The sequence below is a fragment of the Cryptomeria japonica genome, chromosome 4 (genome assembly GCF_030272615.1).
Source record: "Cryptomeria japonica chromosome 4, Sugi_1.0, whole genome shotgun sequence".
In the NCBI taxonomy this organism is placed as follows: Eukaryota; Viridiplantae; Streptophyta; class Pinopsida; order Cupressales; family Cupressaceae; genus Cryptomeria; species Cryptomeria japonica.
In genome coordinates, this window is record NC_081408.1 from 507,223,033 (window position 1) to 507,295,121 (window position 72,089).

Consider the following 72,089-nt stretch of genomic DNA (forward strand, 5'->3'; position numbering starts at 1 on the left):
GTTGAATCTTCAGAGAAGGCTGGATTCCTATCAATCTTAGTGCAAATAGGACCTAATCTAATGATTCTGATAGGGAAAAGGGAGAGAGAGGGAATTCTTGAAAGAGGGGAAAAGGTTTGTACCTAGATGGAATATGTGATCTTTCTCACCTATAAATGCACAAAAAAATCAATGAAACTACCCAAAATATACACTAGTTTCTATCTAAATCTAGATTTCTAAGACTAAGTCAAGGTTGGAATTCTTAACAATTGTAAGAGGAATGGCAAAATTTCACATATGTCACTCTAAGATGAGTCAACACTACCATAGATACTGAGAAAACAAGACAAAAATGCATCTAAACAAAGAGGTAAGAAAAATACACACATATGTTTAGACTGAAAATAGGTAAGACAAACAAATTTTATTAATGTGGAGGAAAAGTAATTTTGTATAGTTGCAGAAAAAAAGAATTCTGCAAGAGAAAAAGAAGAGAAGATCCCTGTAATAGGGTTACAAAAATATCTGAGAGGGAGGAGATCAGATCGACAAGAAATATCTAATGGTGTGCGAAATCTCCTATGTGAGTACTAACATCTAGGAGGAAACAATAGTACTCTACTGATGAAGTAACCCCTACACATAAGCATGGTTGAGTACATTCCTAGGCAAAAAAGCCCTTGATCTGCAATAAATGAGCATGGATTGTGTCTGAGAATGAACCACAAAGTTCAATTTGGAGTAATGGCATCGAAATCAGGCAACTGTATTGAATTTTGATTAGATTTGGGGTGCCGAATGAGATAAAAAAATCACCTTGACTACTGGGTCGACAACCACCACCCAAGAAGCATTTAAATTCCAACAGCCATCGAGAAAACTGAATTTCAGTTGTCGATCCAAGATATTTGTGCAAAGATGGATTTATGAGTTCTCTCCACATAGCACTCCAAAGGGCTCAAAAGAATTTTAAAACATGGCCCTTGATTGGTCTCTTAAGTAAAAATCCATGGCCGCACGCATGCCATGTGGCGGGTCGGGCTCACTTATATATGTCACCATTGTATCTTACCCCATGCAGCCATCCATTGATGCCTTTGATCTGTGCGGGACAATGTGGAGGCCATCAACCTACCCTATATTCTTATCCCGCGAGGCCCCACCTTGATTTTACTTACCTTGCGGGATAAGAAGAAGACCATTCATGTTGTTATTTCTTGTCCCACAAGACCCTTTGTTTGTGCTTTTGCTTACCACAGGATAAGAAGAAACCATATTCTTTGTTATTTTCTTATCCTGTACGAGTGTTCCTTTTTACCTTTATGCCTTGCACGATAAGGGAGGGTAAACCTTTGCTTACTTTTGTTATCCTGCATGGTGTCGCTTCTTTGTTGTTGTGCCTCTCTTTGGTGCGAGATAATGGGGAATCCCATGCTTAAATTTGTTTGCTTACCATGCACGACCTTTGAGCATTCTCACTTCATCGCACGTGTGAAGGCCTAACAACCTATCATTCTTATCCCGCATGGTCACTTACCATCCATGTTTTACCTTGCGGGGAAGATCAAAATGACTCATTTCTCTTATCCTGCATGGCCATCTGTTGTCTTTAAAGATGGATGATGGGGCCTAATCCTTGGGAGAAGAACCCATGTGGTCAGTAAGGAAAAGAGGGGCAAACTGACCTGCCAACGACTAAAAAACCCTCCAGCCGGTAGAAACTTAAGTGAGTTGACCTCCCAGGTCGGTCAACTTAAAAATAGACTTAGAGCCTGGAAAAGAAGAAAAGATCCCTTCTGTACATTCATCAACAAGGAATGTACATAACATGTAGGTTGTGTAGGTGTGCATAACACACAGGTTCTGCTTCTCAAATGAATCTGAAATTGACAGAAAAAGGTCAACATTTTGGCAACTTAGAGGGGGCCCTAAGCCTACTTAGGGAAAGACCAGACGTCTTGGGTATCCATTGGAAAATGAGTCAAAAGGGAAAAAAGGATAAGGAACTCCTCCTTGCATTGTAAGGAAGTTAAGTAGCGGAACAATTTCCTAAACTAACGTTGAGAGGAGGGTAATGCAATTTTTTTTACAAATAATCACAACAGTTACAAAAACTTAACAAAAATACTCATAAATAACATTCATGCCACAACACAATTATTTACATGGGGAAAACCCTTTTGGGAGAAAAACCCCACACTCCAAAAGCCACCCAGTATATTATTCAGCTATAAAAAATAAATTACAATATAATTGCAGAGCAAGCTCTTCACAGGAGTACAACTAATCAGAGATTCAAAGGTAACAATACAAGAAACCATCAAACAATATTACAAAACCATGACCTGAAACCAACTAATAAAGTATAGCCGACCTTATCTCCAATCTAGATGCCCTATGACATGTTAAAACACACACCAAGATATGCCCCTCCCTTTTACAACTCATTTATGTGTTTGATACAAATTATATTTCCTATTTCAGGAGTACAAACTTCCAAAGGCCATAACTTGTGAACCGTGTGTCCAATTGACAAATCGTTTGAAGCGCCAAAAATATTGTGAAGGTCTCTATCACCTCATAAAATAGCCACAATATTTAAAACCACTTTTTAGGATATTTGGGGCCTCTAAAATTCTCAAAATTAAGTTTAAACCTTTCATTAGATCCCTCCAAAATGGAAACTTTAATATCTTCAAAACTAGCTGTGATCTTATGATGAAACTTTACCAAAATGCTTATCTATCCAACCAGAAGATTTGGGGAGAATTTTGCACCATTTCGTGCTGAATTGAAAATTTACTATAAATAGTAACCTTATGTAAATGTAAGGTTGAGACACCATTTTCCCAACAAATCTCCCACTTGTCAAGCACCTTGCAAGAGAAAAGGGAGTATCAACATAATGAATCAATTTCTAGGGGACATAAGGCCCATAGACTCTGAACACCCTCTGAATTTCTCGGTGCTCACATCCTTAGTTAAAGAATCTGCAACATTCATCAAAGTTTATTTTTTAACCAACTTCACCCTGCCATCTTTGACCATATCTCTGACAAAATGATACTGAACATCAATGTGCTTGGTTCGAGCATGAAATATTGGGTTCTTAGCTAGGAAAATCACACTCTAATTGTCACAATAAACTATCATGGCTCCTTGTTTATTCCAATGTCCGGACACAGTCTCTTAAGCCAAATGGATTCTTTACAAGCATGAGTAGCTGCCATATACTCTGATTTAGTAGTGGACAAAGCAACCACAACCTTTCGCTTACCCATCCAACTAATTGCACCACCAAATAAAGTAAACACATAAGCACTGGTGGATCTTCTGCTATCAATATTACCTACCCAGTTTGAAGCCACATAACCATGAATATCAAGGGAAATCATGTCTCTAACTAAATTACCATGATAACACAAAGAATACTCTGAGGTACCCATCAAATATCCAAAGACTCTTTTGACTACATCCTAATGAACTCTACCAGGATTAGACATATATCTGGAAAGAACTCCCACTGCTTGGGCAATGTCTGGTCTAGTACAGACCATAGCATATATCAAACTTCCAACTGCACTCTGGTAAGACACTTTTCTCATGTCTTCCATCCCCAACTGTAAAAGGAACACATAATGGTCTACAATTTGTTGGCATTGCATGAAGATTGTATTAATGAAGTATAAGTGCTATCATTGATGCCAATAGCAACCAGTAATGGAGTTGTATTGCAACTGGTAGTGATGCAGTAATGCAACCGGTAGTTGAGCAGTGAAGGAAACTGGTATTACTATTGAAGTAGACTGATCAATTGGTAACCCTAACACGTTGATATGTCGAACCCTAACTGATGGAGCTTGGTGAATTGGCTATGTTGATCTATGATCGAATGGTGATTCGAAGATGATTATGCCATGTATGCACGATGCGCGTGATGAGTTTCAAAGTGGTTTTGGCGCATAGAGATAACTATTTTATCTTGGGAATGAGCAAGTACATTGCATGAAGTGGAAACCACATGATGAGTTATAGGATTTGATGAGCGGTGATCCAAGAGCAATCGAAGTTGTCTTGAACTATGTGCAGCTGATTGCTATGTAATCCAACAGTCATGTTTGAATCGATATGTTTGTAATCTCTATGAGATCTTAGGTTTTTTGATGTGTTACCGAGCTATTGTTTTTCTTATAGGGTCGATGAGTTCTTTTGTAATTGTGTTGGCAATTTTGGTTAATTATGGTAGTCTAATTGTTGCCAAACTAGGAGTATCTGCATAATGTTTTGAAGGCAGATAGGAGCTTAAAAGGATCAGGAGCTTAAAAGGATCTGATCAAGCAAAGTAGTGCTATTACTAGATCAACAAGACCCTATTGTTCTCTAACAATTACAATAGTTAAATCTCTTAACCAAGTAAGCTTTAACAGGCTTGGTGCTATCTAAATCCTCTATCGAGGTTACTCCTAATAGTGTATTGCCTTTTATAGGGTATTATAGTCAATCCCTTAACCAGATCTGTTCCTAATAGGACATTTCTATAAAGCTTCTAACAAGGCTTGGCTCCTAACAGGGCGAACTTCAGAAGAGTTCAGAATACTTGTGGGTATTCATCCCCACCATGGTTTTTCCCATTTGGGTTTCCACATCAAAAATCATTGTGTCAAGTGGTGAATGATTTTGTGGTTAATTTTTGATATGATTGATATGCTAACTGGTAAATCCACTTAGATATGTTTAGATGATCAGAAGTGATCTAAAATGTGCTATTACTAATGTTAGTAAAGTGGTTTGATGTTTTGGTTAAATGGTATGTGAGTTTCAGATCTGTTACACTATTATATTGGTATTCTAGTTAACTGATAATCTTGACAGTGCAGTTGCAGTTTATGGTACAATGTCTAAATTGGTTAGTTCAATGATTGATTTATGAGTTGGGTTTGAGTTTTGTGGAAGTTAAGTTTTTTTTCTATCTACTGATTCACCCCCCCTCTCAGTAGTTGACCAAATCCTTATTGATTCATCATATCATCACAATCTTGCATGTTGAACCTCTATAACACTAAATTCACATACTTACTCTGGCCTAGCCATAGATTTATGTTCTCTCTATCTCTTCTAGTTCCAATTTCCATCCCAAGAATGTGCTTTTCTACACTAAGATCTTTCATTTCAAATTTAGCAGTGAGCTGAGACTTTAGCTCTGAAATCATACCTTTGCCTTTACCAATGAATAACATATCATCAACATACAATGCAATGTATAGGAAACGATCACCATGAGATTTATAATAAACATAGTGATCTTATTTAGAATGCTCAAATCCCAAACTCAACACATATGTATCAAATTTTCAATACCACATCCTACGACTCTATTTGAGGCCATATAGGGATTTCTTTAATTTATAGACCAAAATACTTTTACCTTTTACCACATAGTGCTCTGGGTGTGTCATATAAATATCCTCCTCCAAATGACCATGAAGGAAAGCAATTTTCACATCCATTTGTTGATTGTAACTAAGTAGAATGTAGATTCCAATTGCCTTAAGGCAACATTGGAATCCACCAAGGGCTAGGCCCTTCTCTCCCTTCTCACACACCACACTAAAGGGAAATGTGTTCCCTCTAATAAGGCCGACCCTATAACTAAAAGACACACACCACTCAAAAGGGAAATGTGTTCCTTCTAATAGGGCTGACCCTATAAAGTAATAAAACAAATAAAAGGGATCAACACCAAGCCGACCTCAAATAGGTCCTCTTGCCTCATATAAATAAACAACTACTTGACCTCATTAAAACAATGATATCACATGCGATAATCATTCTGCAAGTGCGAAAATCAGAAAGAAAGAATTCTAAATGTGAACTGAAGGAAGTGTGCATTGAGGCAATTGTTAATACAAGGGCGAACTTCAATAGAAGATGTGAATTGCAAGACATATGTGAAGCCAAAGACAATTTCTAGATTTGCTCATCTGAAGGTCATCTTGCTGTTATATGAAAAACATATTCAGGAGGTGTATTGCTGTGTGAAAGGCTTAGACAAATTGGTGTGCCACATCAAAGCTACCAACTAAGTAATGTACTATTACAATTGGATATAATTCATAGTTAGATCTGAAGATCTGTTGGCTGGGTTTTTCCTTCTAGGAGGTTTTCCCAGGGTATTTGTGTTTTGTGTTTATTTTGTTCAATTTATGTTTATGTCTAAGTCTGAAAGTAATTAAACTAAATAGCAAATATATTGATTTAGTAATTAACTTTAGTTTTTTGAGTATAGGTTAAATCTAAAAGTCTAGAATTTAACATGGTATTAGAGCCAGGTTCATACTAACCAGTGATCAGATTTAATCATGTAATTTTAGTCTCTTGTTCCTTCCTTCTTTGGTGACAGGTCCAAATAGAAATCAGATCTGAAGCAACACTGAAAACAAAAGAAAGAATAAGGTTATGGCGTGTTGATCAATGAATTAGGTCTTCAAACTGTGAACATCTTCCTTAGGCTGGAAACAAGCTTCATTGATTAGTGAACCTAATGCAAATGAGGGTGCAGTTGCAACAATTAGGATATGATTCACCTTCGACCAATAGAGAAGCCTGTGTGGTAGTATTTGCAATTCGTGTGGAAGTCTTTGTCAAGTTGATACTGAATCTAACACATTCAGGTGTATTCTCTCAATAATTAAAAATAAAGATTCGTTCATTTAACATTTAATGTTTTCATTGTCACATCAAAGTCGTCTTATTGAGAGATCCTTATATTTACTACTTGTTAAAGATTCTTTATTTAGTCCTTGTTAAATTGAATATTATAAGAGGGTTCTTGGTTAATTAAGGTTGTTGTTAAGGGCTTATTATTTCATTTGGGCTGCATATTTATGTAGTGTTTAAGATCTAATCTAAATAAGAATTGCAGATCTGATCATGAAAGGTTGTGTCCCTTTCAAAGGGCAGATATAATGAAGAGTTGCATTCTCTCAAAGGGTTCTAATTGTGGAAAGGGCATACATGATGAAGAGGTGTGACCTCTCCCTCACATTGAGAGATAAAGGAAAGGAATCAAAAGCATCTAGTGACATCACCATGGATCAGATCAGATCACAACCATTATTAAGTTATAGGTAGTAACATCCTTGTTCTTTGTGGTATGCATGGGGATGAGTTGAATATGTATGCTTAATATATGAAGCTTGATAATGTTCTTGTGCAAAATTTAATAGTAATATTAATATAGACTGTAATATGTATGATAGTATAATAATGCTTTTCTAACTGTTCATATGATGATTAAGTAAATTATGTGATGGAGTCTATAATACCTTTCAATCTCACCATCCAATTATGGAGGGAGAATACATGGAAGCAAGAGTACTAGGCTCCAGCAAGTACGCCAACCCCATGTGTGGGCCAAGAGGCCAAGTTGATGGGTCCTTGGTGCTCTTGGGCTTGTTAGAGAGGGATAGTCTCGAGGCACCTTGGGTGATTTTGTTGGTATTTTGATGATGTATAGTTGTGATTGTCATTGATGGACACACACTTATTTGATGAATATATTATTCTCAACTGGTATCTGTTCTAACCGGTATTGTATGTATAGTCTTTGTTTGTTGAAGACTATCGGTGTTATGAAGAAGATGCTTTCTAGTCTTAGTATGACCAAAGAACCCAAGTGGTATGAAGATCTCAAGCGGAACAAGATCTCGAGTGGTAGTTAATCTTTTGATCAGAACGACTATGTTCCAGTTTTCTAGTCTTCACTTGTTAACAGGTATACATGCAATGTGTGATGAGTTACCATCCATCGACACTATGGTGATGTTTTGTGCCATGTTACCAAAAGTGTCTAGATGCACTGTACCTAGGAAATTGTAGTCTAATCTTATTGGACTGACATGAAATCAAGATCCTATATAAGGACATCATGTCTAGGGTTTTGTATGAGAGAAAAGAAGGTGTTATGTACGAAGTTTTTTTAAAGATTAGGTTTTGATCAAGAAAAGATATCTCGTGACTGAGATTGAGGGTGAAAAACATAGAAGACTAAAGTAATGCCTGAATGCATTAACAAGGAATGGTAAAGGATCTACTCAAGCATTTTGTGATACTATCTAGATCATTTACTTGTTGATTACTAATATCTTCGACAAGTCTAAAACCCTTAATCGGGTAGGCCCAGTCAAGCCTTTTGTAAAACCTTTGACAAGGTGATTCACAGTTGTGAATTTATAAATCCTTTAACAGGGTAGTCTTTAATAGGACTTATCTCCTAACAGAGATCTGGATTCCTAACAAGATCTATTCTGGTGAAGAACATTGTAAGACCTTAACCAGTTTGGTTACTATTTTGCAGATAGTTGACTTGTGAGTTTTACTCACCATGGTTTTTCCCATTTGGGTTTCCACGTCAAAAACATCTTGTGTTATGGTGTTTGCACTTTTGTGGGTGAATGCTTTATTTGCTATCTGGTTTTTTTTTGTTCTAATCAAGTTATTGTTTAACTTGCTTCACTAGTTAGCTGTGAAACTATTTAAGTATTCATTGAGATTATTTAGTATACTAATTCACTGCCCCCTCTTAGTATTCAACAATTGGTATCAGAGCCAACCTTTCCATAAGTCTAACCAGCTGAAAGAAGATATGGGAGAATACAGTATGAGGGAACTCACTCACCATCTGGCTAAATCTGAGAAAGCCTATGATGAACTCAATATCAAGTTTAAATCCTCTTTAGTCAAGAGAAGAGAGCTTGTTGAGCAGATGATGGAGCTTACCGAAAACAACTCTTCTGATGAAGCAAACATGGATTCCCTAGTTGGAGAAGTAGAGAAACTAAATGAATCCAAAACTAACCTAAGGAGGGAGTTAGAAGGACTGACTATCAGGATGAGTCAGGAACTGGAAAATAGGAGAAAAGCTCAAGAGTTGGTAAAGGACAAGGAGCATGAGATCTTTAAAATAAAGCAAGAAGTTGGCACCATTACCGCCTATCTGCAGGAGGGTAAAGAAGAAAAAGAAGAAATGCAAGATGAATTGAATGCAACTATTTCTCAAAATGAAACCTTGGTGAAGACCAATGATGCTCTTTCCAAGGAACTTGCTGAGACCAAAGAAATACTTGCTAGGTTCAATAGGAGTACTGTTAAGCTAGAGCAAAAGATGGAATAGGTAAAACCATCAAAAGATACCACGAGACTTGGTTTCTCTGGATATGAGGAAGGTGAGACCTCTGGAACCAAGAATGTTGCACTGAAGAAGCAATCAACACCTAAGGACAACAATGGAAATAAAGGTAAGATAAAGTTTAAACCTGTTTGCTTTAACTGTCTTAAGGAAGGACATACTGCCAATGTATGTAGGAGAAAGCCCTACAACAATTTTCCTTATTTTCAAAATAATGTGGCTAGACTTGGTAGATTTAATGGTCATTGTTATACATGCAACAAATTTGGGCATATAACTTTTGAGTGCAGGTCAGTTATCAACAACTCTAGAAATTATCCACCAAGATCCAGTGGAGCCACCCCTAAACCTCCTATAAACCGGAACTCAAACCAGTACAAAACCTATGACCACCAGTTGAATTATTGTGAAGCGACAACCAGTTGGAGAGAAACCTATCTAATCTTTCATTGTAGTGGTCACACTACTGCTACTTGCAGAAGGAAGAATGGAAATGTAAATACCAAACCATGGAGAACACCTGGAATGGTATGCTATCACTGCAACAAATCAAGACACACCGCCATAACATGTAGACTGATAAAGAATCCATCAAAATACATATCGGTCAACACCGAAGGGAAAATTGATGTTGAAATCGTTTAGGCGGATATGAACAAAACCTAGAAAAAGAAATCTGAAGAGAACCCACATGATGAACCAGTTTCCGCACCAAGTGTGGAATTCCTTGAATCAGTAAACTGAGTTTCAAAAATCTTAGGGGGAACATATCAGTATAAACTTTTAGAAACCCCCGGAGTATATCGGTAAGGCACTATTGTCGATAGTTGTTGCCTGTCAATAGATAGAAGAACTGAAGCGGTAAAAAGTAAAATTAGGGTTTGAACCCTAACAGTGATGCATTTATTATGGTAGGTGGTAGCGTGTTTAAAAGTAACTTTTGTCATCATTTCTACTTACCTAGTCCTTGAGAAACCTTACTCAAGTTGAGTAGCGCAACTAGAACAATTCATCTCACGGTCGAAAGAATTCAGAAAGGAATCTTGCACAAATCCTACAACCATTTCATACTATCAGTGTGAAAGACAAAGTGGTAGTCAAGTGTCCAAAGAATGTGTTCTGCTCGACATCAGCAAACCCTAAACTCAGAGAATAAAGGTATTTCTCTATGAAACATTTTTATCATTTGGAATTAGTTTAGTATGGCATCTGCATCAAATGTCCCCTCTAGTTCTACTGAACCTGAGGACACACCTGAGCTTCTTAAGATGAGGTACAATGCCCTATCTCAAATTCTCACCAGAGTCATTGTGGAAGGCGATTTTACAAGATATATTGATTTTAAACTAGAAGACCTAGGGTCCCTAGTAATTCACTCCTAGCTGAGTCTGTTATGGGGAGATGATAAAAAGATTAAACTTGAACATAGCATAATAGAGAAGAAAAAATTGCACAATGCAGTTTACTTTCTTGAAGATTTTATCGAGGAACACATTAGGATTATCCTCAGTAGGGTTCATGGTGACAAAATGTACGTTGAACGAACTCATGACATTACACCGGAGGCAATTCATGCCATGACCGGATTTTGCAATACTGGGGAAGTACCCATTCTTTGAAAGATCCCTAAATCAAAAGTAACAGAGCTCACCAGTTCAGTAAGTGATCAATGAGCAATGACTGTTAATACCATTAGAGATGATTTGGTAAAATATGCATGTATGGTAATTTGGTACAAAATATTTTATGTTAGCAGAATGAATTATGTTCCTTCAGCTGTGGTGCATGCCGCTTACAGAATGATGAAGGAAGATGATGAATGTGATCTATGTACCTGTATGAAGAATCAACTCTTAGAGAACTTGAAGTCGATCAAATCAAATAAAACTCAAAGGTTCAAGTTTGGTCAATTACTAATTGGCTTATTTTTTTACTTTCAAAGATACTTTCCTGGAGTCGGAAATGTTGAATGGTAACTGATCTACCGGTTACCAGATGAATAAAGGAGAGTCTGCAAGCAGTAGGAACTGGATATCCGGAGACTTTGAACAAGTATTTTGGTGAATTCAAACTAAAAATGAACTAGAGAATGAGAATATCTGGTGATTTAGTTAAAGAATATGAAGATGACATCTGTTTCACCATCAAAACAGATGAATGCTTAATGGAAGCAGTTGAACCCAGAAAAGATGTAGCTGGGCCTATGGCCTATGAGGTGGTAAATGATATATTGACTGGATACACCTCAACCCTTCCAACCTCACCACTAGAGCCCAAAAAGAAGAGGACTGGTATTTATTTAGAGAGAATCAAATCTAGTGAAGTACCAATGGAGAGAAAGGGTAAAGCAGTGCCATGAGCATCGACACCGGTGACATCTGTTGCTAAACCCAAAGTGACCAAAAGGTCACCTGCTAAAAACAAACTAGAGGCTATTCCGACAAAAGTATTCAAAAGGACATGGAAAACCAAGAATCACTCACCTGATCCAGAAGACTTTGAATCAGAGGTAGAAGTAAATAAGATGAGACAATCTACCAAGAAAATGAAGACAATTAGTAATGTACCTACAATCTCTGCACTGGTAAACATAGATATTTCTTCTTACAAACCTATGACACATTGTCAAAGGACCATAAAGAATATCAGAAGAAAAGTTCTTGATGACATAAAAGATTATTTTGATGATTTCAATGATAATGAAAAAGAGGATGTTGAGAAAGAACTCATTAAATATCTATGTATAAATGATCAGTCACCTTCTGAGATTAAATTTATTATACCTAAATCTTTGTATGATTTTTTGGATAACAAATGGCATATTGCCATTGAAAAAGAGCAAGACACTAGGGAGAATATTTTTGCTCAAAAATTTCTAGATGTCTCGAATTCTGAACTATTTGAAATCATTGACAAACACAAAGGGATTTTCTTCATGTGAAGAAGAAAACTTCTGCTACTCAAAGGTAAATCTTCTAAAGTGGAAGAAGACACCCATTTGAAGGTCAAAAATACTATGAACATGCAAAATGTATACGAAGCTAGTCAGCTGGCTGAACAGGAACCTGATCCATCCACAACCATTCCCGATGAAGTCTTTGATAGCATGGGTGAAAGACTAGATGAACAAAATGAACCCATTGATGTTGATGCACTAGACATAAAGGAAACCACTCCAGATGTGGAGGAAGCTGCAAAAGAAAGATTAGAGAAAGAACAAAAAGAGAAAGCAGAGAAAGAGAAACAAGAACAAGAGCAAGTGGAAAAGAAGAAGAAGGAAGAAGCGGAAAAGGAGAAGAAGGAAGAAGAAGAAAAGAAGAGACAGGAAGAAGAAGAAAAAAAGAGATAGGAAGAAGAAGAAAAGAAAAAAGAGGAAGAAGAAAAGAGGAAAGAAATTGCGAAGAAGAAGGAAGAGGAGAAACAGAGAGAAGAAGAGAGGAAGAAACAAGAGGAGAAAGTAGAGGTTGCTAAGCTAGCCCAAGAAAAAGATGAAGAGGAAAAGTGAAGACAAGGGGAGGTCAAAACCAAAGAAGGAGAACAAATTCCTCAGACAACTGACAATCAAGCTAAGCAGGTTGACTCCACCAGCTCCACTGATTTAACTCTTGCCTGTCTGACCCAATCAACTTATGGAACTGAGCTGCTACAAAGTATTCACTTCGCAATAAAGATTGGAAGAACTAAGGAAAAAGAAAGAATAGGATGTCATTCAATTTGCCATTGACACCCTTTCCAATCTAATTCCCAGTACTAATCTCCCCAGTACTGATTCCTCGCTGGCTAATCTCAAGCTTCTCTACACAGTAGTTGATGACCAGGTACAATGTCTTGAAGATGTTGCCCAGACCACTGCAAAGAAAAGTCATGAAAAGACACTTGCAATTTCCTTAGTTAAACACATGAACGACGACCGAGCAAAACTGGTTAAACAAAAAATTGAAATAAGGCCAGCTATGGGTGAAGGTCACTTACTCTTGAGTAAAATCTATCAACCGCACCTATTTTGTGAAGATGCTCTAAAGAAGAAGTCATTCCTACAAACAAAATTATAGAAGTACATCGGTAACTTCAACCTGCCCTATGATCTGTTCACAACCTACAGACACACTGTTCATCTATATCAGCATCAGATTGCCAAGCTTGATTCAGAAATCTGCAATCGGACTTGAGATTTGTAGGAGCTTCAGTTGCTCCTATTGCCTAAATTGTAGGTACTCCAGAAATGTTTTTTGAACCTAGAAGCTATCTCTGTGACACAGGAGCCAAGCACCATAGATGTGATGGAAGCATTATCCTTCCAAATGAAGACCAAGAGTGAAATTTCCGCCTCACTTCTTGAGTCGTGGTCCTTAGATATGAAGGAATTTCTGCAAAACTTGAAATCTCTTTTTGAAAAGTTTTACTCTTTATTGAAATGAACACATATTTTTTTTCTTTTCATTATGCAAACTAGTGATATTTTGCATTTACTTTGTCTTTGTTGGCAAAGGGGGAGTAGTGTATGTACACATTGATTCAAATTTTGATGAAGTATTTTGCAAATACTTGTAATGGAGTAGTATATATGCTTAGGGGGAGTAATCTTGCTCGTGGCATTTTTTTGTTGTTGTTGTTTAAACACTTGGATATCAAAATTTTTACTAAGTGTTGCCATCAATTCCAAAGGGGAAGATTGTTGGTATTTGATGATGTATAGTTGTGATTGTCATTGATGGACACAAACTTATTTCATGAATATGTTATTCTCAACCGGTATTTGTTCTAATCGGTATTGTATGTATAGTCTTTGTTTATTGAAGACTATCAATGTTATGAAGAAGATGCTTTTTGGTCTTAGTATGACCAAAGAACCCAAGTGGTATGAAGATCTCAAGTGGAACAAGATCCCAAGCGATAGTTAATCTTTTGATCAGAATGACTATGTTCCAGTTTTCTAGTCTTCACTTGTTAACTGGTAATCGGTATATGTAATTAACCGATATACATGCAATGTGTGATGAGTTACCATCCACCGACACTGTGGTGATGTTTTGTGCCGTGTTACCAAAAGTGTCTAGATGCACTGTACCTAGGAAATTATAGTCTAATCTTATTGGATCGACATGAAATCAAGATCCTATATAAGGACATCATGTCTAGGGTTTTGTATGAGAGAAGAGAAGGTGTTATGTGCGATTTTTTTTTTAAAGATTAGGTTTTGATCAAGAAAAGATATCTCGTGACTGAGATTGAGGGTGAAAAACATAGAAGACTGAAGTAATGCCTGAATGCATTAACAAGGAATGGTAAAGGATCTACTCAAGCATTTTGTGATACTATCTAGATCATTTACTTGTTGATTACTAATATCTTCGACAAGTCTAAAACCCTTAATCGGGTAGGCCCAGTCAAGCCTTTTGTAAAACCTCTAACAAGGTGATTCACAGTTGTGAATTTATAAATCCTTTAATAGGGTAGTCTTTAATAGGACTTATCTCCTAACAGAGATCTGGATTCCTAATAGGATCTGTTCTGGTGAAGAACATTGTAAGACCTTAACCGGTCTGGTTACTATTTTGAAGATAGTTGACTTGTGAGTTTTACTCACCGTGGTTTTTCCCATTTGGGTTTCCATGTCAAAAACATCTTGTGTTATGGTGATTGCACTTTTGTGGGTGAATTCTTTATTTGCTATCTGGTTTGTTTTTGTTCTAATCAAGTTATTATTTAACCTGCTTCACCGGTTAGCTATTAAACTATTTAAGTATTCATTGAGATTATTTGGTATACTAATTCATCCCCCCCTCTTATTATTCATCAGATTCTCCTTGAGCTCCATAATGGGAACTGGTGTAGGGAGAGAAATGGTTTTTCTAATCCTTCATATAACTATGATATGTATATAGTCTATCAAGGCATAGTGGAAGTGTTGACTAATCTATTGTGCAGGGTCCAGACCAAGCTTAGTTAACAATAGTGCTCCCATATTGTAATAACTATACACAGATCTTAATATAAGAGGGTCCCATTAGGGGATATTTCACACACACACACACACACACACACACACACACACACACACACACACACACACACATACCACCAGTAGTTGTTGGAGTATGGAATGCTGAAAAGGGCAAATCTAAAAATAATATTAGACTGTTGTTTTATGCTTGATCCGAAGATTAATTCGTTTGATGTATTTGTTGTTGGATGACTAGAGGTTTGATCTAAAATACCTTTATATCCTTTATCGGAATTATTTTAATTATATACTACAACTTTCTAATTGCTATAGATTCATGGAAGTATAGTTCTCTATTAGGCTCTCACTATCATTGCTTGGTTAGTATCTTCATTGGTAACTATACTTCACTCTCTTTGTAAACATTCTATGTCACCATCATGTGGTACTTCATTATTAAAAGGTATTAGTACTTCCTCATATATGATCTGATTGAGTTTTGACTATCAATTGAATGATTCTATATTAGTTACATAAAATTGACTTTTTCAGTTGAGTATTTGTTATCATGAAGTGTGAAGTATTATGGAAATTAATTATATACACTATATCCTCAATTGCTGACTTAGAATTGTTCTAGTTGATAACTATCATACTTTTGTGAGCTAATTGTAGACTCTATTAGGTCATACTAATGGTTGAATGCATGTACTCTCAAATCTATGGAAACCCTGGTGAGGCAGAAAATGAACATGACTTAACCCTTATGAGTTTCTTTGTACATCCTTCATGAAAAATTAGATTTTTGTTATAACCTGTATGGTGATGTACAAGTTTCAAGTTGTATGTTACAGGCTGGCTCTTTTAATTTGTGTCACATAAGTATTGTCTTAGCATTCTATGTATCATTGGTTATATTATTAAAGGGATGCATCTAACTTATCATGAATGTTGTGATCCTCACCCAAGGTCATTTTTATATAACCTCATATAGTAGGTGATGTATGTCAAGGGCCAAGGCCATACTGACATCAGAAATCTATAAGATTGGATTGATGTGGCTTCAGAGGGAGCTTTGAAATAAGGTATAAGGATCTTCACACTCAATTAGAAGTTTGAAGATATGTCATGATCATAATTGCGCCATGGGTCCAATTCATAAAAGGTGAAGTTGGCATTTCTCATCCTTGTTTATGAATACTTATGATACTATGATGCTTGGCTATCAGTCTGATATTGAGGATTAAGAGGTAGCCCTATGATCTTCAATAAAAATCTTGGTATGAAAGAGTACTTGATAAGCCTAGAGTTTTGTAAAGATTCTAACCTGTTCCTTAAAGTATTTGAAATGCTAACTCTGATTCCTTATGTGGATGATCTAACTCTGACTGATAAAGATAGTCTCATGATTTAATATAAGAAAGAATTAGCTCAGAATTGAGATGGAAGATCTAAATCTAAAATGCATTACTTCTAGGTTAGAAGTGTGGCAAGGATCTAATGAAATTATTCTAAGTCAAGTTTTCTATTGTTATGTTAGAATTATGGATTGTAAACTTATATGGAAACTAACTTGAAGAAGTTGAGTATGTCTGCAGCCAACTATGATCTTGCAAATTCATCTGAATAGAGGCAGGTTGATTGGTGAGTGCTTCAGCTAATCAAAGCTAAGCATATTGTTGCAGCCAAGTATATTTTGATATATTTGCAAGACACAATTGATTATGGGCTAAAGCTGCCATCATTAGAAGACTACTTAGGTTCAGATTGGTCAAGAAGTGTTACAGACAAGGAAAACACTTCAAGCATTCACCCGCTATGATCTCTTGGACTTACAGGAACAATCCTCAGTTGCATTGAGTATTTCTGAAGCTAAATTATTGCAAGTGTTGCATCAAGAGAAGTAGTGTGGTTTCTCAAAATTCTTTTTATGTTGTTTTGATTTATTATCAAGGTTGTATAGAGATACATGACAATTCAGTGTTTTATGGTAGGACAATCCTGTGTTGCAAATGTTCTCACCAAGTCTCTTGAAGCTTGAGTACTTCAAAAGATAGACTTGGAGCTGTGGAGAACACTGCCTTGGTTGAGAGGGAGTCTCAACCTTAGTGATACATTATGTTGTATCAACCACCCTCTACAGGCAATGCAAGGTGGTAGTGTAATCTTCTTAGGGAGAAGAGTAATTGTTACCATCCTCTGCGGGCAATGTAAGATGGTAGAAAAGTTCCTCTCCACCCTCTGTGGGCAATGTAAGGTGGATCCAGTCTATGCTTGTGTGTGAGCTAGAAGATTATGTTATGTAGTTACATTCTATGCTTGTGTGCAAGGTGGAAGACTACAATATTTTGATTATGTTTATTCCATTCTTTGCTTATGTGCAAGATGGAGGATTATGTTTATTAGATTCCATTCTATGCTTGTGTGCAAGATGGAGGACTATGTTTTCATTATATGCTTGTGTGCAAGATGGAGGACAATGGTTATGTAACTCCACTCTATGCTTGGGTGAAAGATGGAAAATTACGATGTTACATTCTTCTTTGGGAGAAGACTGAGGTAAAGGCAATGAATGATGGATATGTGTGATGGATGGCATGGAAAGACTCCATGATGTGCATGAATAATTGTGTATGTATTCATGACTTGTAAGTGTGCATGTTAAAGTTTTGGATTCACCCTCCACAGGTAGTACAAGATGGTTACTATGGGCTACTATTTGTGGCTACTTGTTGTGATCCTCTCTAAGGAGTATTTGAAGTTGACAGCTAAGTTTGGATTACAATTTAAATAGTGTATGTATTACTTAGGGCTGGGCCCTAATCTTGTAACCTGGTTGTAAGATTATCTTTCTCCCTATTTAAGAGGGAGTGTTGATTGTAACTAGGTAGAATATGGATTCCAATTGCCTTGAGGCAACATTGGAATCTACCAAGGGCTGGGCCCTTCTCTCCCTTCTCACATGCCACACTAAAGGGAAACGTGTTCCCTCTAATAGGGCCGACCTTATAACTAAAAGACACACGCCACTCAAAAGGGAAACATGTTACCTCTAATAGGGCTGACCCTATAAAGTAATAAAACAAATAAAAGGGATCAACACCAAGCCAACCTCAAATAGCTCCTCTTGCCTCATATAAATAAACAACTACTTGACCTCATTAAAACAATTATATCACATGCGATAATCATCCCGCCAGTGCGAAAATCCTAAATACGAAGTGAAGGAAGTGTGCATTGAGGCGATTGTTAATACAAGGTTGAACTTCAATAGAAGATGTGAATTGCAAGACATATGTGAAGCCAAAGAAAATTTCCATATCTGCTCATTTGAAGGTCATCTTGCTGTTATATGCAAAACAAATTCAAGAGGTGTATTGCTGTGTGAAAGGCTTAGACAAATTGGCATGCCACATCAAAGCTACCAACTAAGTAATGTACTGTTACAATTGGATATAATTCATAGTCAGATCTGAAGATCTGTTGGTTGGGTTTTTCCTCCTAGGAGGTTTTCCCAGGGTATTTGTGTGTTGTGTTCATTTTGTTCAATTTATGTTTATGTCTAAGTCTGAAAGTAATTAAACTATACAACAAATATATTGATTTAGTAATTAACTTCAGTTTTCTGAGTATAGGTTAAATCTGAAAGTCTAAAATTCAACACCATTTTCTCAACCTCTAAATCATAAGCAACGACAATAGAAAGAAAAAATCTAATGGATGTCATTTTTGCAACAGAAGAAAATATGATGTAGGAGCATTCTTGATCGATGAGAAATCTTGCATCAACCAAAAACATTTCCTTTCAGTTTTGTTCTTGTTTTTTTCTTTGTGCAGTTTCAGTATCCTACCGGTATGTATCGGTAGTTGCTTATTCTTCATGGTAGATCTTGTTTGCAGTTTCCTGGTAGTTTCATGTGGTTGATTCTAGATTCGTAGTTCATTTGGGTTCTTCTCTGGTCAGTTATCACTTTTGGTTGGTTGTTTCTGGGTTCCCGAGATAGTTCTTGTTCTTACCGGTTGATTTTCCTTCATTATTGACATGATTCTTGGCGTCTGGATCCATCTTGGGTCTTATCCAATGTTCTTTGGCATGTGGTTGACCTTCCTATTGAACTGCATCACTTGGTTGTGATTTTCAGGAAAGATTTCTTAAATCTTAAGGCTGACCTAATTACATGCTTCATTTTCCTGCATTAGTGAATGTAATCTTTTGAGGTCATCACAGATATGTTCTGCTGGGTATAAATACGATGTTATATAATTATTTGTAAGGGTAGAAGAAGTAGAATTGAGAATAAGGATTGAGATTCACATGTTGTGATCCAATTGATTCTTAGAGTCCCGGTTGGATTGTATCTAGCTTGAAGCCTGCATGTAACTGGTTAACTACTGAATGTTCTTTGACGATAATCTAATGATTACTGGATGATTTCCGGAAGTTCTATGGCTTGAATATGATCTGTTTATATGAATTTGTTATGTTTTCTTTTTATTTATATTGCGTCTCTCTCATTGCATAAGCCAGTTGACTCTTCTGAGGATTTTTACCGGTTATGGTTGCATTAATTGGTATCAGAGCTGGTTATGGACCAGCTAGTGGAAGAACTATTTGTGAGCATAATTGAGGCATTCCTTGAGGTGGACAGATTTATGATTGGAGGTAGGCTACATGGGTGTTCAATATATTGCCAAGGGGAGGCAATTGAAACCTATAGTCAGATTGCTGAATTGAGGTAGCTCACCAGAGTGGAAGAAGAGATGCTGCCGAGGAGAACAAATCCTCGAAGGGTAGAACATATGATGGAAGATTTCAAGAATGAAGTGAGGAATGAAATCCAAAATGCTTTGGCTGGTTTGTGAAGAAACCTTGACTTTGAGGATGAGTACGAGGAAGCCAGTGAAGAGCTGGAGGAAGCTAAAGGACCAGAAAATGTGTAATGCCCCATCAAGATACCCTAAAGGAAACAACTACAATCACTCGAAAAGAGTGCAATTTTTTTTTTTTAAACATTAATAAACTTTAAGATACATTAATTTAAACCTTGCAATGACATTAGCACAAGCTGAAGACTTATATAAACACCTAAAGGGTTTCCAATGAAGATAAGTCGATTAATCCAATGAACATAAGGTGTATTAATCCAATTAACAATGAGATTGATTAAACTTGATCATGATAGAATGATTACCACATGAACATAGCAATTAAATTGCATAAGAGATTAAATGAAGCATGATTGAATATATACAATTGCCATTAGTTTCATTACATCACTAAAGCTACATTCATCATAATCCATATTACCACATTTTATTTATAACTTCATACATCCAATTAAGATTAATATCACCTAAATTACATTATACATTTTAACTATAATACCATTCATACATCCAAAATTAGAAGGAACCAGATGAACACATACACCATACAACACCAATTGATATCGGAGTTCATTCCTAATGGGCTACATCTCCAGGTCCGCTTCAAGTGCAAGACCATTCTAATAAATTAAAGATGAAAAATACATAGTATATATGGTGAAAATGGATAAAACAATATTGAAAGACTAAATGAATTCAACCACAAAACCCTAGCCTAACAACAACAAAGATCCACCATAACATATGAAGATTACCTAAGATAATGCAAATCAAATGAAATCAAAAAGATTATACCATCACATGTCCAATAGGGTTTGAATCTCCATTCTGATAACTCAATGATGAGTAGATAGTACCAAACCGCTACTGAGAGGGGGGGGTGAATCAGTACAGGCAAAAACATCAGTCTTAAACTGGTTTGATAGTAAACACTACAAAAGACTGGCAGACAGAGATACCGGTTTGAAATAGAGTGCAATCGGTAAAGCTAAGAATGTCTGAGACAAGCATTAACCAGTTACTCACTTAGCCTTTCACCCAAATTGATACTACACTACCATTTCATCCTTATGCATAAACAGGTGATCTATCATCAGATCATAATAACAGCTAGTTCAACATGTTGTATTGATAGGCATAAAACATAGAACCATCATATGCTTAACAAACAATAGCAAAGCGTCAAAAAATAAAAGCATCACACATGACACACATATTTTTCACGTGGAAACCCAACTGGGAAAAACCACGGTGGGGATGAATACCCACAAGCTATTTTTGAACTCTTTGAAAGTCCGCTTTGTTAGGAGCCTTGTCTGGTTAGAGACATTACAATAGGTTCTGCTAGGAACCGATCCTGTTAGAGATCACCCGGTTAAGGGTTGGCTACAATACCCGATGAAGGGTTAAACCCTGTTAAAGGTTACCTTGTTAGAGGATTTCAAGAACTCAATAGCTAAAGGACTTCGAACTCAGTAGCTTAGATTTACTCTATTAAAGGATTTTCAGCAAGCCGGTTAAAGCTACCCTGTTAAGGGATTTTCCAACTATTGAGGTGGCTAGAGATCAACAAGTATTACAATGATCTGGTAACAACACTCAATGTCAATGCAGATCCACTTAAGCTCCTCTTTTCCTTCTGCACTTACACTCTACAGGTATCACTTCTCTTCTTTTGGTCTGGCAAGAATCACGTATCCCTTCTCTTGGATCCTCACACACAACTTTTGCCAACAACCCTAGAAAGAGTCACCACATTGACCTTATAGAAAATAGTTAGGTTGGTAGCATAAACCCTAAACCCTAAACCTAATAGGTTAAGGAATTCAAACGGTTCAATCCTGACCGTTGAGCATGCTGCATTAATCTCCATCGTTCATTTTTTGTCATTTTCATGGCGGCTGATAACCCATCACACGTTATCATCATTTTATTATCTTCTCATATTCTCAAGGTAGATAGGCAAGATCTTCTTCATGCATGATCCTTCATGTACACAGGGCTTACGTGGCAACATGATCTTGTTCTTTGTTTTCATGCCAACTCATCGCACAAAGTCACTGGTTGAACCACACAGGCTTGAAGCACTTCAACCAGAAACCGTAAAGTTGAGACTACAAACCAGTAGTCATTCAACGCTTCTATGTGCCGGTTCCCATAACCATATGCCAGTTCACCTTTGAACAGGCACACCGCTTCACTTTGGCACAAATGCCGGTTCACACCTCTGGAACATATTGACATCAATGACAACATACGATGTCATTATGTCCTCATACCGGCTCACATAATGGCAACAATCTCCCCCTTTGGCATTGATGACAATATACAAAGATATCTCTTCGCTTCACTTCTTCTCTCCAAATTTCTACAGATATCTTCTCCGCTTCACATGTTCTCCCCCTTTGACAACAATGCCAAAGTGGAGGCACAAGCTTCCCTGCTCCATTATGCTACTCCCCTTGAGGAGTAGAATCCTTCAACACATCAATCCAAAATAAATTTGACTATGCAATACTAGACTGATGTGGAGCATATGTTTTTAGTTCACCTCCAAGGGGCAGTACCCCTAATTCACCTCTTAAGTGTGTAAATGTAGTCTTTGGGAGAGGCTTGGTGAATATGTTTGCTAATTGCTCCTTACTGGACACATGCTCCAGTGCAATCTCTTTGTTCTGAACCTTTTCCCTCAAGAAATGATACTTAAGCTCAAAGTGCTTGGTTCTAGAATGTAAAACCAGATTCTTGGAGATATTAATTGCACTAACATTGTCACAGAATATACTTATCGGTTTAGATATAGGGACTTTGAAGCCATTCAATACATGCTTCATCCAAATTGTCTGAGTGTTGTTCATGAAAGCCGCAACATACTCTGCTTCCACTGTAGACTGAGAGATAGAACTCTGCTTTTTACTCATCTAGGAGACCAGTCTACCACCAAGGAAGAATGCACCACCGGTTGTGCTCTTTTGGTCATCTACATTACCAGTCCAATCAACATCTGTGAACACTTTCAAGTTGAAATCCTTGCTATATGGATACCACAATCCATAGTCAACAGTTCCCTTCAGATACCTAAGAATCTGCTTGATTAAAACCAAGTGGGATTCTCTTGGACTTTTCTGGAACCTTGCATTAATGCCAACTGCATGTGCAATATCCGGTCTGCTATGCATTACATAATGCAATTTACCAATCATTGATCGGTATTCCTTCTCATCAACCAATGCTGAGTCATCCTCTTTGGATAGTTTACAACCGGTCACCATTGGTGTACCAACTGGTTTGTTGTCTTCCATGCCAAAGGTTTTCAACACCTCTTTGACATACTTGGACTAAGTGATAAAGATTCTATCTCTCATCTGTTGGATCTGCAGTCCAATAAAGAACTTAATCTCCCCTATGAGTGACATCTCAAACTCTTTCTTCATCTCATCTGCAAACTCATGACTCATCTTGTTATCTCCACCAAAGATAATGTCATCAACAAATACCTCACAGATCAAGATTTGATCTCCTTCAGACTTCAAGTAGATATTGCTATCTTCACTTCTCTCAAATCCAATCTTCACAAGATGTGAATGCAGGCATTCATACCATGCTCTAGGTGCCTGTTTTAGACCATATAAGGCTTTATGTAGCCTACACACCATGTCACTGTCTTCAGGTAGGGCAAACCCATCTAGTTGCTCTATATACACTTCCTCTTCAAGTACACCATTTAGGAATGCAGATTTTACATCCATTTGATATACTTTGAAGCCTTTAAAAGCTGCATATACTAGAAGCATACAAACTCCTTCCAGTCTGGGTATAGGAGCAAAGGTTTCACCATAGTCTTCTCCTTCTTCTTGAGCATATCCTTTGCACACCAGTCTGGCTTTGTTTCTAATCACTAAGCCATCCTCATTCAACTTATTTCTGAAGACCCATTTGGTACCAAGGACCATGTACCATTTTTTTCTATCTGGTCAAGTTCCTCTTCCATTGCCTTGATCCAGTCTACATCCTTATGTGCCTCTTTGAATATTTTAGGCTCGAGTTTAGAGATCATGCATGAGTTTTCCCTGACTTTTCTTCTTGTAAGGAATCCTGCATCCTTATCTCCTATGATCTGCTTAGGATCATGATTCAGCTTGACATACCGAGGAATGGTCTTGATAGATTCCTGTAGCTTTTCTTCTTCATCCTCATCTCCATCAGTATTAGCATCTACATCTGCCGGTGTAGGAACACTGTTACTGGTATTTGGCTGACTGACAACTGGTTCCTAGAAGGTTGCAACCGGTTCACTTACCGCTTGCTTAATACCGGTTTTCTTAGTTTTCTCAGAGGTTTCATCAATTCTTACATTGATGCTTTCCACAATTCTCTGAGTCTTGTTGTTGAAACACTTGAGAGCTTTGCTCTTGGTGGAATATCCTAAGAATATTCCCTCATCACATTTCGCATCAAATTTTCTTTGGTGTTCACTTCTCTTGATGTAACGTTTGCTACCAAAAATTCTAAAGTAGCTAACCACAGGTGTCTTACCGATCCAATACTCATAAGGAGTTTTATCCTTACCTTTCTTGATGAGTACCTGGTTCATTGTGTAGACTGCAGTGCTCACCGCTTCTCTCCAAAAGGTGTGAGCTACCTTTCCTTGAATAAACATGGTTCTTGCTGCTTCAACCACAGTCTGGTTCTTCCTCTCTGCTAGGCCATTCTGCTGTGGAGTCTGGGGGGTAGCCAATTGCCTCTTGATGCCATGTTCTTCACAGTACTTGTTGAATTCACTGGAAGTGAATTCCCCTCCTTGATCAGTTCTCAGGCACTTAATCCTTTTACCGCTTTCCTTCTCCACTAATGCTCTACAAGCTTTAAACTTTACAAAGGCTTCAAACTTGTCTTTCAAGAATGTGACCCACATCATTCTTGAGCAGTCATCAGTGAGAATCATGAAGTACCTATCACCCTGCACACTTCTAGTTTTCATAGGACCACACAAATCAGTATGCAAAAGATCAAGCAAGTTGTCAGCAGTGAAAGATTTACCTTTAAAGGTTGAGGAAGACATTTTCCCCAATTGACACTCTCTACACAAGGTATTATCCGGTTTGCTTAATACTATCAACCCTCTAACTGCCTTGATCTTACTGGCCTTTACAATATTATCAAACTTTACATGGCAGAGTCTCCTATGCCATATCCAGCTATCATCAAATTTAGCCATAAGACATGTACTTATATTTGCATTCAGATGAAATAGGTTACCTTTGGTCTGCATGCCGATGGCCACCAATTCACCATCTTTTCCTTTGATTCTGCAAAATCCATTGTTGAATTCCAGAGTAAGGCCACTATCATTCAGCTGGGCAACACTTACAAGGTTGTGTCTTAGACTATCAACCCAGTACACATTGTCAGCACTACTCTTTCCATTTAGAGAGATGGACCCTCTGCCTTTGACCATGCATGGTGCATCATTGCCTAAGCGAACCACACCACCATCATACTCCTCCAAGGATAGAAACTTGCTCCAGTCACCAGTCATATGGTGAGAGCAGCCACTGTCAATGATCCACTCATTGGAATTATCAAACTGGGAGACAAGAGCCTTCTTGTCTGACACATCTTCTTTGACAGCAACAAACATAATATCTTCATTTTCTTCATCCTCTGACTCTTCGTCTGTGACACCTTCATCAACTACCACAAAACAGTTTCTCCAGTTTTCTCCTTTGAATTTCTTGAACCTTTCTGGTTTGTCCTTGTTGGTGCCATTAGGACAGTTTACAGCAATATGTCCTATCTAGTTGCAAGAAAAGCATTTCAAAGGAAGCTTACCTTTGTATTTGTCTGTTCCTTTAAGAAGTTTCCTAGCAAGGAGGGCTTCAAATGCCATCAAAATCTCCTCATCATCCATTTCTCTACTCTGTCTTGGTTCACCACTAGTGCTAGCTTCTTTTCCTTTTATGGATGGTATAGCAGAGGCTTTAAAAGTTGATTTAGTCTTTTGAACACTGCCATCAAAACTATTTAGCTCATAGGCTATCAACTTTGCTATGATGTAGTCCAAGGATACCTTAGTCTTGTCTATTGATCTCAGCTCCTGAATAGCAGCAACCCTTATTGCATAGACCGACAATAGGGATCTCAAGACTTTGCTTACCATAGTGGAATCTTCTATTTTACCACCTACACTCTTGATATCTCCAACAACTATTTTGATTCTTATTCCATACTGCTGAATGGTCTCACCTTCAACCATCCACATATCTTCAAACTTCCCTTTCAAGCTTTCTTCCTTAGCCCGTTTTACATGTTCATCACCATCATAGATATTTTCAAGAGCATCCCATACCTCTTTGGGATTTACCTTCTCCTGAACATCAATAAACTCAATGTTAGATAAACTACTAATTAGGGCCTCCATGACTTGCCCATTTTCTTATATCTCTCTCTTTTGGTTATCGGTGAGAGTATCAGTAGGGGCAACATAGAAATTCTCAACATAGCTTAAGTGTTGAGCACCCATGCTTCTGATGAATATCTTCATCCTATCTTTCCAAATACTGAAATTTTCCCTATTAAACTTTGGACCTTCCCTCTTCATCATTTGACTAGGATCTTTACCTCAAGCAGTTAAGCTTATAACTCAGAGGACCTGGAGGATGCTCTGATACCAATTTATAACTCAATGATGAGCAGATAGTACCAAACCAATACTGAGAGGGGGGGTGAATTAGTACAGGCAAAAACAACAGTCTTAAACCAGTTTGATAGTAAACACTTCAAAAGACTGGCAGATAGAGAAACCGGTTTGAAACAGAGTGCAACTGGTAAAGCTAAGAATGTTTGAGACAAGCATTAACTAGTTACTCACTTAGCCTTCACCCAACTTGATACTACACTACCATTTCATCCTTATGCATAAACAGGGGATCTATTGTCAGATCATAATAACAGCTAGTTCAACATGTTTTATTGACAGGCATAAAATATAGAACCATGATATGCTTAACAAACAATAGCAAAGTGTCACAAAATAAAAGAATCACACATGACACACATATTTTTCACATGGAAACCCAACTGGGAAAAACCACGGTGGGGATGAATACCCACAAGCTATTTTTGAACTCTTTGAAAGTCCGCTCTGTTAGGAGCCTTGTCCAGTTAGAGACATTACAATAGGTTCTGCTAAGAACCGATCCTGTTAGAGATCACCCGGTTAAGGGTTAGCTACAATACCCGATTAAGGGTTAAACCCTGTTAAAGGTTACCTTGTTAGAGGATTTCAAGAACTCAATAGCTAAAGGACTTCGAACTCAGTAGCTTAGAGTTACCTTATTAAAGGATTTTCAGCAAGCCGGTTAAAGCTACCCTATTAAGGGATTTTCCAACTGTTGAGGTGGTTAGAGATCAACAGGTATTACAATGATCTGGTAATAGCACTCAATGCCAATGCAGATCCACTTAAGCTCCTCTTTTCCTTCTACACTTACACTCTACAGGTATCACTTCTCTTCTTTTGGTCTAGCAAGAATCACGTATCCCTTCTCTTGGATCCTCACACACAACTTTTGCCAACAACCCTAGAAAGAGTCACAACATTGACCTTATAGAAAATAGTTAGGTTAGTAGCATAAACCCTAAACCCTAAACCTAATAGGTTAAGGAGTTCAAATAGTTCAATCCTAACCGTTGAGCATGCTGCATTAATCTCCATCATTCATTTTCTGCCGTTTTCATAGTGGCTGATAACCCATCACACATTACACCGTTTTACAATCTTCTCATATTCCCAAGGTAGATAGGCAATATCTTCTTCATGCACGATCCTTCATGTACATAGGGCTTACGTGGCAACACGATCTTGTTATTTGTTTTCATGCCAACTCATCACACAAAGTCACTGGTTGAGCCACATAGGCTTGAAGCACTTCAACTGGAAACCCTAAAGTTGAGACTATGAACCGGTAGTCATTCAACACTTCCATGTGCTGGTTCCCATAACCATATGCCGGTTCACCTTTGAACAGGCACACCGCTTTACTTTGGCACAAATGTCGGTTCACAGTGTTATACCGGTTCTCACATATGTCTTTTCACACCTCTGCAACATATTGACATCAATGACAACATACGATGTCATTATGTCCTCATACTGGTTCACATAATGCCAATAGATTCTTCCTATCTCCATTGATCTTGCTTGATATATTTGCTCTTAGATTTTATATGCACAAGAGCTCAACAAAGAATGGAAATGTGGTTGCAAGTAGGATCGCATATGAAAGAGAAAAGGCATAGTGTTGTCAATTGATCAAGTAGTCAGGGTTTGATAATGAAGGAAACATCTCCTTATATAGAAGACACTATAAGAAGTGGAGGGATAAGATTGAGAGGTGTAAAAGAGGTCGGCTATGATTAGAGGGTAGGTAGAGAAAATAAGAAAATAATGAAAGGGGCAAGTAGTGTATGAATTAAGAGATGAATGACATGTGTCATAGGTAGAAAAAGCTAATGAATTAATTAAATAAATAAAGATTTATTTAATTAATAGAGGAAGTGAGATTAATTAAATAAATAAGATATTTATTTAATTTAGGAAAAGGATAATTTAAATAAATAAATGTATTTATTTAAATGAGAAATAAGGCTAGAAGAGGATAAATGAATTAATTAAATAAATAAATATTTATTTAATTAATAGAAGAATTAGGCTAAAGATAATTAAATAAATAAAGATATTTATTTAATTAGACATGAAAATTTTAAGTGTCTACATTTTGCCCCTCTTTGAGACAATGTAGCTTGTCGCATTGTTTCAAAGAAGATAATATGAACTGATACAAAGTTCCCCAAGATGGGAATGATATGCCCCCTCAAGAGATTGGATGAAATGTCTAGAAAGATCGCATACAATCTCTCGATAAGAAAGAAAGGCTAGAATGGACTGGCTAGATAGGATAGAGTGACAGAGTCACGGGATAATGAAGACTGACTTGGGAAACAAGGGCTAGAGCTAGGGCTAGGGTAGTCTATAAAATAGACCACAAGGGGAATACATCCTCATTGTCATCCACACATTCAAGAGATCAGAGTGCAGAGTGAGAGTAGAGCAGCATCAGTCAGCAGCGATGGCATTGGTGCATAGATTCGATCGTGTTCGCCGATTTCAGAGGCCAACCAACGTAGGAGAGCTGGTGAGTACCACAAAACCTCCTTGTACTTTGTCGCATTAAATATTGTCATTAATGCATCTTAGGTAGTGCAATAAATGCGCTTTTAGGTAATGTCAAAAATGTCAAGGCACGTCTGCATTGGTGCCAAGCGCGTCTAGGTTGGCTAGGCGCGTCTGTGCTTGTGTCTGGCACGTCTGTGCCAAAAAAAGAATCTATGCAAAATGTGAGTGCATCTGCGTTGTGCAGGCATGTCTGTGCTATGTTGGCATGTCTGTGTATTTTAGGGGTGTCTATGCAGAGTATAGGCACGTCTATGTATTTCAGGCACATCTGTGCAGAGTAGGTGCATTTGTGCAATATGTAAGCGCGTTTATGTCATGAAGGCGCATTTACGTTAAAAATGTGCATTTATGTCTTCTAGGGAAAATCAGCAGTTCTGTGATGAACATATGCTTTCAATTGGATAAGCTACTGAGAGGATACACTTAAGCAGGTCCTCTAGGGAAGACTATGATAGATTGAGGCACTTTATGATGAATAGGGAATACCAAGACATAGTACTTTGTGATGAATAGGGAGTGCTAAACATGTAGTACTTTGTGATGAACAGGGAGTACCACTAGGATAGAAGCAACACTTTGTGATGAACAATGAGTGTCACTAGGATAGAAGCAACACTTTGTGATGAACAGTGAGTGTCACTAGGATAAAAGAAACACTTTGTGATGAACAATGAGTGTCACTAGGATAGAATATCATATGATAGATATAAGCACTAGGATAATAAGCAACATTTTGTGATGAACAGTGAATGCTACTTTAACTGACACAGTTGATTTGCTTGACTATAGGAGTACTTGCCTATGTTGGAGTCATGGGAGAGATTCCCGTCGACTCAGAGGTTATGACTGGAGCTAACATTTGAGGACCGAGCTACCATCGAGGTTATGGGTTTGAGATTTATTCTATATGTACCTGAGTTTTGGGCGAACATGGGTTTGCTGACTGCACTTGCTGAGAGGTGGCACTCTGAGACATGCACATTCTATTTGCCAATGGGTGAGATGACAGTCACCTTAGAGTTTGTGTACAGGATTCTGAGGATACCGATCGATGGGGAGTTGATTCCCTATGATCAAGATGGAGACAGGGAGGCATTTAGATGAGTGTTTTGGGATCCGGGACTGGAGATGAGGGTAGGACATGTCACCTGGGACACCATGACAGTGACAGGACTGGCGCTACCAGTAGTGCTAGGAGGAGTGATCAGTGGGTTCTTATGTTCAGATAGGGTGACACAAGGGTTGGCTGTGGGCTGGGGGAGCACCTTGGAGACACTGGTGGCACAACATACCAGATATGCCTGGGGACTGTGCATGCTGGCACATTTGTATTATGAGCTCCAACAGTTCATCTACCATGGATCCGTAGGATTAGGCTGTGGAGTTACATTGCTACAGGTATGGGCATATGAGCATCTGTCGGTGACATGACCGATACATTTTAGAGGCAAGGGTCATGGACGCAGCTTTGTGCACTTGTATGATATGATTACATCACAGCCACGGATTGGCAGGTTGGAGCACTGGTGTCGAGTCCTTGATGAGATTGACACTGTGATATGGAGGTCATACCGAGAGTGCGAGTAGTGGGAGGATGACGCAATGGAGCTACCCTATGCCTTCAGGAGAAAATATCTAATTGGGTAGATGCCCTATGTACTAGAGAGGCAGTTGGTAGACAGGGTATGCAGGCAGTTTGGCAGGATCCAATGGATGCTACGGGGTTCTGGTATGTATGTGCGGACAGTGCGAGACCAGGCACACTTTGGGCCATTGTTATCATATGATCAGGCTATGATGCAGCTAGTAGAGATGGTGCCCATGCCATGGGATATGTGGCTTGAGATTGAGGATGGAGGGATGGATGCAGAGTATACTACATATTGGGCAGAGAATCCATTTCCATGCCTGACAAATCTAGGAGAACTGATAGATGGAGATGGCGAAGGGGATGAGGATGATGATGGAGATGGTGGGGGTAGAGGCCGACAGAGGAGGTGGGGTGCAGTAGGAGAGAGGAGGGTGGCTCCATGGAGAGAGGGTGGAGAGGTGAGGTAGGCTTGGGTGGTGAGGGGTCATAGTGGGTTTCCATTACAGGTGCCAGTAGCACATAGTCCCAGACAGGTGCAGGGATAGGGGCAGTCACATGAGCAACCACAGGTACAACCACTAGTACAGGGGCAGCCATAGGTAGAGCCACAGGTACAGGGGGCTAAGGAGGAGGAGGATGAGCTATTAGAGATAAGGGAGATCTACTAGGGACAGGTAGATGAGATCCAGGAGCTGGAGAGGGAGAGGGATTGACTTAGGAGACATCTCAGGGACACTGAGTAGGAGCGAGATCAGGCTATCTAGTGTTACATTGAGGCTGAGACAACACTGAGGGCTGAGAGGCAGGTGACAAAGGACACAGGGGCTAGATACACCTATGTTCCGCGGGCAAGGGAGGAGATAGGTTATTGGTGAGACCTATACTATGGGGCAGTACCACCAGATCAGTGGGCTAGGAGCTTTTGAAGACCATCACGGACAACGACGACCACTGGAGGGAGTCACAGGAGGCAGGCATCTAGTGGTGGGGTCATGGGTCCTCCACCACCACTAGACAGAGGGGATAGGAGAGATGATCCTAGAGCAGGTCCTTCCAGAGCTCAGACTCCATCGAGGCTAGGCGGCTCCGAGGGAGGGAGTTCATCATAGCCTTAGAGGGCTCCCTATGTATCAGTTTTGTACCATTTTTGTATGATGATGTAGACACCTTTGGGTGATTGTAGCCATATTATTTTGACATCATTGTATCATGACACTTATGATTATATATATATGAGATGATTCTTGTGGCAGCTATATGCATGTGTACCTATGTGAAGTATGTTTCATGATGTATGTTTCTATGTGATGGTTATGATATGGATGCAAATATGTATATGAGGGAATGCAATATTTTTGTTCTTTTATGTTTTAATATGTTATGCATGATGCAAATGTGAATGTATGAAATGCAGATGAATATGATAATGTAAATGATGAGATGCATGATAAAAATGTAGAATGTGCTGACATGTGTTTTGTGCAGGATGTGATGCAATTGTGATATCTATATGTATGTATGAAATGCTAACATAGGGTAATGAAGGTGCAACTATATGAAATGCAAATGTTTTTGGTGTGTCATTATACTCAGTCATGTGATAGCGGGCTACATGGACTCAAGAAGGATGATGGAAGTCAATCAAGAAAGGGGGATGGAAGATAGAAGATATGAAAGTGAAAGAGCTTCTTGTGTGTTATCATCATTGAGCTTTATTATGGCAAGTAGGTTATGACAATCGAGGCATATGTTCGACCTAGAAAGTCATTGTACCTATTTGCATGGAGATCAGATAGTCGCAAACAAGGAATGCCCTAGTTCACACTAGAATCACAGTGTCCTCATATCCTTGGACAAGTCATAGCATTACTAAGAGACAATCCGCAGACAACAAAAGAAAAATAGGTGACGATACCCCATCCTCGCCTTTCTAGTCAAAGACATCCTGGAGATAAAATCTCTAGTCAGAGAAATCCCGGAAAAGCTAAAAGACATGTCACCAAAAGATAAAATCAAAATAAAACCAAGACTTGACACCAACATCCACTGTAGTCCTCAAGTTTAGTGTCTCTTGTCACTTGTATAAGTCTATTTGATTGTGGTCACAATGTTTACTTTCACAAAAGGATAGATAGCATTGAACCATAATGTTGTCTGAGTCTGTTGAAAGATTTGACTTGTTGAAGCCCATTGTTGCTCCTGTGTCTCATCTGAAACTGACTGAATCCATGAAATTGATACTTTATTATGGAGAAAGTGAAACTTTATTGTAGATTGCGATGCAAATGCTACTTTATTATGGATTGTGCATGAATAGACTGAAGAAAATTAGAAGAAACTGTACTCCTCAAAACGTGTGATGCTCTCAGTTCCACACCCATCACTAGACATAGGATTTGCCTTAGCCATAGATAGGAGCTGATTTATTATGGACAGAAATTGAGGGATTATTATGAATGGCTAACCAATCTTAGATAGATCAACAACAAGCCATGGTGGGAATGAGTAAGTTTATTAGGAATGGATAGGTTGTGAGTGTGTGCAAAGTGAAAGGATGAGATGGAATCCTGAAGGAGGGAGGAGCAATGTCTCTATGCATGGCGCTGGTGACCCAGTTTCACTATGGTACTTGCCCAGGGTGCTACTGAAGTGGTTTTCACTATTGGACGAAATGTTTTTTGTTTTTCAATTTTTTTTTGTATATTTTTTTTTTATTTTTTTTGTATTTTTGTATTTTTGTATTTTTTTTTGATTTTTTTTTTTTTTTTTTGTATTTTTAAATTGTGATACTGTGAAGAGCTATGTGTAAAACCTGCAAAGGTGCATGCTATTGATAGGATCATCCAAAGGTTCACCCTCTGTGGTTGAGAGCTGATATGCACCAGATCCATAGGCTGCTGTGATGATGTAAGGACCAAGCTAGTTCGGTTCGAACTTTCCCTTCCTCTCTCTGTCTTGCTAATTTTTAGGATTTTCTCTAAGAACTAAGTCGCCTACCTCAAATGTGCGAGGCTTGAATTTATGATTGTAGCTATGACTTATTCATTGTTGATAAGCCTTGAGATGATTAAAAGCAGTTTATCTTCATTCATCCAATAGTTCAAGTTCTTGTAAGCGAGAGACCCTATAGTCTTCGTCACTGATAATGTTTTGCAAAGAGACTCATAAAGAGGGTAGCTAGACTTCAATAGGAAAGATAGCTTCAGTGATGTAGACAAGTGAATAGGGTGTAGCTCTTGTAGGTGTTCAGACGCTTGTGCGGTAAGCCCAAAGTGCGAGATTAAGTTGGATATGCCAATTGCGGCTAGTGTCATAGACTCTTTTTTAGGATTTTAAGGATTGTTTTATTAGACGCCTCAGCTTGACCATTACCTTGGGGATAATAAGGTGTGGAAAAATGATGGGTAATATGGAAGCAGTCATAGAGTTCATGAACATCCTGATTTTTGAAGGGACGCCCGTTATCGGTGATGATGGAAATAGGAATACCGTATCAATAAATGATATAGTTGAGAATGAATGTAGCAATTTGTTTTCCAGTGACTTGTGTGAGAGGCACAACTTTGATACATTTTGTGAAATACTCTGTGGCAGTGATGATGAACTCATGACCGTTGGAAGAAGGAGGGTGAATCTTGCCTATGAGACTGAGTCCCCACTGACAAAAGGGCCAAGGAGTCGCAATTGGTTGAAGTTCCTGCACTGGCACATGAATGAGGTCTCCATGAAGTTGACACTGCTTACATTTCTTGACAAACTGATATGAGTCTTTTTCCATGGTGGGCCAGTAATATCCAGTCCTGATGAGTTTCTTGGCTAAGGTAGGACCACTAGAATGTGGACCACATATCCCTTCATGTACTTCATGTAATGTAATCTGAGCTTCATCTCTTTCTAAACATCTAAGAAGAGTGCCATCTAGACCTCGATGGTATAGGATATCAGCTAAAATGACGTATCGAGAAGATTGGCAAATGAAAGTGTGACATTGGTTATTGGATAGGTCAGGAGGAAGGGTATTGTGATGAAGGTATGTGAAAATGGAACCATATAACTAGGACTCAGGACCGACAACACATATCATCTCAGTAGGAGTGATTTCATATGAGGGAACCAAAAGGTTATCCACCAAGAACTCATAGCGGGTCTCAATCTGTTGTAGATCAATTAGTGAAGCAACTGTAGCCATGGCATCCGTGGCTCTATTATGCTCTCTTGGTATCTACTCAAAGTCTATCTTCATGAAATGTTGTTTCAAGTCATCCACCATTCTTTTATAGGGCATTAATTTCTCATCTTTTGTTTGGTAGTCATTAGTTCCTTGATGAATTACAAGTTGAGAGTCCCCAAAAACACGAAGTTCCTGGATCTTCCACTGAACTGCAATCCGTAATGCAGTTGTTAATGCCTCATATTCCACTATGTTATTAGTGCAGGGAAATGATAATCGATATGGTTTTGGTATAGAATCCCCTTGAGGAGTTATGAAGAGGATGCCAGCTCCTGCCCCATGCTGTGTGTATGAGCTGTCAAAGTATAGTTACCAAGGCTTTGCATGTGACACTATTAAAATGGATTCATCTAGAAATTCTGAAATTAGAGGAACATCATCTAATATGGGAGCATCTACTAACAGATCTGTGATAGCTTGTCCTTTTATTGCTTTTCTGTCCACATACTCAATGTCAAATTCACTCAGGAGCATCACTCATTTGGCTAGTCGCCTAGTAAGTGTTTCTTTATTGAGAAGGTATTTCAATGGATAGATCCTTACAACCAACTTAGTTTTATGAGTTAGCATGTAATGTCATAATTTCTGCAAAGCAAAGACCACAGTGAGACATGCACGCTCAATTAGTGTGTAATTTAACTCATATCCCACCAAGGTGCGACTGATGTAGTAGACTACCTTTTCTTTGCCCTCAACAACCTATTGTGCTAAGAGTGCCCCCAGTGCTATTGAAGTAGCTGATATGTATAGTAATAGAGGTTGATCTAGAACTGGTGGCATCAAAACTAGTGGATTCAGAAGATAATCTTTGAGTATCTGGAAAGCTTATTGATAGTTATCATCCCATTTGAATTTGATGTTTTTATGTAGCAAGTGCTGAAAAGGATTACACTTATCTGCAAGTTGTGCTATGAATCTTCGTATGGACTGGAGTCTCCCTTGCAAAGATCGAAGTTGACTGATGTTCCATGGTGGTTGCATCTCTAGGATGGCCTTGACTTTTGCTGGATCAGCTTCGATTCCTCTTTTTGATACAATGAATCCCAGGAGCTTCCCAGAGGTTACTCCAAAGACACATTTCTTGGGGTTTAATCTTACTTTGTATTTTTCCAACCGATCAAAGATAACTGAAAGTATGTCCAAATGTGTATCTCTGTCTACTGATTTTCCCAAGAGGTTGTCAACATAATCTTCCACAGTAATGTGCATGAGATCATGAAAGATAGTAGTCATGGCTCTTTGATATGTAGCGCCTGCATTTTTTAACCCAAAGGGCATGACATTCCAACAGAAAGTTCCCCAAGGACAAGTGAATGTTGTTTTGTGTTGATCCTCGGATGCGATTTTTATTTGATTATAACTAGAGAATCCATCCATCAAAGATAACATTTCATGACCTATTGTGAGATCTACAATCAAATCTATGTTTGGTAATGGGAAGTCATGCTTAGGACAAGCTTTGTTGATGTCTCTGAAGTCTGTACATATCCTGATGCTACGATCTAGTTTACTGATAGGCACTAAGTTAGAGATCCATTCAGGATAATCAATTGGGCATATGAATCCAACATCCAATAATTTCTCAAGCTCTGCCTTGACTAATAATGTTACTTGTGGATGCATCTTTCTTAATTTTTGTTTCACTGGTTTTTCCCCTGGTTTAACTATCAAATGATGCATTACCAAATCCGGATCCAATCCAGGCATATTAGCATATGACCATGCAAAATTGATTTGTCACTCTATGAAGAAATTTATGAATTTTGACCTTTCCGTCTCTGTTAGAGATTGAGCCAGGAATATGTTATGTGGAATTTCTTCTATACCAATGTTTATTTTGATGGTCTCCTCTACCAACATGGATGATTTTTCCTCATATGATGCTAGGAGAATGTCAAGCCTTCCATCCTCGGGTGCCCTAGAGAGGTTTTCGCCCTCAGATATGTCCTTTCTTTTTACTTTTTTGGGGTCAGACAGCGCCACAACGTGGTTTTCACCATAAGACCCTTGATTTATTTTTATTTTTATGTTTTTGTGACTAGAAGGCCCAACACCCTCACCAAAATATGCCACGCTGTTGAGTTCTATAGTGTATCCCGCCTTCTGGTCCCCAAGGGGAAGATCATCTCATATGCCTAGATAATCAATAAAGGCTTCATCATTTTGGAATGTATCGAACTGTGCAGGTCCTTCATGGTCCCAGTCAATGAGTTGGTGGTGAACAAGGGGAAGGCCTTTGATGTCTTCGAAGTTAGCGGGGCTAAGAGTGAAAATGTAGTTATATTCAGGTATGTCGAGGTAGTCATCGAGGTCATCATTGGCACTCTCCTCATCTGTCTCGATCGTGAACGAATCCAAATTATCATCACTAGTAGCACATTCTAGGACAGGTGTTCTCATTCAATGTGATTTCGACCTAGAACCTAGAGGCAAGGACTGTATGGGGTCCTCAGGGGTTGTTTCTTGACCAACTTTGAATTTTCTATAAAATTCCTCTTCTTCTGTGGCTTCACCTAGTTCTCTGAATGTGTCGGTGAGTTCATAGTCACTAGAGGATTTGTCTAAATCCCATTCCCATTCATTGGAGTCTGTGGAATAGCGATTCTCTTGTTGAATTTTGGCAGCTTTGATTTGTAATTCTTCTCCTATCTTTTGAGTGTTTACCTTGGAATTCATGAAACCAAGTCCTTTCGAGTGTTCCTTTTTGAATGTCAATCTAGGTTGTAAAGGTTCAATGATGTCTTCCTTCCTTAAGCCAAGAGGACTTTTGCCATCATACCCAATTTTTTGTAGGATCTTGAATCCTTTGCCATACTTATGCTGATGTGAACTTGTGTATCATTTTCAAGGTCTTTGTAAAGCATGTTGTATAAGTCTTCTTCTTCCAGGTCACCCCATCTTTGAAAGATAGTAGGGTCCCATTTGAGTATAATGATAGATACCTGCTTATTAGGATGTGGTATTCCATATTCTTTTGGTGAACTCATAACTTGTTGTAAGCACATGGTTTGGTTCAAAGTGTATTCACCCATGCCCTTGTCTTGAAATTTCCCTTTAAGCTCACCTTGTTTTGAGGTCGAAGGTTTTAATGATTTAGGATCAATGTATGCAGAAGAAGGGATAGCTTCCCTTTTACTTGGAATGATCATCTCAGTTTTTGGTCTCAAGTTATTGCAGTATATGAATGGATTAGGATCACCATTAACTGTTATCTCAACTCCATTGTGAGGAAACTTAATGTATTGGTGATATGTAGATGGGACTGCCCTCATTTCATGAATCCAAGGACATCCTAGTAATATATTGTATGTGAGATCCAAGTCTAGGACATGACAAACCACATCCTTTGTAACTGGCCCAACTCTGAGAGGTAAGGTGACTGTGCCCTTGGATGAACGCTCTTCATCATCATATGCCTTGATGGTAATTTTGTTAGTAGAATTCCCAGCTTTATCAAAATATCCCAATTGTAAAATAGTGCTCAATGTACAAATGTTTAAACCTGCTCCTCCATCTATCAGGACTCATTTTATTCGATGTTTGTGTATGAAGGCTTCAATGTGTAATGGTGCATTATGTGGCTAACTTACGGAGGCATCATCGACTTCTTTGAATGTAAGGGAGTGTGGACCAGAAAGGTATCCCACCATGGCTTGAAACTAGTCCACGTTTAGATCAGTAGGGACAACAGTGTCTCTCAAGATTTTGTCAAGAATAGCTTTATGTGCGGGGGATATGCGTAAGAGCTCAAGGATGGAGATGAGTGCGGGTGTCTTCCCTAACTGTTCTGCAAGGTCATACTCAGGTTTGGTTGATGAAGAAGCGGTGTTTTTAGCTGGAGCACCTTGCAAAGTGAATTTACCTTGATGAGTTGTAACATTACATTCAGAGGTAGGTTCGGAAGAAGATCTGATGCCTTTTAGGACAATCTTGGGTCTTTGGGTAGAATTCTCAGGCATTTTGTCCTTGATGATAATGGTAGAGACATAATTATCCATCGAAATGTGATTGATTGTGGAATCATAGTTATAGGATGCTCTAGTATAGTTGGTTTGGTCATCTGTGGCTGTAGCTTTTCCATTGTCATGTTTTGGGAATGGTTCCTTAAACATTTCATGTTCTTGATTGGATGAGTGTCCTTCAATCTCAATGTCACCTCTATCAATAAGATCTTGTATGATGTTCTTTAGCCGATGGTAATTTCCTATTTTATGACCCTTACTTTTATGAAATTCACAATACTCATCATCATTCCACCAATTTGGTTTAACCTTTGGCTCATATGGAGGAAAATCTGGAATTGTGATTATCTTGTTTGCCACTAGCTTTTTGAAAACTGACTCTAGTGGTTCTCCCAATGGAGTGTACTTCCTTCGTGACTTGGAAGTTGTTTGAGTATTTACCTGGTTGTTTATAGAGCTTGATCTAGAAAAAATGATTTTGGGTCGTACTGTATTGGCATCCACAACACCATCATTGACTGTGTTCTTGTTTTTATTCCAAAATCTTGGCTTATCTTTTCCTTTAAAGTCATCTTTGTTTTCCTTGAATATCTTAATGACTCCTTGTTCAATTAGGACTTTTTCTGTCGCTAAGCCTTTTTCAATGACATCCTTGAAGGTGGACAAAAAAGCTTTTCTTAGGTCATAACCAATGTCTTTGTTAACATTTTGGGTGAACATCTCTACCATTTGTTTTTGTGGAATTTCACAAGAGCATCTGCTGGCTAGATTTCTCCATCTATGTAAAAATGATGAAAAAGACTCTCCATCCTTTTGTTTGGTGTTGCACAAAGTGGTGACTGATATGTCTCTCTCTATGTTGTATGAGAAATGTTGAATAAATGCCTCTGCTAAGTCACCCCATGACTTAATTCTAGGTGGAAGTTGGGAGAACCATTCCATAGCTTGATCACCTAAGCTCTGTGGGAATAATCTCATCAAATATGTCTCTTCTGCTGTTACCTCAATGCAAGCTATGAAAAATTGTCTTATATGTGCCTTAGGATATCCTTTTCCTCTATACTTATCAAACTTAGGTGTCACAAAGTGTGCAGGAAATGGAGGCATTGGAATGCTTTTGTCAAATGGATAGGGACATATGTCTCTCATTGTGTAAGTTGGCTTCGGTGTATTTATGTCCTGCATTTTCTTTTGTAAGTCCTTGATTTGCTGTTCCAAATTGTTCTTAGGTGGAGACCGACTTCTTGGACCAAACTCCATGCCTAAACCACTAAGTGGAGGAGGATCATGTTGCATATATGGATGATTTGATCATACACATGTTCATATGGAGGAGGTCTATAATGATGTTGTGTATATGGACCACTTGGTATAGAGTCATGTTGAGGAATGGAATATCTATTTTGTCCATGTATACCATACTCTATAGGAATGTCATGAGTTTGTTCTAGTGTGTTGCCCCCAAATTTGATGCAGGGTTTCCTTGTGTCCAAATTTTGAGCCTACCTTTGAATATCCAATTGCTTTGGTGGTTGATCCTTAGCATTGGTATGTGATTGAGCATATTTTTCTGCATGAGACTTCCATAATGGTCTGCGAAGGTGAGTATCATATGCTTGACCATGTGTGTATGGGACCTTTGGTTTTTGAAACAAAGATGATGTTGATTCAGGCACAAGATGTGGTCCTCTATTGCCTCCACTATTTGGCCTCCTTTGATCCATGTTGGAGTGAGATTGTTGCAAAGGTCGATTTTCCATTATTTGAGACATCAAAATCATGAGGAATCTTGGCTCCACTATGTGCCATCACTTGTAAGAAATATTGTCTGTCTCTCTTCATTATTTCCTCAACCAATCTATTGAAACGAGGATCCATAATGGTGTCTTCCACTTCTGCTGAATGTACATAAAAGTTGTCCATATTGTCATTGTGTGTATCATTGTTGTTTGTAGTGTCCATGTGCTCAACATTTAGAATGTTTCTATAAGCATCCATGTCAGGTAATGTAGTATGATCAAAATTGAAAAAGATATCATTGCCATACTCATAGGAACTCATGTTTTGCGGACTCTTGAACCTCTTTAGTTTCTCTCCTATATTTTTGGGAACGGGTTTCAACCATGAACTAGGTCTTGACCAAGATGCGTGAGACTAGATGAAAATGGAAAAAGTATGGAAGACCAAGAGTTGGATGGAATGTAAATGAATATGAAGTTTACTTACAATGTCCAAAGTGTAAGACCAAGTATGTATGTAGTAGAGTAGGTGTGGCTTCCAAAGAGATGATAGTTTCTCTTGATGAGGTAAGTTGACCTTGAGTCTAAGTAAGATCAAATGAGACCCAAAGGTGATAGACCTTGATGAGGGTGTTGGCATTTGACATTATAACAGACAATGGGAGATTGTTGGCATTTCAATAAGGATATTGAGAAGGTTGTTGATGATTATGGATATAACTGATTAAGGATGTTTACTGTCTTGATATTATTATTTTGTCATTGATGTCAAGAAATTGATTTTCTAATTTAGTATGATGTTGCCATATCTTGAGAAGTATGATTTGAAGAGTATAAAGATGTCGGTAAAAGACACAGAAAGAATATGATGAATAAGGTATTCAATGGGCAACTATTACTGAGTCAGACAATGATGAGATCATGATGTTTAGATTGTTTTAACATCATACATATGTTATAAATTGTAAGGATAATACTATACTATGTTACCAAGCAAAGAACCTAGTCGGTAAACCCTCAGGAACCTAGTCCGTAAACCCTAAGGTTATTGCTATCAGTTAATTAAGACAGAATGTCTACCGAGTGAAGTTTAGTATTTATCGAGTTGTTACCGAGTTGTAACCGAGCTGCAACAGAATACATTAAATAGTTACATGCATTATTTAATGAAGGAAGCTAATGAGATGGAACTGATTAAATGACTGGTATGTCGTGCATGAAGTTTGTTAATGAATCTATGGCAAAGGAAAATCGGCATGAAGATCTACAACTCAGATTGAACCGCAATACCCTAGCACAAGTTCCAAGGCATGGAAAAATGTTTTCAGATCGAAGGATACATTGAACCTAGTCAAAGTTTGAAGATCTGATGGCTATGATTGATCATGGGAAATGTGATCAAGGAGATTAAGTGGTTGGCGAATTGTTTATAAATAGGGAACTATTGATAAACAATGTATGCAGGCAAATGTATGCATAGGGATGCTACAGAATGATTACTGAGCACAGAAGCTTGAAGGCCTGTTTGAATAACAGAGTATAGAAGCCCAGTAGATGGACAAGATTAGTTCCATGTCTAGATTGTATTGAGCAAATAAGAATCTGCTTTAGCATTTTAGATGTGAAGTTGCAGATAGATTTTTATTACTGTTATTTTGTGAAGTGACAGAAAATCTCTTAACCGAGTGGACTTAACAATCTTATTTGTAAAACCCTCTAGCAAGGTGACATTTTGATTGAGTGTTTGAAATCCTTTAACAAGGTCACTTCTAACAAAGTGAAGATACTAACAGATCTGAGGGAAATCCCTTAACCGGGTCACATCTAGCAATGTGTTTGTAATCTTTAACATGATTTGCTTTTAATCGAGCATACTCTAGAAGAGTATATTTCTTAGTGGGTCCGTAATCCCACAATGGTTTTTCCCTATTTGGGTTTCCATGTTAAATCTGATGTTATGAGGTTTATGATGTTTATATGCTTTTGAGTTTGCATGTTTAGCAGTTTTGGTTATATTACTGAAGTATATGTTACCGAGGTTGAATCTGATGTTTTTATGGAAGATTAAGTTTGTATGATTCACCCCCCCTCTCATCTTGTTGGCTATTGGATCTGTACTTACATTAAGTATCAAAACTATCAATTAGTATCAGAGATTTGGACTCTAGAAGAAAAGTTTAAAGGTACTTGAGGCAAAGATCCAAAGATGTATAATAGGGATGCACCGAAGCTGAACAAGTCAAGTTTCTCTACATGGCAGAAAAGGATGAAGCTGCACCTATCAGGAGTTGGAGAATATGTTGTATATTATCTCAAGAATGATTTCATCACACCGAGCACCTATCCATTGACAATGGAAGAGATAAAGTCAAAGCAAGAACATATCCAAGCAATAATTGAAATAACATCTGCATTGACTGACTCAGAGTTTAATGATCTAGAAGGCTACAATGATGCAAAGGCTATGTGGGATAAGCTCATATCAGTATATGGAGGAGATGAACATGTTCAAAGAGAAAAAGTAGATAGTCTAAGAGGACAACTTGAATCTATGAGGATGAATGAAGGTGAGAACATAACTCAGTACAGTACAAGACTAAAAGAGATTGTCAATCAAATCAAAGGAGCAGGTGGAACTATTGAAGAAAAGGATATAACAAGTAAGTTGTTAAGAACCCTTCTACCAGCTTATGCAATCCAAGCCTCTACAATCAATGAATTGAGGTCTGTACCTAATATGCCAGTTTCTTTAGATGCTACCATTGGTAAGCTACATGCATTTGAGTTAAGTAACTTTGATAACAGTGGATCTTCGGTAAATAAAGTTGAATCTACATTTAGTTCTTTTCATCTTGATGAATCTAATGATTACAATGAAAGAAAGTATAAGTACTCTGAAGGAGATCATAGTGGAGCAAGTGAAAGATTTCATAAGAACATGGAAGAAGTACACAAACTGTATGAGGAAATCAGAAAGTAGGAAGAGTTTGAAGCACTATTAGCCAGAAGGTTACCAAGAGGCAAAGGTAAGTATAAAGGAAAACTACCTTTGAAATGTTTCAATTGTGATAAGATAGGACATATGGCTTCTAACTGTCCTGACAAAGAATCTATTGAAAAGAGAGATTACTGAGATGACAGACAGAAAGACAATCATTACAGAGGACACCGAGACTTCAGAAGAAGAGATAGAAAGACATGCTTAATAGCTGATGAGAAATCCAATGATGATAATTTAGATGAAACTGATACAGAGGAAGTAGTTTATGTGGCTATCAAAGATGGATTAGATGAAGAAAGGTATGAAGAAAAAGCAATAATATCTCACATAAATACTAAAGAATTTTGGATCATAGATAGTGGATGCTCACATCATATGACAGGTGATAAACACAAGTTTGTTATGTTAGAAGATTATGATGGAGGCTATGTAAGATTTGGTAATGATGCACCATGTCTAGTGAAAGGTAAAGGATCTATAACACTTCTTGACAATACAAGATGCAATGATGTTTATTGGGTTGAAGGTTTGAAATACAATTTGTTGAGTGTAGCACAGCTAAACAATACAGGTTACCGAATAGAATTTCAAAAGGGAATTGTTAAAGTTCATGACAAGAATGGAAAGTTAGATACTACCGGGACACAAACAAAAGGTAACACATTTCACCTTGACTCAACTCAGAACAAGTGTCTATATGCAAAGATAGATGATACCTGGTTATGGCATAAAAGGTTTTGTCATGTAAATTTTGATAATCTGATCAAAATAAGTAAAAAGCACCGAGTAAGAGGTCTACCGAGTCTTGAAAAGCCAGAGAATGCTATGTGTCGAGGATGCCAGATGGGTAAGATGACAAGATCTAGGTTTACAAGTAAGTCTTACACTTCTAAGGGAATTTTAGATCTTGTGCACACTGATCTTTGTGGTCCTATGAAAGTTCAAAGTTATTATGGTAATAAATATTTCATATTATTTGTGGATGACTATTCAAGGATGATGTCAGTTATGTTTTTTTATAAAAAAATCAAAAGCTTTTCAAATGTTTAAATGGTACAAGGCAAGAGTTGAAAATGAAACAGGAAGACAACTGAAATGTCTTAGATTAGATAGAGGAGGAGAGTTCACATCTGATGAGTTCAACTTTTTCTGCAATGATCATGGTATTAAAAGACAAGTCTTTGCACCGAGAACTCCACAACAAAATGGAATAGATGAGAGAAGAAACAGATCTATTGTGGATTGTGCCAGAACCCTGATGATTGAAAAGAAAGTACCACAAACATTTTGGAGAGAAGCAATAAGCACAACAGTTTACACGTTGAACCGAGTACAACTAAAGAAAGGTACTTTGAAGACACCATATGAAATCTGGTATGACAAGAAACCTAATGTAAGTTATTTTAAAATCTTTGGAAGTAGATGCTATGTACACAAAGATGATAGAAATGACAAGTTTGATCAGAAAAGTGAAGAAGGAACATTTCTAGGTTATTCTTCTAGAAGCAAAGCATTTAAATGTCTGATCAAATCATCTAACAAAATAGTAGAAAGTGCAAATGTGAAAATTGATGAATTTGCAGAAAGAAATGATGAAGGAAATTCCAAAGAACCAGAAGATTATGATGAATTTATCTATGTTCAACCGACAAGTTTTACCGAGAAAACTGTTAAAGAAAATATCTAGTTACCGAGTGATGAAGAAGATCATATAGAGCCTACCAAGCCTGTATTAGCCAAGTATGTCAGAAGGCATCATGCACCAAGTTAGATTATAGGAGATAAGGATGATCTAGTGATGACAAGGAACAAACTGAGACAAAACACATGTCTGATATCTAAATTTGAATCGAGAATAGTGAAAGAGGCATTTAACAGTGAGGATTGGATAAATGCTATGACAAAAGAGATTGATCAAATCAAGAAGAATGACGCATGGACACTAATCCCGAGACCAAAGGACAAAAATGTAATTGATACAAAGTGTATTTTCAAAAACAAGCTAAATGAAAAAGGTGAGGTCATTCGAAACAAAGCAAGACTAGTTTGCAAAGGTTATGCTCAAGAAGAAGGAATTGATTATGGTGAAACTTTTGCACCTGTGGCTAGACTTGAAGGAGTAAGAACATTGTTGGCATATGTTGCTTTCAAAAACTTCAAGGTATATCAAATGGATGTCAAATCTGCATTTTTGAATGGAATATTAGAAGAAGAAGTTTTTATTGAACAACCTGAAGGATTTGTTGAAGACAATAATAAAGATCAGGTATGTAAATTGAACAAAGCATTATATGGTCTGAAACAAGTACCTAGAGAATGGTATGAAAGATTGCACTCTTATTTGATTAAGATTGGTTTTATAAGGACAAGTGAGAACAACAATATGTACATGAAGAATGATGAAAATGGAATACTGATCTCAGCCATATTTGTTGATGATATTATATTTTGTGGAAATGAATCTTTATGCAAGAACTTTGGAAATGAAATGAGCAAAGAATTTGAGATGTCATTAATCGGTGAGATAAAGTATTTTATAGGTTTACAGATACTGCAAATGAAAAATGAGATTTTCATTACTCAATCCAAGTACATAAAGGAAATCTTGAAGAAATGTGGAATGGAGGATTCAAAACCAGTAAGTACTCCTATGACTACCAGCTGTAAACTATCAAAGAATGATGAATCTGCATCTATTGATTAGACACTTTACCGATCCAAGATTGGAAAGCTACAATATGTTATTCACAGTAGACTAGACATAGCACATGCAGTAGGTATAGTTGCAAGATTCTCTGCAGATCCTAAGGAAACACACATGACAGCAATCAAAAGAATTTTTAGATACTTGAAAGGCACAAAGGATTATGGCTTAGTATATTAGAAAGGAAATGATTTTGATTTAAAAGTTTATACTGATGCTGATTGGGCAAGCAACATTGATGATAGGAAAAGCACAAGTGGAGGAGCTTTCTTTTTAGGAGAAAGACTAGTGAGTTGGCTTAGCAAGAAACAAGGATGTGTTTCACAGTCAACAACAGAAGCTGAATACGTTGCTGCAACATTGAATTGTACCAACATAGCATGGATCAAACAACTGTTGGAAGGAATAAATGAGAAAGTTACTGAGCCAGTAACTATATTCTATGACAATACTAGTGGCATTAACATTTCAAAGAATCCTGTTATGCACTCTAAGACAAAGCACATCTCTATCAAATATCATTATCTTAGAGAAGAAGCTCAAGAGAAGAAAGTGGTGTTGGAGTATGATAGCACAAAGGAACAAATAGCAAATATCTTTACCAAGCCACTGCCAAGGGACACTTTTGAATATCTCAGAAGTAATTTAGGGGTCCTACCCCTATCTTCTACTCACTGACCGAGTTCGGTGAAAGCATCAATTCAATGACTCTATTGAATATCTTTTAAGAGTTGATGCTGATTTACACACTTTAGGATGTTTTCTAAAGAAATAGTGCAGGATACAATACAGGGAATATGAATTGAAGACAAAATGCTCTGACTAAGACTCAGTTGATACACAATAGCAGGAAATCACTTCCTACAGGAAGAAATTATGTTTTAGTTCTTTACTTTTTGGCATTGTTGTCAAAGGGGGAGAAGACTGATTGAAAAGATTGAAAAAAGGGGGAGAAGACTGAAGAAAATAGGAGAAGTCTGTTGACAGCAAGAGAGCATTTCAGCATTTCAGAATCACAACAATCCGAATCTTTTTAAGGTAAAATCAATTGGTTTTTCCATCAATGCCAAAGAGGGAGATTGTTGGCATTTGGCATTATAACAGACAATGGGAGATTGTTGAAATTTCAATAAGGATACTGAGAAGGTTGTTGATGATTATGGATATAACTGATTAAGGATGTTTACTATCTTGATATTATTATTTTGTCATTGATGTCAAGAAATTGATTTTCTAATTCAGTATGATGTTGCCATATCTTGAGAAGTATGATTTGAAGAGTATAAAGATGTCGGTAAAAGACACAGAAAGAATATGATGAATAAGGTATTCAATCGGCAACTATTACCGAGTCAGACAATGATGAGATCATGATGTTTAGATTGTTTTAACATCATACATATGTTATAAATTGTAAGGATAATACTATACTATGTTACCAAGCAAAGAACCTAGTTGGTAAACCCTAAGGTTATCACTATTGGTTAATGAAGGCAGAATGTCTATCGAGTGAAGTTTAGTATTTACCGAGTTGTTACCGAGTTAGTATACTTCATGGATGCGCTTAAAGGGCACATACACTATTCTGTCAGACACAGACGTGCTTAAATGACACAGTTGTGGTTCTATTAGACACAAATGTGTTTTTGAGATGCTGTAAATGCAATGTTGCTCAAAAGACACAGACATGTTTCTACCCTTCACATACGCGTTTAGATGACACAGATGCGGTTCTGTCAGACATAGATGCATTTATGTAACCTTTGTGCAATTTTTCCAATCCGTGAAGTTGTTTTGTTGTGACCAAATCTGAATGTTTGACTGTTTTTCGTGACAAGAGGACACAGTGTTGATGAGGACTCAATGTTTGCAAGTGTTTAGACTCAAAATGACTTAAAGAAAAGTGTGTTGTTTGATGTAAAAAAATGTTTTGCATACACTTAAAGACACAAAAGACCCAATGTTTTGGTGTTTGGTTTTGAATGTTTGATTGTTTAAAATAAGTCAAGCACAATTCTTATGGCTGGCCAAGACAATAGTTGTTGATCCCACATGGAGTTTCCCCCGAGGCTATGCTATTTAGAGCAGATACTTAGATGCTTGACCCCATTAGCTCCACCCTCAACACTCACTTCTCAGGGCAGCTAAGCATCAGTCCCCATGAAAACTCCTCGTGGTGAACTTTGTATCTCTACTAAGAACCGTATGTGTGTGGGCCGCTACAAGAGGTCCAACCTCCCGCCCCAACAAGTAGAAGGATTTTGGCTTCTAAAACAAAAAGGTACTAGTAAGGGCATCCGCTCGTGTGGCCATACATGCATCACTTTCAGCTATGTAAATACAGAATTCTCCTAGCCGGTAGGGGTTACGCCCTACAACTGATCAAATAAATTTGATCAAATGGGTTTATGGGGAGACATAGTGTCGGTATGAACTATTCAACACACGTTATCCATAGTTTTCACCATGGATACAGTTGTTTATAGTGGTTTAGAAGAGGTGGGGTTTCCTTGCTACCACTTGGGTTGTTCTCTCCTCACTAGTAGTCCTAATGACCACACAGAGAGACAGGCCCTCTAAAGATTAAACAAAAAGAGCCTATTGCTCAAGACACAAAAGAAAATGGTTCAATTTTAGTGCACCAATTGAAGTGTTTGCTAGTCTATGAAAATAAGACACACAATAAAAATCAAAAACCCTTGCCAAGGTCTTGCAACAAAGATCTATTAGTAGTTTGGATTGTTTCAAATGATCACCCTTTCCTGCAAGCACACAAGTTAGGTATATTTTAGATCCAAAAGACTATGTGAAATAGGGGCCTTCAATCAAAATGATTTTTCTTTCCAAGACAAGCTGCACCAATTTCATTAGCTAGATCTGAAGATGTTAGTTCAAAATAAACCAAATCTAAAAACCTAAATGACGAAAAACTGAATCAAAGAAACCCAAAATGTAACAACCTCACACAGACGCGGTTATCAGGCACACAAACACTATATAACTTCGCAGACGTGCTTAGATCTGACACAGATGTGGTTCAAGAATACAAACATGGCTCCTAGATGCAGACACACCTGAAGACTTCACAGACGCGACTAGGGAACACAGACATGTTTCCCAAAATCTGCAAAAAAATAAAATACTATCAAGGGCGCAGATGCAGCAAAAAATCCAAAAACACAATCCGAAAGCACGCAGACGCGAAAATATCAAAAAGTTTGTCAGAAATGTCAAATCTGCAACTTCAAAACACAAAAATCTTGCAAGAAAAGATGTTAAATGCAAAAGGGACAAGAGTCCCACCGGCGTGCCAAAATGTATATGGTGAAAATGGATAAAACAATATTGAAAGACTAAATGAATTCAACCACAAAACCCTAGCCTAACAACAACAAAGATCCACCATAACATATGAAGATTACCTAAGACAATGCAAATCAAATGAAATCACAAAGATTATACCATCACATGTCCAATAGGGTTTGAATCTCCATTCTTCCTATCTCCATTAATCTTGCTTGATATATTTGCTCTCAGATTTTATATGCACAAGAGCTCAACAAAGAACGAAAATGTGGTTGCAAGTAGGATCACATATGAAAGTGCAAAGGCATAGTGTTGTCAATTGATCAAGTAGTCAGGGTTTGATAATGAAGGAAGCATCTCCTTATATAGAAGACACTATAAGTAATGAAGGGATAAGATTGAGAGGTGTAAAAGAGGTCGGCTATGATTTGAGGGTAGGTAGAGAAAATTAGAAAATAATGAAAGGGGTAGGTAGTGTATGAATTAAGAGATGAATGACATGTGTCATAGGTAGAAAAAGGCTAATGAATTAATTAAATAAATAAAGATTTATTTAATTAATAGAGGAAGTGGGATCAATTAAATAAATAAGATATTTATTTAATTTAGGAAAAGGATAATTTAAATAAATAAATGTATTTATTTAAATGAGAAATAAGGCTAGAAGAGGATAAATGAATTAATTAAATAAATAAAGATTTATTTAATTAATAAAAGAATTAGGCTAAAGATAATTAAATAAATAAAGATATTTATTTAATTAGACATGACAATTTTAGGTGTCTACACATAGTTTACATCAATTGCAACCTGCCATCAAGGTGTACATAAACAAATGATACATATAACCACATAGGGTCCAAGAGATAAATGAATGATCCAAGAAGAACAAAAGGATCCATCTGAAACATGGAATGGAGTAAATACAAAATAACAACTGGAGCATCTGTAATTCTAATCCATCGCAAGAAGGAACAAACAAAATACCCAATGGAAAGTGGCACTACCACCCGACCATGTGGCCCAAAAAGGAACCACCCCTATGTGCTAGGAGATAGTACTAAGGCCCCCACAAAAGCCACAACAAAGAATCACATGGTCTCACATGCACATCAGGTACTCACACAAGACATAAGCATACAAGCATGACTCTCACAAGAGTGCTCAAAGTAAATGCAACACATGAATACACACCAGTGAACATAAGGGAAGAGTATCATCGCATAGATGGTATGGGTTACCCTAGCAGGCCTCCATAGGCCCCGACCCCCATCTTGGGTTACCCTAGTAGCCTCGCCCGAACCTCGACCCCCATCCATGTCTCATGCGGACCCAACAAACCTTTTGTGAAGATAAGGTAGTTGGTTTTCTATTCCAGGCCTTCCCACTACATCTTGAGTCTATACTAGCACTCAACCATGAGCGGGGCACAATTTATCTTGATTAATGTTTGTAGAACCCAACCCCCCATATTTTAATTAAGTTATCACTCATTACTCAAATTTCAATGGGTTATCCTGCTACCTCTTTGGGCGCAACCCCCACTCGAAAGCTACTCTTCCTTATGACACTACACAACCTCTGAAGAACCCCAAAGCAAATCACAAAAGCCAACCAACATAAGGAGTTCAAAAAGAAAAACTAAAGGACAACTTGATTAAACAAACCTTATACCAAGGTTAAATCAATTGGAGGTGTGAAATGAACAACTGTTCTATCCACAAAACAAGACCAAAACCACAATAAGGCAAGTATGAACACAACCAAAACTTAACCCAATCAACTTGCACAATAAACTTACATTCAATAACATGCCATCATGACACAAAAATGACTCTTACAAATCGACACCAAAAATCCACCAAGCAGAGTAAAACTCAAATGAATACACTTGCACTCTAAATCATTTATGTTAAGGAATCATAACAATCACTCAAAATATACTTAAAAGCCAATGTCAACTAATTGCATCTATTTCAATAACTGACTCTTTCATGATAATAAAATCCACATTAGGGAATAACACATCAAAAGAGTCCAAGTAAACATATACCCCAAACAACTTTTCTCAATACTTGATTTTAAAACACACACCTTAAAGGAATAACAACTCGTAGCCTAATTAACATTGTGACAATGGGAGAGCAAGGAGGAGTATGAAGCGGCAATGGGAGAATTCAAATTCAAATTCTCTGCAAGGCGGGAACTTTGGTTCCAATGGTGGGAGTGGCTAGAACAATGTTGCTGCTGGTCCCATAGGAGAGAAGGATAAGCCTCCGAACATTCCGGAGGCTATTGACATACTGCAGATAGGTGATACTCTGCCAAAGAAGACAATGGGTTCCTCTAGGCTTCTGACGGAAGGGTCTAGCGGGGGGCCCATCACATGTGATGATGACATGGAGAGTGGAAAAGAAACAAAAAAATGGTCTTCCCTCTTTGAATCTAGACCATTTGGTAAATCCTCTCTACCTCCTGTCAAGAATATTTTTGATCCTTCTGGTGGAAAGTTCGCTATCTCTATCCCTGATCTGGTCCTGGATCATAATATAAATAGTATGTCAAATTCCTTGGTAGGCAAATTTATGGTCTCACGTCCTAATATTGAAGTTGTTAGGGTTTATGTTAAATGAAAATGGGCCCTAAAGGGTAATGTTGAAATCTTGGCTTTACCTAAAGGCCTTCAGTCTTTTACTTTTTCATGTGAAGAAGATAAATTAAGGATTCTTTGTGGGAGCCCCTAGATGGTAGGAAAGACAACTTTTGCTCTTCAAAAATGGCATCCGAACTTGAATATGAATGACTCTCTCTTGGCTCAAGTTCTAGTTTGGATAAAGCTACCAAGTTTGCCTCTTGAATATTGGGCATAAAGCATCTTCTCAGGAATTGCAAACTCCTTTGGTGAACTCCTCTCTATAGACCCAGTCATAGCTTCTAAAAGGAGACTCACTCATGCTAGGTTCTGTGCAGGGATAGCCCATGATGCAGATATGCCGGAACAGATAGATCTAGTATCAAAGTTGGGAACATGGAAACAACATATTGAAAATGAATCTATTCCCTTGGCTTGCTTCCATTGTAAAAAAGTAGGTCATTGGGCAAAATTCTATCCAATCAAGCCGAAGGCAGAAGCCAAGCAGTCTAAACCCCAAACTAAAAATCAAAGGGCTCTTGAAAAAATGATATGGCAAGTTAAAAACTCAGAGAATAAGGAAGAAAAATCTAATCACTTCAATCCTTTGGGGGAGAAGAAGGGAGCATCCTCAACTTCTATTTCTAGCCCCTTAACCCAGGAAGTATTGAGAAACGAATCAACCAAAGTCAACACCCCGGTTACTACTCAAATAGAGGATCTAAAAGATCAGATTGAATCTTCAAATGATATAGCTAAAGTAGTAGCTAACACTTATGAGGGAAAGGAATTGCAAGAGAAAGATGACCAACCTGAGGAAGGGGAGATCCTTGACTCCCAAGAAGAAAAGACTGACTCTTCACTGCTCATGCCAAGTTTTGAAATACAAGAAGCTAAAAAATGTGCCCTTTCGAACTCAGACCAGAGCTCAAAAATAGTTAACATTGATTCAAATGCTTCCAAAACCCCTAACTGGGGTAATGAAGAAGAAATCTCCAAAATACTCAGCAACTCGGAAGCGGCTCCTGAGATAGATGCTGAGTGGAAAATACCAAAACACAGGAATAAGAAAGGAACTACTCCCGCGACTTCTCTCCCTAGGAAATCCAGCAGAATAGCTCAAGTTGATGTTGGGTATATCTCCTCTTCCCCAGGTCGACCCTCTAACCATAAATTCAGAGACAAGGAGGCCAGTAAGAACATTGTAGATGGGATCCAGAAGACTCTTAAGGAGCTAGGAATTGGTAAGTAACTATGAAGATTATCTCTTGGTGTAATGCCCCGTCAGGAACCCTAAAGGATTGCAACACTAAAAGGCAACTAAAGGGTGAAATAATTTTTTTTTTAAAGATTAAGTGTATTAATTATAACTTTGCACAAATAATAACACAAGCGAAAGTCTATCATTGACATCCTAAAGGGTTACCAATGAAGATTACTTCTAATTAAAACTACATCACAATGTTAATCCAATTATCCATCTAAATTAGGGAGAATCAATTATGATAAATTAACTCAAATTCATAAACCATTTTCAAATAGATAGGTTCAAAGAGTTACAACATATATGCTTCCAATGATCCATTTATACATAAGATGAAAGGTAGCTGAAATGCATACAATCTATTGAACTTTAAATTACAACATTCCATAAATTACATGGCTTCCATAGAACAATAAAGTACAAAGGTTACAAAGTTGCTGATACAATGACCACACAGGCCTCAAAGGTACAATATCAAGAACATGAGTTGATACACAAAGCATGAACCAAGATACACCGACGAAGCCAATCTTTGCATGAAGGTAAGAACAAGATATCCGATGGGAAGTGGCACTACCACCCGACCATGTGATCCCATAATGGAGCCAGCCCACTGTGCTAGGAGATAGCAGAAGACCCTCAAGCAAGAATAAAATAAGTACAACAGTACACATGACTCCGCAGTACTCAAGTGACTCAACTCACAAAACACTAGTGACCCTAAAGAGAGAGTGTCATCAAATGGCTTAAGATGGTTACCCTAGGTAGGTCTCCATAGGTCCCAGCCCCCATCTTGGGTTATCCTGGTAACCTCTCCCGAACCCCCAGCCTGATCTAAGCATCATGCGGACCCTACCAACCTTTTGTGAGGACAAGGCAGTAGGTTTGCCATTCCAGGCCTTCCCAAACACCTTGAGCCTATACAAGCACTCAACCGTGTGTGGGGTACATTATCTTAATTAATTTAATAACTACCCACCCCCTAATCAAGTTATTAGGTTATCACTTAATAGCTGACTTTTGAGGGGTTATCCTGCCATCCACTTTGGGTGCGGCCCCCGCTCGAAAGCCACTCTCTCTACTAGGACACTAACAAGATAGGACTCTCTATGAGAACTCTATGGCGAAACTGACAGCCATATCACCTTTAGAGAACTCTAAAGTGGATGTCTATGAGAAGGTCAGGATTAGATATGGCTACCATATGGAACCTTAATACTATCAAAGGACATGTTATTATACAGGAAAATAATTTCTCTTGTATCAAATTTGAGCATTTAAAAGATGGTACTTCATGGGTTCTCACTAATATTTATGCTCCCAATACTTTGAAGGTTAGAAATTCCTTCTAGAAAAAACTTATACAAGCTAGGGACAACTTCATAAATCTTAATTGGCTGGTTATGGGAGACTTCAATACTCCTTTGAGAGAGGAGGAAAAATTTGGAGGAAGCCCCCCCTTAGCTAGAAAGTAGGTTGGCCCTTATGGATTTCATTAATTCTCGGGCTCTCAATGATTTGGAAATATAGGGATGCAATTACACTTGGACTAATAGGAGAACTAGTAATGATCTTATCCAAGTTCCCCTTGATAGGACTCTCATCTCTGATGATTGGTACAATCATTATTTTTGTTCTTTGTCGGCCCACATTTAGGTTAGATCTGATCACTTTCCTATCACCTTCATTGTTGACTCAATTAATAGAAGGAGACACTTCTCCTTCAGATTTGAAAAAATGTGGACCCTTCACCCAGATATCAAAAGTAACATTCAGAAATGGTGGAGCATACAAGTTGAGGGAACTGCTATGTATAGAGTTGTTAATAAGCTCAAAAGTGTAAAGGATAACATAAGACTCTGGAATAAATCTATCTTTGGGAATATTTTTGAGGCCAAAGGTAAAGTCTAGGAAGACCTTAAAAAAATACAGGCTCAAATCCAGAAGGATGGTTTCAATACTATGTCCTTTGCTGATGAAAATGAGACTCTAAAAAAATACCATGATATCATTGCTAAAGAGGAAACCTTCTCGAAGAAGAGATCTAGATGCATTTGGCTTAAGGAAGGAGATAGGAACACAAGATTCTTTCATATGTCAACGATCAAGCATAAAGCTATTAATAGGGCAACCAAACTAATGGTGGATAACAGGGAGTTGGTCAAGGAGGATGAAATAATTAACGAAGCTAAAAGGTATTTCTTAGAATTGCTCAAGAGGGATCATAGATTGGGTGTTGAAGCTCAATCTTCTTTTCTTCATAACATCCCTTGTCTCATTGATGATCAAATGAACGTCTCCCTCTCTTACATTCCTTTGAAATTGGAAATTAAAAATGTTGTTTTTTTCTTTGATGGTAACAAAGCGCCTAGCCTGGATGGCTTCCCCATGTTCTTTTTTCAAAATTTTTGGGATATTGTTGGGAAAGATGTCTCTAATGGGGTCAAGGAATTTTTTGAAAGAAATCAATGGTACTTTTATTTCTCTCATCCCCAAAACCCAAGGTGCTGACTCAATGGACAAATTTAGACCTACTAGTCTTTGCAATTCTTTTTATAAGATTATCTCCAAGATTCTTACTTCTAGAATTTTGTTTGTCCTTCCTGCTTTAATTAACACCAACAAAATGGTTTTGTGCCTGGAAGACAAATTCTTGACTCTATTATAACTATCCATGAGAACATTCATTCTCTTGTTAGAGCAAAGAAGGAGGGTCTCATCCTCAAGCTTGATCTCTCCAAAGCCTATGATAGGGTTGACTAGCCTTTTCTTGAGAAGGTTCTTTTGTCTTTTGGTTTCTCCTCTAGAGTTATTGACCTCCTCAGCCAACTTATCACCTCTACCTATTTTGTTGTTCTTGTCAATGGTTCACCTTCACCCTTCTTCAAAGCTTCTAGAGGTCTAAGGCAAGGGGATCCGATTTCCCCCATCCTCTTCATAATTATGGCAGAATGTTTTAGAAGGACTATGGAAAATATGGTTTTGCAAGGATCCTTTAAGGGTTTCCAACCTTCTTCTGTTGATCTTATCTGTTCCCACCAATAGTTTGTTGATGATACTATTATCATGGGGGAATCTAGTATATCTGAAGCTAAAATCTTGAAGAGTACTCTTTGTAAGTTTGTCTCTACTTCTGGGCAGCTTATTAACTGGGTCAAAAGTAAAGTTTTATTCATCAATACTCTTGAGAGAAGACAACAGAGAATCAACAGAATCCTAGATTGTAGGATTGTTGATCTTCCTGCGACCTATCTTGGTCTCCCCATGGGCACTACACCTCTTGATCCCTTCTGGAGTTCTCTAGTGGACAAATTTCATAAAAAACTAGCTGGTTGGAAAGGAGCCCTTTTAAGTCGGGATGGAAAGCTCCAATTACTTAAAGCTTCTCTTCAAAGTATTCTAATTTATGCTCTAAGTCTTTTCAGAATTCCAGTTAAGTATGCTAATGCAAGAGAGAAAATTCAAAGAAGATTCCTATGGTCTAGGGTTGAGGACAAGAAAAGAATGTCTTTGGTGGCTTGGGACTAGGTTTGTAGACCGAAAAGTAAAGGAGGTCTGGGCTTGAGGAGAATTCAAACCTTAAATGAAGCTCTCCTATCAAAACAGTTCTGGAGAATGTTTCATTTAGACACTGAATAGTGTAAAATTTGGAGAAGTAAATACTCTCTTCTATCATCCTCTCTTTCTTCTTTTATCAATTCGGATCTCAGTATTAATGGATTCCACATATTGAATCATGCATCTAAATGCAAAGAAAGTATAGCCAAAGGAGTAATCTGGAAAGTAGGAAATGGTAGGAAAGTTAAATTCTGGGAGGATCCCTAGCTTTTTGATAAACCCTTGACTGAAATCAATGAATGGGCCCTCCATGTCCCTCCTATATTAGAAATTTTGGCTCCTTAATTGCTGAGTAATGGTCTGGTAACAAATGGCAGAACATTGAAAGCATTCACCCTAGCCTTTCTAAGCTTAAGATCCATCTGTCCTCAGTCTGGTTGAATAATGAGGAAGACTCCCTGATTTGGAAACATGAACCTAAAGGTACTTTAACTATTTCCTCTAAGTATTGTATCATTTCCCCACCCCTTCTAGTAATCCTTACGGGTCTAAAGCCTGGATTAAGGGTCTTACCCCCAAGATTAATTTTTTCTTCTAGACCATCCTCCAAAATAAGATCCTGACCGTAGACAACCTAAAGGGTAGAGGCTTTGCCTTCCCTAATAGATGCACTATGTGCCTTCAGGAGGAAGAGTCTATGGACCACCTTGCCATCCATTGTTCCTACTCAACCTCAGTCTGGGAAAGATTTCTTAAAAGTTTTTGCATTGATTGGGTGTTTCCTAACACTATCAGTGATTTGTTTTCTTCCTGGAACTTATATTGGACTAACTTTTTTTTGAGATCTCTGTGGCAACTATCTCTTCCTCACATCTTGTGGGCACTATGGAAAGAGAGAAATAATCGTATCTTCTGGGATGTCTCCCTCAATCAGGATATTGTGTTCCAAAAAATTCACTGGGTGATTGTGGAAAATATTGGGATCATTGAGGGTCCTTGTTTCTCGAACAACCCTCTAGATTCAAATATCTTAAGTGCATGGAATTTGAAGATTGTCGATAGTTCTAACCCCAATCACAATAAAAGACTTGAAGCTAGATGGAAAACACCCCCTTATGGTTGGTTCAAAGTTAATTTTGACGGGGCTGCAAAAGGTAACCTGGGTCCTTCAGGTTGTGGAGCTATTCTTAGAGATGACAAAGGAAATTGCAAGGAAATGGTTGTTGTCCCTATTGGAAGCCAAACAAACCATAAAGCTGAAGCAATGGCAGCTCTCCAAGGTATTCTTCTTGCTAAAAAATGGAATTGCCCCTACTTATGGATTGAAGGGGACTCAAACAATATCATAAAATGTCTTAAGGGGATCTCAAAGCCCTCATGGTCAATCAACAACATCATCAATACTGCTATAGACCTTATTACCACTTTTAAATGTTACATATCCCACATTTACCGAGAGGCCAATGGCTCTACTGATTGGGCTGCCAAGGTGGTGGTTAACAAAGAGGAAATGGTTACGTGGATGGGAGATCAAGGACTCCCCAAAAATGTCAGGCAAATCATTTTTAATGATCGATATAGAAGCACTCCAAAGATTTTTGATGGACAGGATAATAATGAAAAGGACTGATTTGAGTACTTCGAGTCATTATAATAATGAGAGCCTCATTTATTATAATACCTATTTCATTAGTTCCCACGCTTTCTGGGTAACTTTGATAGCTCTGATAAGCTTTCTGGCTAATTTGCTCTGTAGGTTTCAAAATTTGGTTCTAAACAACGAGAACATGGGTGGTAACAGGCGGCGATACGAACCAAGTAGCTGCAAAGAATGGAAACAGAAGGAGGAGGTTTGGAGCATCCCGCAGAAGGGTGGTTTTTCAAAATTCATGGAGAGACTCCATAGATGAGATGGCATAGTTACCAATTTTTTCTGCAAAAACTAGAGAAAGGGTATGCTGAAAATGGGAGACTAGATTGTTGAAATTGATGAAGATCTTATTGCCCAAGCCACGTGCCTCAGAAGAGAAGGTTGCAACTTCTACAGAGATAGGAAAGTCAGGAAGTAGGCTATCGAGAGATATCCGGAAACTGAGAAGGATAAAAAATGACTGGTAAAGTTGAGCAAAACCTACTACCCTCCTAGGGATTTTGTTAAACCCTAGTGGGAGGTCATCTTTGTTTTAATGCACTACATTACATTAGATGGTAGGTTTACAAAAAATTATGGTTACCATTTCGTCTTGCTGAATCATTTTAGGCATGATGAAAAGGTTAATTTTCCTTATTTTCTACTCTACTCGATGAATGCCACTATTAAGGCCTACAAAGATAACCCAATGGGGGATACTACCATGCATCAAGGCCTAATGGTCCTTATTTATGACCATCTCAAGGCCAATCAAATAGCCTGTATGCAGCCCTCTGTAGAGTATGAGGAGGAGGGGTCTGACTCTGCCTTCTCACTGGAGGAGGAGTTTGACTATGACCCCTTGATTTATTCTAAGGAGAGAATGGATGTTTCAGATTATGAAACTAGAAAGAAGAGGAAACACATCAAAACAAGACCTTCTTCCTCTAAGGGTAAAAAGCCTAAAGGCATAATCCCCTAGATTAGCCTTTCCTTGGAGGAGGAGGTCTCAGAAGACTCAGAGGAGGAGAACCCTCAAGGGTTGCTGAAAAAGAAGACAAAAGTCCACACCCAGACCAGAAATAAGCACAAATGGAAGGAGGATAATGTTAAGGAGCTAGAGGTCTATAAGCAGGAAAGGACCTTGGAAGTCGAACAGAATCCAGAGAAGGTGACCATGGATGAGGCTCTTAGGGTTGAAGATACAATTACTTTTTGGGACAAGATATCCCTGGTAAGGCTGATCCCCCCCCTAACCCTCCTCCAGAGGGTATGCAAGGTTTCATGGATACTATGGAGTGGCTTATAACTGGTTACAAGAAAGTTGTGGACGACAACAAAAATCTCTACAATAGAATTCTGATTTTGGAAACCATCAACACTGGGGAAGGGAAGACCATGGATAATTACATAAAGGACCTAAAAAATACCATTTCTAAAGCTGAAAACATAAGAGATGCCTTCAACCCCAGGTTTGAGAAAATAGAGAAAGATTTGCTGGAAAGGAAAAATCTTGCTGAAGCTAATGACCAAACTATCTCGGATACTGTTAGTAAAGTCAGCAAAATTGAGGAGTGTCTGAAGAGCATTGCTTAATAGAGTTTAAGCATCCTAAAGATTTCTACTAGCAACACTAACACTCTCATAAGCAAACTGGATGAAGAATAGGAAATCCTAGATATTGACCCAGACATTGAAGGAACAGGGGAAGCTCAAGGTCCTAGAACCCGTACCAGAGGCAAAAAGAAAGAAAAGAAACCTAACAAGGACCTGGAAGATCTCAAAGTTGTTGGGGCCACCTATGACTAGCTGGTGAAAAAGGTGGAGGACCTGTTGAAGACTATAGTTGTGTAGCGCCTTCCTTGTTTCTTTGTTGTTTTTTTGGTTTGCTAGCTTTTTTGCCAGTCATTTTGTAAGCAGTTCTTAAGCATTGGACTTTTTGGTGTCTTATTTTAATCTCCTTTGTTAAAGGTTTTGGGTCCCAAAAACCTGTGTTTCTAATTAATCAGAACATTAAACCCCAAATCAATACCCTAACCCTAAACCAAAATAAACATTAAACCAAATAAAACTCTAACCCTAACACTAAACCTAATAATTAAATATTAAACTAAATTGAATGCTAAACCTAAACCTAATTGTACCCTATCCCTAAATTTAATTATACCGTAAACTAGGTATACATCTAACACTAAAATAAAATAAATCCTAAACATAAACCATATTAAACCCTAACCTTAAACCAACATCACCAATCTTATCTACTCTAAGGTTTACATAATCTAAAAAGATTAAATAAGGTGCATTAAGGGACATTTATAAATCAGGAGTAGGTAATCCACTTAAGATCGATACAAATCATAAAACAAGGGACATTATCAAGATTTATAAACCCTAATCATATAAAAATTAAACCTAATTATTAAAGTGTATAAAAGAAATTTTTTTGACATAATTTACATAGATTAAATTTTAAGATAAAAAATCTATTTAGAATTATACATTTCATTTATAAGGGTTTGTAATATTACATAAGGGACATCGTCAATCACATATTACATCAAATATATATATCTTTGATTGAATCCAAATCCTAAAAAAAATTGAACACCACATCTCACTGTAATTGAATTCAGTTAAATAAAACCCTAACTCTAATCCTAAACCAAATTAAATCCTAACACTAACCCTATGTCAAAATAATTATAAATACCAATATTAATACAAGTGACACATTGCATCAAGTTCCTACCTATAAGTGTTAGATTAGTTATTGCTAGGTAAAGTAGCTGATTATTGTAGTTAGATTAGTGGAAACATAGAGCATTCATGTACATCATTAGTTATCTAGCTAAGAGCTCTTTTTTTATGCTCTATATTAGTCACATGTCTTGTTACATTCAAAATTGTGTGAAAGTAGTCACATTAAAATTTAAAAAATAATGTATTTCAATAAATGTCTCGTTGAATCCATATATGAAATGTCTTCAACGCAAAACAAATATTAAAATAAATTAAGTATAATTAGTAAAAAGATTATTAATTAGAGTTATTATACATAGATTTAAAATATTTGTATCAATTTATTTTTATACAATATATATGTATTGTATATTATGCATATAATAGATACATAGAAAATAACAAAGTACTAAAAAAAATAAAAATATTAAAGATGATTAATTGTAAAAAAGAAAAAATGATAATTGTTGCATAGAAAATACATAAAGCGGGTAGGTATTTTATAAATTACATAGTTTCTAAGATTTTTTTTTAAAATGTATATTTAATTGGATAAATATGAATGAAATCACAAATGTCATTCAAGGAGACAACACAATGTTAAAGTTTTTGATTATGGAAAAAGAAGGTTTTGAAGAGACGCTAAACCCTTTACATCAAGATTACATAAGATAGATCAATTAAATTTCTTTTAGAACAAAACTAATAGACAAAACCCCACAAGGTTGAGAGATAGCAGAAACAAACAAAAAAGACCGCCCAACCCACTAAGACAACAAAAAACTAGCAAACTACCAGCACAGACCCAACGATAGAAACAAAAAATCAACCCATTTTTTAAAGATTCTCTACAACATCAGTACTAAGTTGATGCATCTTCTTGGCAACATTCTTCAATTTCAGGATGTCTTGGGGTGCTTCAGTGACTTTCTTCTTCAGGCTAGCCCGAGTACGCTTACCTAGAGGACTCAAATTTTCCGCACCAACAACCATATCCTTATCCACGTCCATCAAATTCCTTTCCATATGAGATTTCTTCATCTTTCTAACCATGGTAGATATACTTTCAGCAAAAACCTTGACAATGTTCTGACTACTTTCCATTATACCCCGGAGGGTAGCCTCGCATTTGGCAATTCTAGCCTCCATGTCCACAATTTTTTATGAAAAATCTCCTTCACTCTTTGGGTGGCTTCCATGTTTTTAGCTAGGAAATCATCCATGACTTGTGTAATGCCCACCAAAATACCCTAGAGAAATACACCTAAACTATCTAAAATGGAGACAATTTTTTTCTCAAAATGCACATCTTTTAAACAACATATGCAACTATAGCATCCATCTAATGCATATCAAATACACCATCTACTAAATGCATCAATTATAATCACATCATAATATTAATTAGTACATTGCATAACACATCTTAGCATAATTTACAAAAAGTGGAATAACATATCATATCATCTTTTCTCTAGGGTATCTCAACGTCACTACTTAAGAGTAACATCCTATAGAATAGATTCATTTTAAGCACCAATACCAAATGTTCCTAATTTCATATAATACATCTATTCTAACATCATAAAGCTAACACATATCCTTCCTAACATCATGATATTAATCTCATAACCAATCCATTACTTCCATTAAGACTAACTTAGATCTAGGAATCTTATGTGTAATATTAGGATTACTTTCATAAGAAATTACATTAACATACATCCATGATATCTAATCAAGGTACATATTTCTATCTAAGAATCATACATTAATTTATTTAAACATACAATAGAACAACTTGTCCCATATTCTAAGAATGCCATTTTATTCCATACAATTCCTAGTCTTACAATGTCACATTACATAGATTTACTTTTACAAGGTACACGATCCTTTCCTTAATACAATACCATTGTGAATGAATGAGTAATACAATACAAAGAATTAGCTACATGTCTTCCCACATAAAGGAGAACAATAGAATCCACATCCATGCACACAACTCCAATGAAGAATATCCCAATGGGAGAAGACATCAAACCACCCGACCATGTGGAACCAAATAGGAACCACCCCCCATGCTAGGAGATGACATGGGGTTCCAACACTCACTCAAGACCTAGGTTGACACCTAACAACCATGGGACTCAACATAGCACATAATACACTAAAAATAACACTAATCACATGACTTCACAAAGGCTGAAATCAACAACACACTCTTCCAGAGGTGTACAATAAATCATGGCATATGAACATGGTCACATGTAGGAATGGAGTATCATCACATGTTGTCCTCATATAGAAGGAAATATGGCTATCCTTACTAGTCACACTCCTACGTGCTAGCCTCACAAAGAAGGTAAATATGCACCCACAGTAGACATGTATGCTATCCTCACAAAGAAGAGCAATCCATACTCCTAATAGACATACAATCTACCCTCACAAAAGAAGGGTGAAAACAATCCCTTAAAAGACATGTGGAGCCATCTCAACCTATGTGACTACAAGGGAGATCAGTTTGCCATCTCATATGGCCCAAACCAGATAGAATTATCTTATTAGGTGAAACCCAAGCCCAATCAATTATTAAATGTTATCACTAAATTACAAAAAGGAAAACTCCCAATGTACCCTAGTGGTCTAGGTGTCAAACAACCTAACTCACGTGACCTTGATAATAAAAAGGAAGCCCACTCCCCTAATTATATGCCAAGACATAGGGAAACACATAAAATGACATCATAGTACATAAAGAATGCTCACAAAAGACTTCCAAGTACACATAACATCACTGAGAACATACAACACATAGAGCATACATATGAACCATTACAAGCATAAAGCCTTCACCAATTCCTCATAGGCATAGTACTAATGCAAGAACATGAAAAATAAGCACATCATAAACTATTGCAAATCCTCAGCAGTGAGGTACAAACATCCCACTGGAGTCATAGAAACAATCCTCAAATAGCAAGGCAACAACCTCTTGCTGGAGCAACTTTTTCATAAGGAAACTCCTCAATGGTAGGGCATGAACCCACTTACTGGAGCACAAAATACATCATGAGACATCATAGAACATAATGAGCTAGTTAAAATTACTCAACGCATACTTCACATGCCTCTAGGAGTTTCACACAATCCAACTAGAACTTTACAACACTAAAATTGACCTTTCTCAGTCTCCCGGACTAGTTCAGCTCTCTTGGTATGCAGGTTAGTGCCCTTGGTATGTAGGGTAGCATTCCAGGAATATATCATAGAGTTATAGGATGAAATCAAAACGTTTTGGGTTCACTGGTCAAAATTTTGGGCTTCTAGGTCATCTTTCTCAATCTGTAGGTTAGCTCTATTGGTCAGTTTGACAGCACTATGGATCTAAACTATGGCATTCCTGGTATGCATAGTGGCATTTAAGGTTGATAGGGTATCATTCCTAGTTGATATGGTGGCATTTCTAGTAGTTTTGGTGGAATTTCTGGTTAAGTGCACAAAATCAAGGTGTTAAGAGATCCTATGCTCCAATCTACTACCCAGATCTTGTAAGAAGGCAAATACAACCTATTTGGCTAAAGGAGAAGGTTGGATTGGGTCCTTACAAGGTCTAGGAACTCTCAATAGTCATAATACAACTCACTGATCATAGTTTGCAAGTCCCACAAAGTCAAGGTACAAAGATCTATAAATAATAAGATAAGGAGTAGAGAGAGATAGCCTAATCTTGCAAACAACTTGAGAGACAAATGGAGACCTTACTGTGTGGGGAGAAAAAGTGACACTAAGCAAACATGCCCTAATCTCACTTTCAAGCACACATTTGTGGAATATGAAAGAGCCTAGAGGTATCACACAATTGGCTACTTCTTTTTGTGGAAGAGAGAGCCACGGGCTACCTATTAGGATTTCTATTCCTTTGTTGTAATTGAAAGATGAAATGATGCAAGTTCAATCCCTAACCCCAAAGTGTAAGTATGAACTAATAACAAGATTACAGAATTGAACTTAAATGATGGAAAGCTGTAAACACAAGGACAAGACAAGAATGTAAATGCGTACCCGGAGTTAAAATCTGACTGAAAATGTTCGGGACGGGGGCGCGGGCGCCACTGTCTTGATTCTACACCTGAAACTACTCCGGAAACTGCTGTTTTTGCAACCTGAAAAGCTGTCAGAAAGTTGTTGAAAGTTGTTGTCTGACAGAAGGACCAGGGTGCCCAGTGCCCCTGTCCCAGGGACTAGGGTGCCCAGCGCCCCTGTCCTAGTCTTTTGCTCTGAGATTTGGTGGGAAGGTCAGTCTCAGTCTGCTTCTTCCGGATCTGCAACTTGCGGCGTCGTCCGAATTCCGAAACCTGCACTTATATCTGAAAAGGTGTTTGGGCGGCTATATAGGGTTTTGCCTTAGTCAAACCCCCGCTTCGGTAATTTCCACCTCCATGAATAGCCAAGTTGTATTGTAAAATGTATTGTGTGTGCAGACCTAGTGTGTGTGCAAGGTCCTAAAATGCAAGAAAGCAAACTAGAGCAACCTAGAAAGTAAACCCTAATTGCTTGTAAATGATAATGTAAATGCTCTAAATCAAGATGCAAAGTGATCTAAAGCATGAATAAAGGATATATTGAAGCTTATGCAAAGACATGAAAACAACATGAAATCATACCCAACCCTCAAGGGAGGAGTACAAGCCAATCTTCAGTCGGTAATCTCCTATTGTTCTTCAATGTCTTCCAAGCCCTAAATGAATGAAATTGATGAATGCTTGATAGAAGGATGTTGAATGTTGTTGAAGTCTTCAAAGATCTGCTCTTTCGCTGCATAGAAGGTCCTCGAAAGCCAAAATTCCGATCCTTTCTAATGAAGAAAGAGAGTTCTTATGTAGGAAACCCTAGGTCATAAATTCGTATTTTGGCTGACCTAGAGATTGAATACCCCATCAATTTCTTGGGGTTAAGCTTTATTTTATGATTGGATCGCGCTCCTAAAATTTTAGGAAAAATGTCCGGGACCATGTTGCACTCCGGGCGCCATGGTCCCGACAACTTTTCACCAAATTTTCAGGGCCGTTGGATATGATGATTTTAGAGAGAATCCTGAAGTTACAGGTGATTTTGAGATGCTTTGACCCCCGAAATCAAGCCCCCAAGTTCGAAATAGGACCTAATTAGGGTTTTTGATTAAATGATGTATTGGAGGAATAAAATGAAAGGGGCACACTTTAATGAAAGGGCCCAACTTTATGATGTGGGAGATGATAAAATAGGACCTTAGACCTAATTAATTTAATTAATTAAGTGCTAAAGGGGAAATGCAATGCCAATGCAAAATGCGCCAAGGCGGGTGCTAAACTAGGTGTGAAATTGTACCACCTTAGCAAGTGCGTACAATTTACGACGCTACATTTAGCCCCCACTTTAGCGGTCATATGAACACTACGTGCATATGCAAGCTAAAGTACAGAAAAGCAAACATTATTTGAAAAAGGATATATCCATAAGTCTGTCGAATGAAGCCCCCAGCGGTATCTGCAGTACACAGTTAGGAACCGCACCCTACAAAACACACGTTAGATCACAAAATCACCTAATGCTTACTAAGGAAGGTGATGAAAATTTGAGGGTAGCTATATGCCCCCCCCTATTTCGGCTTGCTAATTTTAGTGAGTTGAAACAGGGTATCATGTTTACCACTTCGAATTGTTAAAGAATATTGATGACAAATGCTCACAAGAAGATTTGATATGAAATAAAAAACTAATGGAGAATCATTTGGTAAGAAAGAGGACTAAATCTCAATCAACACAACAAAGAGTGTGAGGATTTGAGAGTTCTCTAACACAAGATGAGGGATGTAAATGGAAACAAAATGTAAAGAGAAGAAGAAAAGAAAGGAAAAAAAGCATGAATACACACATTGGTGATCCATGAGAAGAATAATGAGAGAGAACACATGGACTTCTCGCCCCTAGATCTTGTCTAGGTGATCCATGGGAAAAAGGACATGGAAAACTAGCCCCTAGAGTCTGTCTAGGTGATCCATGTAAGGGAGGAGAGTGAGAAAGTCTAGCCTTATGCTGCTAGTTCCACTCAACCTCGTGCATGTGTGTGTAAGGGAGGTTAGAAGCACATCATAGGAGTCTATGCCCGAGTATGCTACAACCTGTATATGTATAGTACAAAAGCGTGACATCTCACTCTAAGAGTCTGTGCTCTGGTTCCGAGAATAATCATCTTGCATAAAAGAAAAATGGAGACATCTCGCTCTAAGAGTCTGTGCTCTGGTTTCGAGAATGACCCATTGCTCAAAAAGTGTAATGTTTATGTCATAAGCAAAGTAGAACAAGGATACCTACCTTCATCACAAAAGAAGATACCCCAAAAAATGCAACAATGTCATAGATCCAAGCAAGAGAGTTTTGCACTCTTTAACCAAGGATAAGATAGTTGAAAAGGGATATCTTGTAGTATGTGTAAAGGAGATCCTTAAAGGAGAAGAGATCTTTGTATAAAAGATACCTATCCCAAAGAGGAATTGTCTTAGACAAATATAACATCTTCTAGAATAAGACAAAGAAGAGAATAAGAATGCAATACTTCCTTCTTTTGCGAGGTGAAAGTGATTCTTAATGAAGGATGACGCTCTTTTTAACCCAATTGGGAGAGTGAATTCATTATGGATGTAGTTTACCAAGTGCAAAAGAGGTTGTAGTCAAGGACTTACACCTCTTGTAAGAGAGAATCCTTGAACAAACAACAACAAATGCATACAAGGAATAACATCAAGTAATAAATTTCACACCATCCACGAAATAGGAAAAAGTGGATCCTTAGATAAAAATAAGGAAAGATCATTGCCTCAATGAGGACTTACACAATATTCTAGGAAGAGATTTGGACATAAGAAAAAGAAGAGATGTATGAAATCACTCTTGTCCCCATAGGAACAAGAAAATTAGGCTATTATGTTGCTTCAAAAAAATATGATTGCACTTGAAATTGTACCATCATGAATGACAATGAGCCCCCAGTAAATGAGCCACCAATGTCACATAATGATGAGCAACATAATAGCCATTAATGTTATTTAAAGACATGATAGATTGAATGAGGTATTTGAATATGACATGCTGAATGCTCAACTATAAGTGAGATCAAAAACATGTATAAAATGATAAAAATTGGAGAAGAAAAGTCACATGAAATCTTAGAAGAGGGACGAGTGTAATTTATTAGAGCCTTATCCCTAGAGGAAAGGACTTTATGATGAATAGGAGATAAAGATTCATAAGTGGATTTAGAAATTTGAGGGGATTCATAAAGAGATTTGTTCATTGCCAAGATTTCCTTATGAGGGGAATAAGAGTTGATAGAAGTAGAAGATGATTTAGTTGAAGTGAGATCATCATCACTACTAAATATAGCATTCACATTAAGAGATGGTCTTTTAGATGCTTTAGTGTGTTTGCAGGGATTATAGCCAAGTCCAAAGGCATAATTGTGAAAATTAGTCTCTAGAGGAACTTTTATCCCTTGTTCATGAGCACCACAACCATTTCCATGATACCCATGCTTAGCAAAAATGCGAAAACCACGACCATAACGATCAGCCATTTCAGGAAGAGAGGGTGGTTTTTCATAAGACAAAGAATCAAACTCTTCATAATTAGAGGTGTGAGGAAAAGAAGTTTGAGAAGCGGCCACAAAATTATTGCTCATAGGTTCAAGTAAAACTGATTGATCTCTAGTTTCTTCCTTCTCTTTTACTTTAAGCACTCTAGGAGGAACCCTATACTCACCTACAAAGGTGGGATTAAAATCAAGGGATCCCCAATCGTCTTCTGCGAGAACCTTCTCAGGATCAAAAGCCTTTTCATGTGTAGACTCAAGTCGAGAAGGATCTTCTTCAGGAGCTTCAGACTCATCCAAAGAATTTTGATTATTAGAGGGTGATGATTCATCCATAGGTATCTTGTTCAAAGAGTCATTACTAGAAGAGGAAGGCTTAGATGTTTGCAAACAAGCTTGAAGATTAGTGTCACCTATCAAGGTATATGTCTTATTGTTATAAATGAATTTAACTTGTCTATGCAATGTAGAGGGGACAGCTTGCATACTGTGAATCCAAGGTCTCCCTAATAACAAGTTGTATGTTAGATTTCCCGACATAACATGGATAGGAGTAGGCAAAGTAACAGGTCCCACTGTGATGGGTAAGGTGATAATACCTAATGAAGACTTAGCCACATTATCAAAGCCTCGAATGGGACGAGAGTCAGGCTCAATAAGGGATGTATCCACATTCATCTTATGCAGTAGATTAATGCTACACACATTAAGGCCAGAGCCATTATCTACCAGTGTTCGTCTTATAGCAGTGTCATTTATGATAACCACAATCATCAAGGGATCATATTGTTGTTGAATTTCACTAGTAGGCAACTCATCTTGGGTAAACACAATTTGAGCTTTAGTATTCATCACAGAGTTAACTAAAGATGCTATATTACTAGATGTATTCGGTGGAGGAACATTCAAATCTTTCAAGGCATCTTGTAACATTCCATGATGAGCGGAAGAATTTTGAATCAAATCCCAAAGGGATATCTTAGCAGGGGTAGCTTTAAGTTGTTCTATGAGATCATAGTCCTTACTAAGCATTTGTGAAATACAAGGAGCTTGAGGAAGAATAGGTTGGGAAAGAGGAAGCGAAGTTGGGATAACTAGAGGAAGATTAGGTTGCCTATTGTTTCTAGTATTATAGGTATGAGCAACCGCATGATAACTCTCTCTAGTCAGTTGCTTAGCATACTCATAAGGGCTCTTAGAAGAATAACCTCCTTGCACAGTAATAATAGGTTTCTTAGGAGTGCAAAAAGAATCATTAGCATAACCACCTTGAACCACTAAGATAGGCTTATTTAAAGGTTGAGAATTTTGAGAAGGACAAGCACCTTGGACAGTGAAGAGAGGCTTGTTAGGTGTTTCATTCACATGTATCAAATTGATTGAGGATGGTTTAGAGGAATGAACAAAAGTGTTGGAAGAATTATTGATAGTCTTCTCTTGCACTAAAATCTCACCATGAATTAAATCAATTTTAGGAGAGAGACAAGGGGTAGGCATTGATGTCCTAGTAGGAAGAGGAAAGGTCATATCATCCTCTATCATCAAATGATCTACATGGGGAATAAACTCTCTAGGAGAAGAGTCAACATTACTCTCTAAAGTCTCACTTTTGAGAGGGAGATCTTTGAAAGAGATGTTAACCATCTTGCTTTGAACTAGGGTATCCTTATGAGTAGAACCAAGTTGAGGAGAGGGAGATGCTTTTTTAGAGGGAGAATAATTGATATTCAAGGAAGGTGAGAAACTATCAAGGGAGAGAGAATAATCTACACCTTCTTCTAATGGTTCATCCCAAATAGTGAGGTTGTTGAAAGGAATGTTTGAAGTATTGTCAATTTCGGGAGAGGAGATAACATTGTTTATTAATTCCTCATCCTTAGGAGGGAGAGCATCAATAGATGTGTTAAACTCATCCTCTTTCCTCAAAATATTTTCAATATGATCTTTAGGGGAGAGAGAATTAAGGAAAGTGCTTATTATTTCATCTTCTTTCTCTAAGGGATGCTTATGGGTAAGACAAACTTTAGGAGAAGGGTAAATATTTATCATTAATTCATCATCTCTAGTGGGAATTTTGTTGGAAAAGGAAGTGCCATCACTAGGAAATGTAGGGGTAATGTCATCTTCTTGCACAAAAGGATCCTCATGAAGGGAGTGTTTTTTAGGAGGAACATGAACATATTTCTCCAAAGATTCATGCTTAGGAAGGAGATCTTTGAAAGAAGTGTTCATAACCTCTTGTTGCACTAACATGCCCCCATTGGAAGGACCAAATTTAGGAGAAAATAATTCAATGTCCATCAATACCTTTTCACTTAGAGAGGCATCATGGAGGGAAGGTGAAGTAACATTAAGAAAGGTGTTTATGATATCATTCTCTTCCTCTAGGATAGCTAAATAGGAAGGGCACATTTTAGGAGAATTATCAAGATCACTCTTAAAGACTTCATCCTTAAAGCATGGGAGAATCTCAAAGGGATTGTTAGCAACTCTTTTAGGCACTAAAATGTTGTTATAGATGGAGGGAGGTTCTTTAGGAGAAGGAAAAATTGAAACAAGGGAAGCTAACCCATTATCACATCTATGAAATGAGTGCATCATGACAACCATTTTCCTCTTTCAAATGATAACACATGCAAAATAGAAGGAAATGTTTAATTTTAACCAATGCAAGCACTTAGAATGTAGATTTAGAAAATTAAATTTATGATTCAAATGAGTTCCTAAATCAGATTTGAAATTATTGATCCCAATTAAGCTATTCACAAGTTCAACTTTGAATTGAAAAATTAGGGTTTTAGCAAAAATTTCCTCTAAATTTTTGAATCTTTGCAAGAAATTAAGACTTGTAAATACAAA